We start from the raw sequence: 72,089 nt of genomic DNA, 5'->3' as shown, positions 1-72,089 counted from the left end.
ATAGGTCTATTTAGAGAAAACAGCAACAATCTGGACTCTTCTACAAAGCTTTCTCCACATGCCCCCATGTCAATTTGCCTTGGAAACCAGGCTGAGCACAGCAGGAGACCCAGCTCTCCCCAGAGAGCTATGGGCCTTGCTAAGCATAATTTGAATGGTTTCTTTTGCTTGCTAAATTCAAGCTGCACAGGAGGTGTTGAAGACTTAGTAAAAATTACTAGAATGTATTTAGTTTTACAACTGATGAAAGTTCCTGATCATAGACCCATCGTGAACACAATTACAACAACCAGGCAAACCTAACCATTTCTCCAGACAAGGTGGTTAGAGGATATGAAATGACATCACCTATGCCATGCAAGTCTGAGACAGTGAACACCACCACACCGGAAAGGCACTTGGCTCTCACTATGACTTTCCAGTCCTGGATAATCATGAAGAGTCATATTGTGATTTAACTGACTGTGCCTCTCAACAGATCATGACAGGTATTATCCAGAGAAACAACTACAGGAAAAGTTTACTTGGGAGCAAAGGATTACATCCAAAATGACAATATTAAAGAGGGAAGAAGGAGCTCGAAATCAGCTCAGTGTTACTATTATCCTCAGGACCGTAGCACGCTCAGCAGCCCCTGGATCCTTGAGCCTAGGATAAGCTTGTCCAGCATGTACAGTTAACACCAGACTGCTGCCAAAATCAGTTGGAGAAACATCCTACCTCATCCATTTTACACTCTTTGCAGTCAAAATCCTTTCATTCCTCATCCCTGCAGTGGAAATGACAGGTAGAGGAGCAGACCCTCTGTACTTCTGTTGCACCAGCCAGGCACCGTGAAGCCATATGTCTCCTCATTCAACCTGAATTCATGATAGGCTCAGAAACAGCTTGTAGAGATGTTTTCCTCCTGCTTTATAAACTATCCCTGTATCACATAGAGCTCTTACACACAGCTGTAGCCTCTTGAGTATCTCGTTTGAAACACTTGCAATCATGGTTTTGCTACCTAGACAAACTGCACTTTGACAACTGTGAAAGCAGCTTATGCCAACAAGATCCAGACCAGATGGCAAAGGGAGCAATGAATGTGAAGGCATAGAAAATAAAGTTTCCATCACAACACAGATGTGACTGAAGGTATGTTTCAGAATCCCAGAGGAGTTTTGAAGCCATCTTTGAGTGCCACAGAGGTCCTGCTACCAGAACTAGGAGTTTATATGCACATATTTGAGTCAAGGTTAAGCTAGTATTATACCACTGGCCTGCAGTACAGACATACCCAAAGGTCCTATATAAGTGTCTGGCTTTTTCAAATAGAAAGAGGAAATAAAAGATAAAGATTCTTGCCAAATACCCAAAATTCCTAGAAAATTAAGTATTTTCTGGAGTCACTTTTGGCTTGTGCTTCCCCTTTTGCCAAGGCTTTGGGCTGCACCTGAGCCAGATACAAGTGTTCTGTGCAGGTCCCTTCACAGAGCAGGCAGAACTGCTCTGTGCTGATTACACAACCTTGTCCTAGTTCCCCCAGCAAGAAAACAAGGGATTTTCCATTCCCGTGATCATTCCTGACTGGCTGTAGTGACTTCCCTGCAGTTACTGAGCACTTTCAAATAGACTTTAAACACCAAAAAAGGAACGCGACAGCTGAACTGGGGACTGCTAATAAGTACGTATTTATAACAGCTGTGCTCAGATTTGCAAAACTCATCCCTTTATATCAGTGAAGAATGTAAATAACAAAGTAGCATAACTTCACTGAGAATCTTTGCAAGTTTTTCTATAGCAAAGACTGGGGAACTCTCTATCGACAGTTACTGAGTTCTTTGGGAGCTTCTTCATAGAGGGTTCTAACTTAGCCCTGCCTTAGAATAACAATGATCTTTGGCTTTGCAGCTGTATGAACTCTGCTGAAAAGGCTACTGTTCATCCATTCTAACGTATTCTTAAGATGCATCTGCACAGCAAAATGTGGGTGCGACTTGTTATATTGCTTCCATCTTATCAATGCAGACAGAGGTGGCAGTGGGGGATTTGGCTGCAACTGAACTTAGCTTTGAGAGTCTGTTGGGGACTGTAGGAACATAACGTGGTATCTCGCCGGTACTAAGCTCTATCATGTATTTTAATAGTCCCCATTACTCATGTCACCCAGTTTGAAGCTCACTTGGAAGTTATGCTTACATGTAGTAGTTAGTTCTTTGTTTTGCTGGCATATGTGAGGACATAGAAGTGAATTCTCAACGAGTTCAGTGTGGTTAGTTCTTTGTTTTGCTGGCATATGTGAGGACATAGAAGTGAATTCTCAACGAGTTCAGTGTGGGCTCCTTTCAAAGCAGCTGGAAGAGCCCCAAAGTTATGGCATAAGTGACATCCATAAGCTCTCTAACTACAAAGTCTTCACGGACTTTTAACATGCTATAACAGAAACAATACAATCATTTAAGGGGCTAATGGTCATCCTTTAATGACTCTTTTCAGAGGTACTTTATAAACATGGCTTTGGCTCTCAATTACACTATGTAGTCAACATTTATCACAAATCAGTTTCGCCCAGATAACCTTGAACCATCCTCAATTCAGGGTTCCCTTCTAATAATGAAGGGGGAGGTAAGAACCTTTTAATTGTTCTTAGACCTTATGAGCTCCAAAGTAGGAAAAATCCTGGAGGAGTATTGCTCAATGTCATTGACTTCAGCAGCAGCAAGAAAAACGATGTCATCAAAGGCATCAAGTCTATTTCTTGGAGACGTTTGGATGCGAAGGCTATGTGGAGGACTGATTTCATTCCAGAAGAATCCCAGCTATAAACAGATTAGCAAATTATTGTGACAGACAGTAAGCCTTTCGTGAGAATGTTTACCACTGAGTTCCACAGGCCAGGACCTGGCCAAGCCCCTCATCTTGAAACATAACCAATGAGTGGAGACTTCCAGGAATCACATGCTGCTAAAGAAGGTGCCAGCAAGGCAGGCTGGAAGCTTGAAGATGGCTGTGGGAAAGGTGGTGGGGACAGGGAGGTGGGGATGACATTCTTTCTGGACTCTTGCTGCAAGAATCAAGTTTGGAAGCCAGAGGACAACAAGCCAAAGAGCAGAACACATCTGGTTTTGCAGAGGTACTAGCCAGAAGAGTCTGATAAATGGATCTGTGCCCACACATCAGGTCCCTAAGGCTAGAACTGTGCAAGTGAAGACGTGGTTTGAGCTTTATCTACTTCAGATTATTGTGGCAGTTTTTCCCTCCAGTAAGATAATCAAAGTATTAGAGTAGCACAGAGAAGGATGGAAATACTTGTATAGTCTCATAAAGGAGAAATCATTCCATGATATACATCTTATTCTTCCCAATACAGCAAACCACAATAAAATCCTTTCTGGAACAAGGTAGGGCTAAGATTGAAAGTTGAACCTGACAAACAATGAACCATACGTCAGTACTATTCTTTGCTTTTCCAGAATTCTTTACCTGAAACCCACATTGCATTTTGTACAGTGAGAGAAAGAAAACAAAATAAACACCAGATGACACAGAGAAGGTTACATATAGTGTCTGTGACAGAGCTAGAAGCAGCCAGATCTCCTTGCACCCAAGAGGATGCCTCATCCAAATCAAATCCTTCATCACTTCGCAAGTCTGCAATGGAATTCATGGCTCCTGGGCAAGGCAGAAGTAGAAGGAAACTTTCTTTGGAATGGACATACCTGGGAAAAAACTGTTTCAGCTTTTCAAAATGGAAAACCCCAACAACCTTTCCCAGCCTTTAAGTTAAAGGATACTTTTTCCTTATGACTCATGATAACTGTCAGACCCTGAACTTGCAGACACTTACACATTCAGCTGACTACAACCCACATCACAAACTCCATTTCATTAGCGACATACTGGCTCACTGGGACCCCAAGCACAAGGCAGAATGAAGCTTATGGGTTATTAGAGCCAGCAGGGAACAAACACATCACTGAAACCAAACCTCTGTCCTCAACAAAACAAACAAAACACTTCCTTTGATGTTTCAGTATTAATATCAACACAGGAGTAATTCTCATCTTGAAATGGACATCTACATCTCTGCAGAGCTATTCACCTACCTGTCTAGAGCTTCAGAAAGACATCTAAGATCTGGCAAAGAACAGATCCTTATATAAATTTCACTGGCCCCAGTTCTGCCCTTGTGAGCCTCAGTCATGTTTGCCCTTTTTCATTCTTATTAATGCGGATTAACCATGCATTCCCTACCAATGATGGCTATGTTCATAAATATTTACAACAACTGACTAAATGAAATCATACTTTGTTCCATCCACCCTTCCACACTTAAGTCAGAGAGCCTAAACTATTACCCTGCCAAATACAGAGAACTTCATGAAATATAAAGCAACACAGTTCAGCTTGGCTTAGATAGAGTTCAGCCAATTTCCATCAGCTGCAGATCTCATTTTGTATATAGTCCATGTTCAGAACCTTGTAACACCACTTATTTCCATGGTATACTATCAGATATCCAGACTACCAGTTTTGTCTGCTCCAGTTGCTGTGGTGTCCTCGTTTCTCATGGTTTACTTGAGAAGTCCCTCCTGAACTTCAGAGGCTTCTCACACATAGCCCTTCACACCATCCTCACACTGCTCCCCAGCAGCCCTTAGTCTCACTGTGCTTTGTATCTTGTTTAGGATTGATCCTACCCTCTGATCTCAAGCCAAAGGATGGGAGAAGGCTCATGCCCAGTGCATGTCAAATTCAACCCCAGTTATGGAGTGTAATGGGTTTCAGCTGCCTGTCAGCTCTTTATTCACTTTGTTTGCATGAACTGAGTAGATTGGGGCTTTCTCCAAACGCACAGTTCAAGTACAGAACACCACAAGCACTGGATTTAGCTTTCTGACCCTGGGCTTCGGTTTTTTATCACAGTTGATTAACAGACTGAAGCAAACTTTGGGATGCGAAGAGGAAGGCTCTAAATCCACTCTGATTTCATCTTCCTAACAGCAAAAAAAACCCAGGCCTTAGAGCCAAACACTGATTCTACTGCATAGAAGCAGGCCAGTTTGCTTGCTTACCGTACCTATTCAGAGGCAATAAGGCTCTACCCGTCTCAGTTTGGTCCTGTATTTCTAATTACTAGTAAAGACTGGATTGTTTTCTTTTGAATACAACTATTTGACATAAGTAGACTCATGTCATTCCAACAGCTCTGCAGTGTATTCACTAGAAATACTAGTTGCTTCTTTGCTTTCCTGCACACTGGACACTGAAATTGCCTTTTAATGAAGGTTTTGGCTTACTGCATTTCACCTCATTGATCCTGAATGTAAATAAAGCTAGAACTTGCTGGATTCCAGTTTGAAGTGTGACCCAATGTTCTGTTCCGGGGGGGAAGAAATCAAGAAAAGCCCAAAGTTCTTGGAAAGCTCAAGAGAAGACCAGTGCTGGAATTCACTGATTCAAATATGCCTGTTTACTGCTTGTTTGAAAGAGGAAAGTTTCACTCCTTTTCATGTGGATACATTCCTTGCCTTATCTTGTCTAATTCTTTATTATTCCCTGTGGAGATAACACAGCTCCCAAGGATTCAGATGGAAAGCCCTTAAGAGGAAAGCATGATATATTTTCCATATGCAGATTTTAAACATTTCAGTTTTACTTTTGGTTCTTGCTTCTCCTTGTCATAGGATATTAAATATGATCACAATGATGAAGGGACACAGTCTTGTAATAAATGCCCTGATTACCCCCAAGACACAGACAAATCACTGAATTTTCTTTACCTGCATTTCCTCATCAGTGATACCTACAAGTCCTTGATTTCTTCCAACCTTCCAGGTCCTCTGCACATGACAGATTAAAGCAGGGTAATAATAAGACAAATGCTGAGTAAAACCAATACAATTGAGGACAAAATAAGACCAAGGCTGTTCAGTACATTAGCCCCCTCCCAGTTATTATGTATAAAGGCTCAAATCAGAATTAAGTGCAGCGTCAAAAAACATCAACTACAGAAAACCAAATTTTCCACAAACCTGTGGTTTAGTGACATTCACATACAATATGAAAGGCAGGATACAAGTGACTGAACATGCGATTCCAGTATATCCCTGTTACTGATATGTTGGGAAAGCTCCTCAGTGTCCAGCTACTGTTAAAAGTTATTTCTGAGGCATGTGGAGATGGATTGCAAAGGAAAGGAGGAGGAGGGGGAAGCAAATGGACTGACCTATCACAGCTTCTCCATCACTTTCTTGTCCCTATTTGGAGGGAATGGGAGCTTTCCAAATATCTGCATCCAGGAGAGGCTGTAGATCTGAAATCTTCGATGTCAGGGATCTGTGCTCTCACCCACTGCCCTGCCAGACACAGACTGCCTGGAGGAACCAAGTTGTTGTAGGACCTGCTGAGCTGATTATTTGCTGTGCAGTGATTTAAAGTGCCGTGAGGAAACCCAGGGGATATTAAGCAGAGCTGTTCCTTCCCTGTCAAAACGTGTAAACATGAACAAATATGGGGTCTGTCTGGAGAACATCAAAGTCAAGTAACACTTAGCCCGGTGCAACACCCCATAGCTGTAGGGGGACTAAAGTGTGAAAGAGTTCTTAGTTTACATAGCTAGTGTGCAACGTCATGCAGCCCAGGGTTAGAGCATGTGTTGGCTGTGTGTCCACACCAGGAACCTGAGTCTTCCTCCTTGTAGCTGCCTGGAGCCAGGTTGTTTCAAGCTTTTGTTTGCTTTAAAGTGTCCTTCTGTCCTGCTTTTCTTAAAGCATCACACACCCTATGCCAGATGCTGCTAATCGAGCACTGCTCACTGGATGCATATTCTGGCCTCATGGAAAATGAAGGAATCATTTCTTTCACATCACAGTTTGGTAGTGTACACAGCACAGAGACAAATGAAGTGGACACACAATTCTCCCAAGCTGTGTGGTTATCCACACAGAAACATCTGCTCTCAGGCACAGACACTCCATCTTCCAAACACAGACATAGCCTTTTCATGTCTCAGAGCCTGACTGAATGCAGAGACAGACATGAAACTCTGAGGCAGATCTTAATCTTTCCTTAGGTGAATTAGATTGAGAAGTCATGTGTTTATGTATTGTTTATATGTGGAAGATCTACAAGAAAAACCTCTGCTTGGATTTATGCTTTATAAGGATATGACATCCTATAGTCTACGTATGCTGCAAATGTATTTGTAGTCAGGGCCAGAGCTCTGCTCTGATACAGCACAGCTGATTTTGGTGAAGTCATGCTGAGTAACAAGCTGGCCTTCTCTCATTAGTTCATCATTTTGATTTGTCCTTGCTATTTTAAAAGCCCTGTCAGGGGTTTCCCATATCAGATATGACCTCCAGGATGCCTTTTCTCTGTGATGACACAATAATCTATCTGCAAAGCCTTGAGAAAATTTATAAGAACGTTATGAACCATTCTTGATCAGATCTTGATTCTGATTCAAAACAGTTGGCTCTGGGATTCGGCTGCAAAAGTCAGCTACAACGAAAGATATACAGTTGTCCTATTATAACAGAAAACCTGAATCCACACACCACATCTTTCCTCCAGATGGGGAACTCCTTCTCTACAAAGCTCTCTTTAAAGGGTTGAGTAGCAGTTGCTTTATAAGAGAAAGGAGAAACTGCTCTGCTTTAACCCTCTTTAAAAACAAGTTGCTCGTGTTTTTCCTCACAGCAATGGTGGCTGCTGCATCTAGCAGGTATAGATGGAAATCAGTAACATTAAATCCCTGCAGAAGTCCAGACCCCTCTGACAGAAGGCTCAAGCTCTCTGCAAATCCCAGAGGTCCTCAATGGGCAGGATGGACAGAGGAATCACTTTAGCAAATTCTTCTTCAAAGCCCTGTTAGAAGAACTGGATCTCCTCCCACCTCATCCCAGCAATGGGATAAAGTGTGTGCTTCCTTTACCATTCACTCCTCTGCAAATGAAGAATGTCTTCATCAGCACAGAGATGAAGACTGCTCTTGCACCTTTTGTGTATCTTCCACTGGAGAAGTTACACCACAAGAATAAACTCACTGAGTGACAATTCATGATCTGTAACTGTGCATGTACAAAGCCACTTGTCCACCTAACTGCTGCACTTCCTTCTACATCCATTTTCAATGGTCCCCTCCATAGGATGCATATTGTCACACAGCTGGTGGCACTGAGTCACCATTGACAGGTGAATGGGATCCACATGTGAAAACCACTTTCTTAGATGAAAGAGCTGTTGGGGGAAAGCTCATGTATTCAGTAGGGTTCTCACTCTAGGAGAATGTATCTGAACACAATGCAGATGAGGACTGGGGCAAAAACACCTTTCATCTCATGAACAGTACCTGAACCTTCAGATAAACCTATAACCAAACACAGCTGCTCAGCTGGGTCTATACCAGTATAGTTCACTGCAAGGAAGATCTCTTGTATCGTCACAGTGACATACGTGTGCCATGGAGAGAAGTGGTTTCTCAGTTGCATCTCTTTCTGTTTTTACTAACAAAGGGGGCAAAGGAATGTTTGGAAGTAATCTACCACCCATCTTGAGCAAGGAAGAGATAGAGCCGCTGTCCTTGAGGAAGAAGAAGTTCACAAAAACTGCAGTGAACTACTTCTTTGCTTTTACTCTCCTATAGAAAAGCCTGTGTTTTACTAACAGTTTATATACAAGGTCTCGTGCAAGCAAATTACATGTCTCCTCCACCTGCAACCCATGCTGGCAGGACACAAGCCAGCAAATCTGCAGCTATGACAGCTCAGCACTAAACCCAAGCTGACATATCCTTCTTGGCACCACCTGGGATTTCAGTGCTGTTTTAACACTGTTCTTTAACCAGAGGTGGTGCACATCTGCCAGTTTAGAGCTCCTGCTGTACAAGTACGTGACTATCTACTTCTGTCTGCATAGCCATTATAAGGCTTACCTTATCCAGTTGGGAAGCAGATGAGCTGAAATTGCATGAAAGCACTCAGGAGAATGTCCATAGGAGGATTCACTGCAAAAAAGAGAATGAGCTTCAATGGCAATGGTTATCCCCTGATACACAAGTCTTGAACTAGTTTGTTTTCTGCTCTGCCCCAGCAGCAAGGCAATGACAAATTCCCTTTTCCCTGTGCTGGCTCTGCAGCTGTAGACAAGGTCACACTGCAAAACTACTTTCAGTAAATCCTTCTGAAGGCATCAAGCCCAAACTACACTAAACTTTGCTTACTCTTTCTTTTTGCTCTACACAGCAAATTCCATCCCCCCTACAGATCCATGACCTAATTCAGTCTCAAAGGATCCAGCAGAAGCACACAGAGAAAAACCAGTGAATATTGTGGAATTATGGCACTGTATCTTTCACGCAGCACGTAAGCCATTTCATCCTGGATATGTTTTTGTTGCAACCGACAGCTCTCTGCATGTGATTTGTGGCACGAGCCAATGACATAGGGCATGATCGTTGGAAATGTTGTAGCAACAACTTAACAAATTCCTGTTAAGAGGGATCAAGGCAACATGACATTTGCAGAGAGGAGGATTAAGTTGCTTTTGTGTGATGCTCCAGAAGGCTTAGGAGCTCTTGACAATTGTTTGGAAGGGAGTGACTTTTCTTTCCTCCCCAGGAACAGATTCTTAAGGAATGAAGTGTGTTATCTACTTGTACGAAAACCAGGCAGGCAGACATGCTGCTGACACTATGGAATTCACGAGGAAGAAGGAGGCAGTAATGGCAAGCAGATGCAAACATTTTATGAATCAGGAGGCTGATCCAGACCTGCAAAGTGGGTACATTTGTCTGGAAAGGCAGTGGGAACATCTTCCAAAAATATTCTGTTGATTTGACTTCATGTCCATTGATGGAACTCATGAGAACTTCCCTGGTTTAAAAACACCTGTAGTAAAGGTATTAAAAAGAGGATGTTCAGGTTAGATATAAGGAAGTTCTTTACTGTGAGGGCAGTGAGGCGCTGGCAGAGGGTGCGCAAAGAAGTGGTAAATGCTCCATCCCTGGCAGTGTTCAAGGCCAGATTGAACAGTCTTGGGCAACATGGTATAGTGTGAGGCATCCCTACCCATGGCAGGGGGTTGGAACTGGATGATTTTAAGGTCTTTTCCCACCCAAAGCATTCTATGATTCTATGAATGTCTGGGCCTTCAGATTTCATGGAGATGACTATGCTGGATATTGAGACACAAAGCTCATTCTCTGCACCCTCCTTCTATTAAAAAAGTATTGATTTAGACATTTTCAGCTTAGTGAGTAGCGTGTAGAATCATAGAATGGTTTGGGTTGGAAAGGACCTTAAGATCACCCAGTTCCAACCCCCCCGCCATGGCCAGGGACACCTCAACACTAGACCGTGTTGTCCAAGGCTCTGTCCATCTTTGCCTTGAACACAGCCAGGGATGGAGCATTCACAACTTCCTTGGACAACCTGTTATTGCCTTCTCCAAAGATATGAGACATGGGAAAACTAAGGTCTAGATATTTGGAAGTGGGATGTTGACAGAATTTTGGCATCTCACACAGCTTCAAAAGCTTTTCTTTGTTGTTCGTGACACTTTTCCCAGTGAAGCTCCCTTGATATCTAAAGCCCTGTTTCTTCATTTCACAGAACAGCTGATACAACTCATGTACTGGGAAGGGCTCTCCTCAACCATGAACCGCTTTGCCACTGAAAGGGAACAATCTGTCTAAAGCCAGTTCATAGAAAAGAAGCAGTGGCCAGGTTGACATAGCAAGGATGTACATAGTTTATGCACTTTATAAATTAAATGGCAATTGAAGTAAATTCAAATATTCAAAATAAAAAAGCTGGACAATTCTATCACGCAAAATAGAATCACTTCTACTTAAAGAGGTACCAGCTCATGAGATCATTGGCACACATAATCCCTCTGTATTCCATGCAAAATGCACCAATGTAAGCTGTTGAAAGAAAATGCACATCAGATTAAGCATAATGGAGGACAATCTTGGTTCTTTTTTTGCTGATCCAGCTGATAAATAGTAACACTGCTGAGGTTGTAACTACCAACTGCAGTGATGTCCCACAGCCTCGACCTCGGAAGTCATGGCTCGGTGTCACCTCCTCTGCATGTTAGTGAAAGATTGTAGAGGAAAAGTGTTATCTTTCAAGTAACAGGTTTTATACTAGAAACCTCTAAAGAAAGAAACACTAAGAAATAACACTAAGCTGACAGAAAATAGGTGCGTCAAATTGGGCAAGTATGTCCTGAATTTTCCACATCCTTCCACCTTTTTCCATCTGACTCTCCACTTTAAACCTGAAAGTTCTTCCAAGAGATCAGTGTAAATCAAGCATACTTTCATAGACTACTTTGGGTTGGAAGAGATCTTAAAGCTCCTCCAGTTCCAACCCCTGCCACGGGCAGGGACCCCTTCCACTGGAGCAGCTTGCTCCGAGCCCCTGTGTCCAAATTGGCCTTGAACACTGCCAGGGATGGGGCAGCCACAGCTTCTCTGGGCACCCTGTGCCAGTGCCTCACCATCCCCATAGCGAAGAACTTATCTATACTTTATGTAAAGATTAATACAGTCCTGCAATAATAAGAAAAAAACAATAAAGCAGTAAAGGCTTTAACTATCAGGACAATCAATTCCCAAGGAGATTTGAAGCAAGCAAGTGAAAGGCGTCGCAGCTTTCAGAGCCAAAACACACTGACAGATTGTCAAGCAGAGAGCAGCACTGTGATACTTAATGAACCCCACTACGAACTTCAGCCAGATTATTTCACCTGATAAATTTGATGATTTCTGAACTCACAAATCTTGGTTTATGTACAATTTCTCTACTAAGGTGGTTGTATAGATCACTGAAACAACACGAAAGGTTTCTATAGAAATTACACGGCGTAGCACTGAAATAACTATGCAGCCTTACAGAGCTCATTTCCATTCTTAAAGTTCAGCTCGTATTTAATAGAGCACTGTAAGGACCATGAAACAGTTTGAACCTCATGGAAAAGACCTTTCTGGTGAGCTGTTTTTCTCCCTGCAAAGCAAGGAACCTTGTGAGAAAGCACGTCCAAGAAGGCTGTGCCAGACCACCTACCAACCTGTTTAACGCATGCCAGGAGCTGCAGGATGCCAAGTGGGCCAGTGGGTTTTTCTCCCCAGATGAACTGCTGTGTCCCGGCAAGGGCAACAAGTTCAGCCACAAGACAAAGGACCATTTCATTTCTCCTGCTTTCCTGTTCCACTTTTGAGTCTGCCTGGGAGTCTCAGTTGTTAAAAGCAAATGATTAGTTGTGCACTGGGGAGCTGTCAGTGTTATTTTCTTTAACCAGTGGATATTTCTCAACTCAGTTGCTAAGCATTACAAGATATTTAGGTTTTTTTCTTGAAATTTTATGTTGCTAAATGCATAGTTTGGGTAGGATTTGGTTGGGTTTTGTTTCTTCGTGGGGTTTGATTTGGGTTTCTTTTAAGCTTCTTTAGCAGAACTTGTACTTGTCGAAGCACATGAAAAGCCAGCGAGCCCTTGCAAAGTGTTAATAAGAAACCTACAGCCAAATCCAGCTCCCTTGCCACAGTATAACCCAAAATAATTCTTTTCACTTCTGTAGACAAGTAGCAAAACCAAGTACCATAGCGCAATTAGAGTAACAGTGGTGCTGCTGCAGTGCGTGCTGGGCAGCTTACACCAGCAAGGGGCTCTTTTAGCACTGAAAGAACCATCAAAAGCTGGGCTGCTGCACATGGTCTCTCCTAGTGGGATAGGTGGGCACAAGCTTCATCCCTTCCGATCCAAACCATTCTATGGCTCTACACAAACTGCTTGATACCAAACTTATGTGTGCTGCTAAAAGCGAATCAACACCTAGGTCAGCCACATTTACCTTTTTGCCCCCTATGGTCTGGCATAAGGGAGCTTTGAGCAGACTCAAGGTCCAAGTACATGTGTTTGCTACCCACCTCCTTTGAATCTGGCTTACTTCATTAGCTACAAGCTCTTCAGGATAGAAGCAGATGCTTCTTGTACACATGAGCTGTGTCAGGAAGTGCCACTGGAATTCATCATCATTGTGGGTAACAGCTTGTCACATTAACCCTAAGCCATGAGTGGTAAAGTACAACAAAAAACACAGAAGTGAAGTTCTCTGCCTACAGAAATCAATGAGAATCTTGTCCTTGACTTCACTGGAGCCAGACTTTATCCAATGTACTTGTACTTTAGGTTTCCCATGGTGAATAAATAGAAACAAAAAGCTGTCCTGGCACCAGCGTTATGAGTCAGACAATCAAGTATGTGCAGTATGCTTTTCTTCAGGAGAATCAGGCTTTTAGGGTACTGGTGTCTGGATATACAACCATGTGAAACTGTTAAACATGACTTCTTTAGCAGGAGCAACAACCTCCTTCATGTTTACTTTTGGAGACAGGAAGCCAGTAGGGTTATCAATCTCAATGCTGTTTTGCAGATACCAAGTTTCTCTGGGAAGCATGCAGGGCTGATAGGAATGCTGGGGAAAGAGGGCTGTGAAAAGAATATTGCCAAAGCTGGGACAGCCCTTCTCAAAGGCCATGATGCAAACACAACACTCAATGAAATGAGATTTTGCTATTTTCTAACCCAAAGCAGTATTTTGTCCCAGGAGAGAATTCTCCCCCATATCCCAGCTGAAAGATTCTGTGCTTTGCAGGTACTTACAGCACCATGCTGAAAAGAGTAAAAAGTATTTTCACAACAGTTTTTGTTACTACTTATCAGCCTTCGTAACCATGTGTTTGTCACATAAGAAGTACTGTTCACGTCCATTAACCCTGAGTTGTTTGATGCTATGGTGTGATTTTCTAATAGGACCATCTGACTGGACAAAGAAATAATTCAAAGGCTAAGTGAGACTAGTATTAAAAAAGTAGCTCTTACAATCTTTTATGGTGCTCATTTTGCTGTTTGGTCTGTCCTTTATCTGTTAACACATTGGAGAAAGTATAGCTTTCCCACTAGGTATAAACGTCTATATTTTTCTTTTTTAAAGCACAGCATGCTTTCTGTCTGTATATACCTGCACATATGTACCAACCATCCCACTTTTGGGTATCCAAAGTCATTGATTATTTTGGAAAGAAACCTGGAGTGAAAAGTCATAAGCAACATGCAGAGCCAGCACATATCCGGGATCTGTAAAACCCGAAACATTCTTCTGCTAATTGCCTTTTATAGCTCGTATCTTCTCACATTCAAGATAACACCCATCTGCTTTGCAAGATGAAAGAGAGATCCCATAGAAATGGTTATGTCAACATCCAGCAGTTCTAATAGTAGGTTTTTTCCTCTTGTCTCTGTTTTTGGGGTTTGTTTGGTTTTTAATAAATCACACACTGAAGGCCTAGCTCCTTACAAAATGACAGGCCTGTGGCACAGTCATTTTTGCCATGTGTCTCTGAAGATCACCAGTCATGGAGCCCCAAAAGCCATTACAGCACTGCATGCACGTGTGCATCATACTCAGCTCACAAACACCAAGGGGAGGGACTGGTCCCAACCTACACCAGGCACCACCAGGAGATCCCATGTCCTCCTTATGAAGCAACACGATGTGCTGCTTTAAGAGCCCTTAAAGGAGATGCGTCAGAAACCCCTGAGCTTTTCCTTCTTTGGGTCATTCCCCTCTCCTCCTCCTTTCTCTCCTTCTTTGCAGGGAAGTTAGGTTTGTGATGCACAGACTTTCCATGTCTGCAGTTCCTCATATTCTCTTGCTGTGGTTTCTTAGGAGCATTCCTGAACTGTGAACTCGTTGATTCTTCCAGATTGGAGCAGGGAAGCCAATCCAAGTGTTCCCCCCTTAATGTGGACAGACAGAGTTCAGCTGGTTTGCATGTGGAGCCTGAACTCCAGAGAATAGCTGAAGCTAGAAGCAGCTGCTGATGCTATCACAACAGGATGCTAACTGCACATCTTCATGTAAAGACATCCCACTTAAAGTTCTCTGCTAACCATACCAACAGCTGCTTTTCTGGCTTGGTTGATGCAGATACTGCAGAGTGAGATATACAGGTGCCTGTGCCCTTTTCCTTCCTTCAGACTCCTTTTAATATCCATTTAATTATGTTTACTGTTTTTCTCTTTAATCCAATGATGATTTCAAGCAGCTCAGTCCGTGGCATGCTTGACTTTTTAAGTGAAAGATATGTAAACACACAATTAGGAAGATGCTCCCTGACCAGCTTGAGGGCTAAACATCCACCGAACAATGTGGATGCCAGGGCACCCCAGGGACAAGCCATAAGCTTCAGCTCAGGATTCATTTTAGATACCTTGATATGGTATCCAGCAGAAGGCAGGAGTTTGTTCTACCTATATTAAACAGGTGAAGTTCAGGTTAGATATAAAGAAGAAGCTCTTTACTGTGAGGGTGATGAGGCGTTGGCACAGGGTGTCCAAGGAAGTTGTGAATGCTCCATCCCTGGCAGTGTTCAAGGGCAGGTTGGACAGAGCCTTGGGCAACACGATCAAGTACTGAGGTGTCCCGGCCCGTGGCAGGGGCATTGGAACTGGATGTCTTAAGTCCTTTCCAATCCTAACTATTCTATGTTGTTCAGGTGCAGGCAGCCACAAGCCCCTTTGGACCTAGTGTGGCAGAGCTTTTGCAGGTACATACTTCTGCCCAAATCAAAGAGCTTTACAGAGATGTGGCAAGTATTAGATCAGGCACAGATCATAGTCTAAGTCTTCTGGTTACAATACATAGTCGTGTGTCTTTTGATCAATTTGGTGCTACGACAAACAAGCTCATGTTTGCCTCCAAAAAGACCACGTAGGCATAATCTTATATACTCTTCAAAACGGCAACCCAGCTCCTAATTTTCCTTAGGTTCCCTTAATAATTTCCAGGTTACTGTTGTTTGTTTTGAAATCACTATGGTGATTACCCAGACAGGTATCTGATTCAGATGATTTATTTTAAAATGATTAACCTAAGGTAACATTATATTCCCGTCTAGGAGTAGTAAGTGTAAATTCTGCTTACCCAGCTTCCAGCTGCACGGTACCTTCTCACAGACCTCTCAGGGAGGTGCAGCAGCTGTCAAGGTCACGGGCAGAGGTGGGATGGAGATGCTGATGCGGAGGCATTGGTGCTTCCTGAAAAGATACTGGTTAAACGTTAGGAGACTACAGAAACTTCCCCTCCTCAACAGGACAGGAGAAGAAAACAAGATAGAAAACCTGTGGGACGAGATAAAGACAGGGAGATCAGCTCCCAGCTACAGACTTAGGCAAAACAGGCTTTTTGAAAGAGTAATTTAAGATACTGTCAATTAAAATAGGTTTGGAAAGCAAGAAATAAACTAAAACACCTTATCCTCCCCATCATCCCTTCTTTACAGGCTCAGTTTCACTCCTTATTCCCCTGCTTCTGTCCCAGCCATGCAGGGAGACAGGGAACAGAGGGTGATGGTCAGTCCATAACGACTCCTCTCTGGCATTATACCTTCCTTACGCTTTTCACTTGTTCCAGAGAGGTGAGGCCAAGTTCCCATCAGGAAGCATCCCCCTGCTGCAGCATGGGGTCCTCTCCTCAGGCTGCAGGGAATTACCAGCTCCTCCTTCACTGAGCTGGGTCTTCACAGGGCTGCTTCCTCACACTTTTCCCCTCATCCTCACTGCATGTGTGATTTGCCCCTTTTGAAAGCACATGCTTCACAGAGGCACAACCAGTGCACTCTTATGCCCAGCTGTGCCCTGAGGGAGGTGGCTGGACCCGGCTGGGGCAGCCTCCCCACCACCACAACCAGGACACATGTTTATAGACTGTGCAAGATATGAGGCTTTTTTTTCCCTTTCCTTTTAAACAGATGAGTCTGCCCCTGAAGCACAACTCTTCTGTATGAATGGGAATCATAGAATCCCAGCCTCGTCTGGGTTGGAAGGGACCTCAAAGCTCCTCCAGCTCCAACCCCTGCCAAGGGCAGGGACACCTTCCACTAGAGCAGCTTGCTCCAAGCCCCTGTGTCCAACCTGGCCTTGAACACTGCCAGGGATGGGGCAGCCACAGCTTCTCTGGGCACCCTGTGCCAGCGCCTCAGCACCCTCACAGGGAAGCACTTCTTCCTTATATCTAACATAAATCTCTCTGTATAAGTTTGAACCCTCCTTCAGATGGGAGGACAACATCCACACTGCAGATCAGACACCCTAGCAGCACATCCAAAGTCTGACCTAGATTCCAGCTGAATTTGGCTTTTGCTAAAGTCAGTAGCCAGTAGCCTCTATTCCACTGAAACACCAACTCCTTGCTCTGATACAATGGAAACTGGGACGTGTCAATTCCTGCAAGAAACCTTACAACATCACATCCCGAATGGTGATGAATAACACAGCATTCATCTTCCACGTGGAGCAAGCCATGGCGTTGCCAGCTCTCACCCCAGCAGCCGGTGAGTCAGCAGCGGGGACGCTCCTAGCTCCCGTTCCAGCAGCACAGGCTAACACAAGCTAAACTACTATTTAAGGTCATTCCTAGCTGCTGCGTGGCCCTAGGCCAAATCATACTTGCAAGGCTTTAGCCAGCTCCTCCTCTAAAATGATGTCCTCAAACGTGGTATGCAGCCACTTCCTCTGCATGTCCCTGGTGCTCTAGGCTGGGATGGCTTCCTCCTCCCCTGCCACCTCTGCATGGCACTCCTGGGGCAATACAGGACATCTTTCCCCCAGCAACACAGCTGGAAATTCACTTTCTGGACCATGAAGCCAAGGAAATCACTCACAAATGCAGCTGGGGCTCCAGTCAGATCGTAAATGGGGAGCTTTGGGCCTTGGTACGAAGTCTCATTTAGCATTTAAACAATTGTTTTCGTGTGACTGTGCATCCGGTAACAAGTTCGTGGCACCTGGTTTTCAGAATAGTGCAATCTCTTGTGCCTCCATAAATTACACAGGCTCTCTGAGTAATCCTGCCTGGGCGAATATACAAGCTGTGACCCAGGGATACTGCCCAGATGCAGAGGATGGAGGTTTTCCCTGAAGGTTAGATAGGAATACCTCACTTCATCATGATGAAGCAGAACTGAAGACATAGAGAGACCTTTTTCACCCTTCTTTTACAAGGGTAGAGGTAGGTGGAATTTTAACATCAATCTCAGTACATGTTTGTTGCTTATATTTGTTGTCAGTCCAGTGATATCCCAATTGTTAACAAAAATATTAGTGAAGAAAACCAAACCCAAACCACAACAGCAACTTGAAATACTTAAATATGACTATAGAAGCAGTGGAAAACTTTAGCTAAGGCATTAGGAGTATAGCATTCAGCTTTTCTTAACCTTCATTTATTACTCTTCTCCCATATATACAGGCTCGACTCCAGAAATGAAGGGGTTAGATATTAAGGTACTACCTAAAGATGGGTATTCAACATTTTCTCCCCCATCAGAAATCCTGTGTGATTTTAGGTGATGCGCAGTCCCTTCATGCAACTCTTCCTCACCCAGAAAACCCCAGCATCAATCCTACTTTACAGGGATGTCACAAAGCAAAACTCTTTCAAGATTAGATGTTCCTTTAGGATCAAACCCAATGGGATTTATACCTTAATTTCAGAGCAAGAAAAGCAGGCAAACTTCTGAGCAAGCTGAAAAATATCACTTTAAATCCCACTTCTGTCTCATTTACAATTTTTTCAATTCCATTTATGTCAACACTTCATTTAACCCTAATCTATTCATGTCTCTAGCCGCAGCTGATGTGGGAACCTTCACAGTTACAACAAGAATCTCAAAGAGCTAGGTAAATAGGAACAGGTTCTTGATCCTATGCCCAGCCATTTGGGATCACTGAGAAATTCAAACACTTCATTATGTGTTACGGTAACAAAGGAGGTCCCAATGTTTTGCAGGAAGAAGCCAGTATGTTGAACAGTAGATCATATTCAAAATTACTTGGAGAGAGGTGGAGTCTGAAGAAAATCCAGTGTTTAATTCTGGACTGAAAAGAGATGCTTATCTCCAGAACGGTCTCCTAGAGAGCATCAATGCAGGTGAATCCCATCTCACACAAACCCCAGAAGACAACAGGTAGCGCTAGCCACTTCAAGTCAAAGTCAACAACCCAAGTCATTCGGGGTGAATGAGGCTTAGGACAAAGACCCAGCATTGTTGGATTTGGAGCAAGGATGGGAGCCCTTGAATCGAAGCTCCCACAGCAGTCACTAATTACCAGCTGGCAGTCTCTCAGCTTCTCCTCATGGACTTGCCCTGCTTTGTGTCACTAGCTAAATATTTCTTGGAGCAAGGACAGGAAGCAGTTCCTGTATTTGTATCATATTCCGTGTCAAATGCAGCATTTGGAATGGGAGGTCAACAGATGAGCTGCTAGAGAAGACTATCCAAATCTTTAAGCCCGGCAGAAGAATTTGCAGAGAGCTACCGGATAGAACAGGGAACAATTTCACGTGAAGTGTTTTCCCAGCAGGTCAAAGCACTCTAAGTCCAGCTGCTGAATCAGGTAGAGAAGCTGTGAAGCAGATACTTAGCTGTGAAAGAGCTGCCAGGTTTGTTGGTGTTGTCACAGATTAGCACAAATTTAGTCACTATTGATTTTAGGAGTAAAAAGAGTCAGAGATTTGGGGTAAATCAAGGCAAGCTGGAAGGTGAGTGAGAGCATTGAGGACCTATGCGGTAGATTGACATGCTGAGAGGGACAGCAGGGTCCCCAGAGTCCTATAGCCATCCTTTCTCTCCTGCCTGCAAACGTGAGATCAAAATCTCTTGGATATGCCAAGTCAGCTTTCTCAAGACTGCAATTCACGTGTCATAAGAGGATAGGAGTAATCTATCTTATTTCTAACCATAGGAAGAGTCTAAGAAATATCCATCTAGTAGATATTTTTAATTCTTATTCCATGAGAGAATCTAAGTGTGAAAAGTGTCTTTGACACCACCGAAGACAGAGCAGGTAAGAAACGAACAGAAAATTTCTCCTACCAGGAAGCCTCCTCCTATGCTGCTTCTCATAAATAGAAAACGACAGTGAACTTTCCTTGAGGTTTTAGTCCAGGCAGCTCCTCAAAACCAACACTGGAGCAATGAAAACTGGCATGTATCAATATGCTAACCGGATTTTTGCAAGTTTTATTTCTTAATAAGATGTTGGTTCATTTGTAAATTGAGAACACGGTTGTGCAATCTCCTTTTACATGTCATTCAGATATCAAATGCACAAAACTAAACAGTGGCTTGCTTACCAAGAAGAGGAGATCCTTTTTCATTTAGAAGAAAGTTGGTTTGTCTACGGCTTGGGGTTTCTTTTCCCCCCAGCATATGACAAGTGTGCCAAGAACATACAAATAGAATACACACCGTATGTACTTCAGAAAAAATAAAAAGCCAAGATTTGATTTGGAATCAGGACAACGCTAAAGAGGTGATTCTCATTGAACTGGTTATGTTACTAAAGCTAGTTCTATGCTCAGCAAGCACAAATCCCACTGTCCTGGTTTTGGCTGGAATAGATAAATTTCTGGTAGCTGGTACCATGCTGTGTTTTGGATTTAGGATGAGAATAATGTTGATATCCCAGGGATGTTTCAATTACAGCTGAGCAGAGTTTACACAGAGTCAAGGACTTCTCTGCTCCTCACACCACTCCACCAATGACTAGACTGGAGATGCGCAAGGAAAGCAAGTGGGGGACACAGCCATGACAGCTGAACCCAACTGATCCAAGGAATATTCCAGACCATCTGGCATTGTGCTGAACAATAAAACTGGGGAGAGTTGGTTGGGGGACTGGCTGGGCATCAGCCTGTGGGAGGTGAGCATTGCATTGTACATCACTGGTTTTGTGTATTCTTCCATCATTATCATTCTTTTCCCCTCCTTTTCTGTCCTAGTAAGCTGTCTTTATCTCAATCCACATGTTTTACTTTTTGTCCCACTCTCTCTTGCATCCCTTTCAGGGAGAGCGAGCAAATGCTGTGTGGGCTTTAGCTGCTGGCCAGGGCAAACCACTTCAAAAAGAAGAAAAGATGCACAGACTTCTGTTTGCTTCCACAGTTAGAGAAAATATGAATAACAACTTGATCACGAATTTTCCTAGTGTCAGCCACCAATCCTTGTATCATTGAGCAAACAGCATTATGTTTCAAGTAGCAATAGTGACTTACATAGAATCTGCAAGGGTTTTCTCCATCAATAGTGGCCCTGCCACCCGAGCTGCGTGGCTGAGCTGCAGCAGATCTGCTCAAAGATGCAAGATAAACCATCAGAGTTTCTAATGAGATGTATACAGGTAGCTGCCTTCAGCAGTGAGATGCACTATATCAAGTAATTTATAATGGAAAGCACAAGAGTCTGCAGATTGTGTAACAGTGCTCAGCAAAGCATCATGAGGGACGGTGAAAACCAGTTGAGTTTCTAGTAAACCAAAAGGCTGACAATGAAAAATCAGTGTATTCTGGAGGAAATGTTACCTCTGACAAACAGAACAAGTTGCAAAACAAGCCATCTGGAAACCTCAGTGACACTAGGGGCAGCTTCCAGTTGGGAAAATGGATAGCACAGCTCTTTGCAGCACTTACTACCACCTCATGCTGTGACACCAGTGTAATCAGGCAGAACAAACTACTGCAGGGAATGGAGCAAAACCATGGATGAAATCACGCGTTTTGGGAAACAGAAAGACAAAGTGATCTTTCTCACTCATGAGTTGAGCTGAGCCCAAGGGGTACAGCAGCGTGCACACTAAGCCAGGTTTCTGTGCTCACAAAAATGGAGTGAGTAAAACATGAAAAGAATTACTTCCAGTGAAGTTTGACTTTAAAAGGGCTGGTTATCACAGTCACTTTTGTGAAGATTAAGCAAAGGTTGCCTCTACCATGACTTGCAGAGCAGCTCTCGGAGCCTGAGATCTGCCTGCTGTTGAATCATGCCTATACAATGGCTCCATTCGAATGCAGAAAAGCAGAACTCATCTTTCTTCTTGTTCATTGTTGGTAATGTTCAAGAGCTCAAACCATTTACATTGCCTATAAATAATGCACTTGTTTGGATATGAGGGGAACAAACCACAAACTTCTCAAAAAAGATTATTTTGGGTTTCTAATCCACATACTTTTATAAGGGACAACAATACTTCGTCTTTCCCCATACTGGCCCCTGGGGTTGCTAATTCTTCTCCAAATGTTGCTTTTACACAAGAATGGAAGTGCAGGGATGCTCTGGCATGCCTGTGCACCACACCCTCTTCTCCCAAACGGAATGTTCTTGGTTATTAAAACAAAAAATAGTCTTGTGTTAATCATTCACCTCCATTTCCACTGTTAGCCAATTAGGAACATGCAACTTTCCAGCAAGGGATGCACACTCCATCTCAATTTAAATTGAATCCGTATGTTCAGAAAGAGCATCTTGCACCCCAAACCATATTTCAAACCTGATTTAGTTATCCTTTTTTAACTTCTGGAAGAATCTTTCTCTCTCTAAGTTTTCTTCTCCTTGCAGTCTGTTGTTTCCTTGTTCACTTGCTTTTATAGATTGCATTATAGCAGCAAAATTCTAAGCAGAAGAACTCCATTTACTTTGTCTTCCTTTCTGTAAGATACTTGAGAATTTTTCCTATTTCATAATAATGGTGATAAACCCAACAATACTGTTGCAACACTCAAAAATTATCCTGCCAAACATCTCAAAACTCACAAATACTTAGAATAAGTCAGTCCAAAGTTATTCTCCAAAATGTTCTGTTAATTTCTAGCACAGGGCACAGCTTTGGGCCATTGTTCCATGAGGCAAACAGAAATTATTTGCAGTGGCGATGTACGTCAATGCAAATTTCTCAGAGTCCTACTCAGTTCTAAAGTCAGGCCAACATGAAGATGCTTCACACATTACAGCATCGGGGCTAAAAGAAGTCGGTGCCACATCTGCACAAGACAGCAGGCTGCTTACAGCAGTAAGGATGTAAATCTCACTGACACTTAAACTTCTCTGGGAATGCAAGTGGGATGTTGGAAGCAGAATAACTTATGTCTGCCACTAAGTTCCAAACCCAGAATATGAGGCAGTCCCACTACAGATGGAAAAGAAGCACAAGAGCTTGTGTTCCAGTAACTAAATCAGAGATCAGAGTAACATGATAAGAATTACCCTTGCAGTCAATGCCGTGAGCGTCAGACTTAGCAAGGCATTGATTCAGGCAATGAGGCACTACTCATCATATTCACATCATCTCACCTGCTCATGTGTGCTTTGGAAGATGTTCTGGAACTTGCAGCAATGTAGGAGCATTTCATTACAAAAGCTGACTGGAGAAAGAAATTTTAAATACATTTTATTGAAAAGGTTAAACTTCAGAGGAACTCTTCTCATGCCACATAAGGATGAAATAAAAATATATTCATTCTATTCAGATAACAAAACATAACCCCCAAGAAATAGTTAAGAAATTAGTGTCCATTGCACTCCAAGGATTGTGCTGAAATAGGTTCAAGTTACTGCTCAAAGTGTTACATCTCAGGGAAACATTTTAATTACCAAGATATTAAGTCTTTCCTATCAGAACTGCATGGACTCTAGATAAGAAGCTGAACACAGGTTTCATGACTTGGTCACCCTCCTAAATGGGACAGAGTTACCACTGTTCTCCTTTGCAAAAAGAGGAAAGCTTGAGTCTGACTTCATTCACGCAGCCACTGGCTAATGGGACATTTCCTTTCCTCAGACTTCCCTCATCAATTCCAGTCAAGGGGAGAGAACTCTTCCAGATAAGTTTAATCAACACTGCTCCATTTCCAAGAGCAGCTTTGGAAGTCTACCAAGTTTATCAAGATGTCCCAGTCATCCACTCAGTCTTTTTCTGTTAGTAAAATGACTCTTTGCATGAAGTGGAGCATGCAGCTCATTAGAGAAGTCCTGACAGCACTGGCACTTCATACAAACACCATCATCAACGGGTGACTGGGTAAGTTTGAAGATACTGCTGCCAATAGGAAGAAACTGTCAAACAAAACAAACCACTTGGAAAACCCCGTTTCAGGAGGCCAAAGAACTGTGGCCATTTTCACAACTGACATTAAGAGAAGCCCTGTTTTGCTTATGATTTCCCTCTGTTGCTTTGGGCTTTTGGTTTGTTTGGAGGTGCTTTGGTGGCTCTTTCCTCTCCCAGTCTTTAGTGTGTGCCTGCAGAAAGGGCAGCATTCCCACCAGCAATGCAGATCAGGATGTCCAGTCAACTTCACCACTTGGAGAAACCTAGTCTTGGGAGGCCAAGAAGTAATTGTTGCAAGCTTCACATCTGAAGGCTATTAAGCTGCTGTTATTATGATTTTGGGTTTGTTTTAATTTAGTGTCTTTAAAAGAACCAAGCCTCATTTGTCATGTAAGAAATATATAGAAAATTATAAATAAATATAAATAGAAATATTATAAATATAAAATAAATATAGATAATATAAAATAAAATGTAAAAATATATAAAAAGTATTTTTGAAACTGTTAATTACCAAAATAATAATAATTAAAAGAAGACCTCAAAAAGCAAAAGCCATTTGTACAGCATCTTCCCTTTGGAATTCAGTGTTCCTGATTGCCATTTTTTTCATTGCTCGTCATTTTAATTCACCATGGGGAAGGAAATAGGAGTCTGATCTTGTTCTCAGATCAAAGTTGATCTGAATGTCTAAGCCAACTACAAGCTCCGATACAGAGTGCAGTCAAATTTGTTTCATTTTCTTATTTTCCATTAAAAAAGGAAACTTGAATCCCCAATATTTTTCCCTCCCTGGATTTAGAGTCTCCCAGGAAAACCTGCTACCCAAACATTTTCATTTGTAAACCGGTAAGTTCAGGCTATAGTTGTTTGCACTGCAGTGGAAGAAATGAATCCATCAATGCACAGTCATCTGCTGCAAAACAAACTGCTAAAAATATAAGTAGATCCATATTCACCCTTTGGGCTTCACCCCATAAACAAGAAAAGGGGAACTCAAAGCCATGCTCTCTGCCATCAATTCCTCTGTCAGCAAACCCTTGTAGGCACAGACATTATTAGAGAAGATTCATGGTTTAGGCTTTGATCCTTATTATGACTAGAACCTTTAAGCCTTACCTAGGTGCTTTTAACAGATCACTTATCTAGAAGATGCACTGCTTTAGCATACTAAGTTGAAAAATACCCTGGCAGACGGTAGAGCATTATCTCTTCTCAAGTCTCACTCATTACTAATGCTGCTGGTTTGCTGCTACTTCTGTTGAAGACATTGTGCAGTGACAACCTAAGGCATAATTTTGCTTGCCCAGCTCTGCACCATGCTCACAGAGCTTCCCCTGGGAAAACCACAGCCTCACTGCCTTGCTGAAGGCTTTACTGACCTGTCGCACTGCAGCTACTTTGTGAGAGTTGTGAGGAAGAGAGGGGAACTCAATCGCCACAAAGTATTTCTCTCATTATTTCTCAGCTATTTCCTCATTACAGCTAATCAAGAGCTCCAAGGAATAGGCACTGAGGAAGGCAATGTTGCAGGTGTCTGGAGAACCATCTGTAGCTCTGGGTTAGGATGGGGATGAACCAGAGGAGCAGAGAAGACAGGAACTCACATAGTCTTCAGCACTGTCTCTTCCGTAGTTGATCACTTACAATTAGAAAGCAGCACCCAACCCAGGCGTGCAAGGGCAGCTTTTGAGGAAAGTAGCTCTTAACTTCCAGCCCATTTGCCCTCTGAGCAGACAGGCAAGAAACCACAACTTTCCCACTACCCTCAAGCATCTAGGTGTTGCTAAAGAGATTTCTTTCCTAGGAAACTTAGGGGGTAATTAACTTCAGTTAACCCTTTGGTTGGTTGGTTTTCAATTTGCTCCGCAGCTGTATTTGCTGCAAAAGCCACAGCCAGGCAGCAGCTCCCGATTTGCCTTGCCCTACCTGCTGTGTTTGGGCTGAAACAGAATAAGAGCAGCTAAATCCAGTCAGAGACCGGAGTTTCACTGTCACCACGTTCCCAGAGCACAGTCCTGAAACTCAGGAATCAGTGGGCTTCTCTTCAGCATTGCTGCACCATGCTGGCTTTGTGCTACAGTTAGATTTCCTGCAGCTACGTTCATGCTTCCCTGCCCTTTGTCACATCTGGGCATTAAGCAATTTTCCTCCCTAAAGGAAAAATTAGTCAGGAGTTTCTGGAATTGCTCAGCATTGTTGTACCCGGAATTCATTTGTACACAATGCATGATGCTGACCGTGAAGTTCCCTTTCCAAGGAGCAGCCCGAGGTGTTTGCTTTAACAACAGTAATCCCTGCAAAAGCTATCAGCTATCTGCAGTGATCTGCCGCCTCCTGAGATATTTTTCTGTTAAAGACATTAGTGTCTCACAGGAAATCATTACCTTCCATGCATGCACTACCTCCCTCAGGCTTTTTGGTCACATTGCTACCAAAAGGGAAACTCAAAATCATGCCTAAGCTGGGTTGATCATTAGCTATTTGTATAGGCAAAGTATTATTCACATGCTGACCACCCAGAGACACCCCCTTTGTCGTCGGCTGGAAAACACACTGGAACTGTCTTGTTTCTTTTAAAAACAGCATTGAATAAAGAGCTTTTTCATTTCAGGCAACTACTGAGGAAATTCGAGCATTTTGGGATTCCCTGCTAACATCTCCATTTCATTCAGAAAGCTGCCTTGGGTTTGTGCTGTAAGCAATGAAAGTCCCCCTTCCCAGCAGGAATAGAAACAGTGGTGTGAAAAGATCAGCCAAAGGAAGCCACAAAGAAAGCCTGCAGGCACGTATGGAACCCTGCGCTGCAGCACAGCAGCTTGTTCCACATGTGTTCCCTGTGCAGCCAGTCCATGCCAGCACTCATGGGTTTGCTTCCTATCTTACCCATGTCGCTTTTTGGCAAGGGAGCGGTAGAGAACGTTTGCAGAACAAGATGCAGATCCATGTCCACAACAGTATCACAGTCTGTAATCAACTCAATTCTGTCTCCTATATAGAGCAAGGCAGAGTCTAAAAATCAGACTAAACTTCAGAGATAGATCCAAAACCCATGAACATTCATTCATCCAGATGTGTAACCATTACTTACTTTGCAGTATGTACGTGTTGGTATACGCCAACTATACCATTTTAGTAAGGAATAAGATGGCACACCAGTCTGATTTTTTCCTTTGCCCAGAATTTTATGGATATACCACAGAAATGGGAAATGCCAATGTATTCCAAGTTACAACGTATGTGTAGCAAACTCTACTCAAAACTCTTGCCTTACAGTAGGAGTAGATCACATCTGCATGGACTGAGGCTGTTTCCAACTCAGAGCATGAGTTGCAGCAACTGTTGTAACAGTACACAGAGCACAAGTTACTATGCTCTGCCTCTCTGCTGATGTGGATCTGAACTGACTCACATCAGTCTTTCTTGGAGCACAAGAAGTGAAAATAGGGTCTGTTTGCACTGTCACTGAACATGTGCCCTTGACTCCTCACTGCTATAGGGAATCTTTTTGCTGTTTAGCCTATAACAAGCTATAACTCCTTTGTAAAGAAGTTACAAAAGGAGTTACAAAGAAGCATTCTCGGGTGTCAGGAAGGCAAGGCAGAGGAAGAGGAGGAGGAAGGAAGGTAGAGACTGGGGCAAAGAAAGGGAAGAAAGAGAAGAAACACAAGCTTTATTGAAAAGTAAACTATACAAAGAGAGTGAGATCTGGGTCTGATGCAAGACCCCATAGGAGCTTGCATACTCTGAAAACGTAACTGGAGAACAGTTTCTGAGAGGCTTGATTCTAGACTGTGGCATCTTTAGTGGACAGAGCAGCATCTTGAGGGGACATCTGGCAAAGGCTCAGGTAAGCAAGCAGACACAGAGGATTTCTGATGAGTCTTTTAGGGAAGAGGAAACATTCTGGACCATAGAAGGAAAAGGAATAATTCAAAAGTGAGACGTGAGGTGTTACAAACAGACATTAGTAAGACAGTCTGAGGGGCAGAATCACCATTGCTCACCAAAAGTAAAATGGTTCAGGAGGGAAGCACAGATGTGGTATAAAGGACAACAGCAAATCTTTGCTCTTAAATCTCTTCTTAGGGAACTTACATGTGAAAAAGCCTCAAGGAAAAAAGCAGTAGCATGTTAAGTGGGGTGCTGCATTACCCTTTTAGCATTTCCATTCGTGCTTACTTCCTTTTCTTCTGGTTGTTAGCAGGCCTGGGCTTCAGGAGAGGTGGCTCTCTTCGCCCTACTGCATTGTAACTGCCATCAACATCTGTAATTGTACCACGCATGCAACAAGCGAATATTAACTTTTATGGATACATCACTTTGATGCCAACACCAATAACTAACTTGTAATTTAAAGCACTTTATTCCATTCACTGTAATCAGTGAATCAGCCTGCAAGGTTCTGCCAGCTCTTGAAGTTATCACAGTCCAAAAGGCCCTGAGGATAGGTACAGAAAGAGAGGATAAACCAGAGTCTTTAGAAGTCTATGCCAGAGAGGCAACGCTACCAACAGCAGACCCTTCTTCATTACGTACTAAACCAAACACAGTTTCTGCCACCTTGCTGTCCCTGCAAGTCTGTCTCATTAATAAAATCCTTTCCCAAAGCAGCGTTGGCCTCAGCTGAAATACGTTCACTTAATTTTTCCTAGCTATACAGAGAAACATCATTTCACTTCTCAGCTTGAAAAGCACAACTCGCCTTTTCAACCTCCTCCATCGAGACAAATCAATCTCCACTAAATAGAAAACCAGTAAAGCTCATATATCCCTGCACCTACAGATTCTAGGACACAGAAGAGGACTTGGAAATGACAAAGTTTCTTATACAAATCACAGATCAACAACATTAATGATTGTATTGCAATATCAATGGCTCATTGATTAGGCGAGCCATCTGTTCCCATGCAGAACACGTTTAACATCCTTTTTATCCATCACTGTGAAACAAAGATCTTTGACTCTTGTTATTGAACATAGTGTCTCGTAGTCTAATGGTCAAACTTTTATAACCTCCTGGTTTTAGTACTCTCCCCCTCTCATGCTGATGTCACTTGTGCCTTCTTTCCACATCCTTTCTTTGCACCTAAGTCATCTAATTGCTGTCAGTTTTGCAGCTTTAAGTCAGAAATGTCAGATCCTCTTTGGAATGGGGAGATACATATCCAGTGATTACTATGAGACACTGTGCTCAATAACAAGAGTCAAAAGGCAGCCCTTTGGGTGAGAGAGAGATAATGTATCTTATTTTGTGGAAACAGAGGCACCCAGAGGTTAAACATCCTGCCCAGGGCTTCAGGGAGTCACTCTGAAGGCAGAGGTTGGCCTGGGAGCCTTGCTCCTTTGCTCTAATCAATTCAGCACTTTTTCTCTTCAGGATTTATTTCCTCTTTTATCCCTGATGACTCAGCTACTGTCTAGGAGGACATTAGATACTACAGAGGGGCTAATTCCTCCTTGACACATGGTGTAGGGTATAACATGACCCAATGTTACCGAGATAATCAGGCCCTTGTCTCAGTGTGCTAATTGAGACAAATGGTGTAATGAGTCATGTTTAGGTGTCTGCTTCAATGTTCCCTCTTTGTTTTCTGCTCCCCAGATTAATGCCTTCATTCCGTGGAGGTGACTGCTGATGCTGCTTCTCTAGAAGCACCCCTGCTAGGATACTGTGTGTGCTTGTGCTATCTCATTTGCAAAATATTCTGCTTATTCAGATTTGCTATTTTCAGTCTTTGGAGAATTCTTTTTCCATGCCAACTGTTTCTGAGGTTAAAAGCAAATGAGAACAGAATCAAAACAACAACCCTTTTTCCGCCCCCCTCTGTAACATTTTAACCAAAACTGTGAACCCATCACTTATAAGCTTTGCCATTTGGGATTATGTTGAAATGATTTTATCAGCCGAACATTAGCCAGCTGTTAATCAGGAGCGTTTCTGTCTGACTTCCAATATGGGAGCCCTTACTCACAAGGACATGGATGGAAGAATAGAGGGCAAAGAGTGGTACCCAGTTTTTACAGCAGGACCTGGTATGTGGCATTTGCCATGTTCATGTTTTCACCTTTGCAGGGGAGAAAGTTCCCCACAACCAGCTGCTTGAAGAAACACCATCTAAATCATTCTCCCAGAGAGCAAACCCACAGCTTCTCAAGCTGAAAACACAGGCAGTTAAAATGTAAGCTAAAACCCTAAGACAAGATTGTGACACTTCCTCACTAACAGATAGCCGAAACTTGGGACCATCTACTTTCCTCTTTTCATCCCAGTAGGTTTCATCCAGAGCACAGCAAAAGGATTTCCTTTCATGTCCCTAGCTGTATCGCAGGCAGCTGCCCCACTCTGGTTTCTCCCCAGTTGGTAAGGAGCACAAAGCAGTCAGAATCACTGTGACTCTCACTCTATACACAGGCCCAGTGGTCATACTCTTTGCTTGCATCCACTGAAGACCCATCTCAAAGGTCTTTGCAAGCACCCATGTGCTTCTGCCCCTGTTTGAGGGCAGCTAGACACGACCCTACTTCAGGCTAGCAGCCATATGGGCCCTTTTACAGGTCTCTCAAAACCAAAGGTTTGTTGCATTGCTACACAGCTTCTAGGCAAAGGCCAATTCAGACATAGGTGGCTCAAGCAAGCACTTAAATACACACATAAAACCACAGAGCCAGGCTCTGCACTTCTTCGGACAGCTTTATTTCTCTGTTGCAAAATCTCTTCAAGGCACAGAAAGGAAATAGCCTTTACATAGACACCTGCAATTTTTCTTTTTAAGGGCTATATAATCCCATTTATCATTCGAGAGCATTCAGCAGATGTGGCTGAATTCAACAGTTGCATGTTTTCCCTTAGCTTGCAGTCAGGGCTTAGAGATGAACAACTGGTCTTCTCAAATCAGAATATTGTTTAGTGTTAACAGCAGAAGGCAAACTTATTAAAGCTAGAGGTTTTTTGACATAGTGAAAGGCATTGAAAGAATGCCTCCTACTCAGTGGACATTAAAATCTTCCCCAAGACATCCACTGTGAATTGAGTCAAAGTATGCACAGAAAAAGACCAAAACATCCCAGTGAGCTGCACTGTAACCATTCATGGTCATACCCAGCATCAGTGAATTGCTGCGTCTCAGGCACAGCCACAGGGTAGTTCAGCAAAAGTTGGTCAAGGATTTAACAAAAGGGCATAAACCTGTGTGTAGACAAAACCGAAAGTGAATACAGTGGAATTTATTGCTAAAGGCAGTAGTAAAAATGGTGGAAAATTGCTTCTTTTGATGACTTCTAAAGAAATGACCATGTTAACCTTTCATAGAATCGTAGAATCAACTAGGCTGGAAAAGACCTGTAAGATCATCAAGTCGAACCATTACCCAAGGACTGCCAAGATCATGTATCTCATCAGAAACACCCATGTCTATCAACCCATCTGCAACCAGAGTTTCTATTGGGGCCCCCCCAATGCAGTAGGATGACAGCCACACACAAGACAGGAAACACGCTCGTATAGGACATGATCCATATGGAGGCTGACATAGCTTTATAAGAAGCAATATTTGGCTCTGTGCTTTGCACTCCCATCTGAGACAGGTTAGAGGCAGATAGCACCAAGAGGGGAGCAGAGCACCCATGCATTTGGATGTAAACAGCAGTTTAGGATGAGGCAGCACATAGGATGTATGGAGGTGTTAAAGCCAGAAGGAGTGACAAATCTTGGCCCCAAAACAGAGCCTTAATTCTTTAGTAAAGTCCCCTTATGTGGGCAGAACATATCTGATTTAGATAAAGACAGAAGCCGCCACTTAGACATCTCTTAGCTAGCCCCAGGCATGTAGTTTCGTTTATACCCTTCCTAACAGATTGAATTCCAAGCTTGTTTGGTTTTTGTTTCCAGCCTGGAAGTACAATACATAAACACAACACAATCACATCTGAAACAAGTTGTGATGAGGAAGTTTGTTTCTGTGAAGTGGTTAAACTGCCACCAAAATATTTGGCTGCCAGTATAAAGAAAGGGGGTTCCCCTCTCTGCTGGGCTAGTTAAAACTGAAAGACAGCTTTATGGGTTCTAAGTGTTTAAGTAAGGACATGTCAGAAAGTTCAGGCTGAAACAACAAGAAAACAGTTCTTTTTCCCTTTCCATTGCATGTTCTGTGATTTCCATCTGACCCTTGAAGGCTGCTGCTCTTTCAGGGACATAAATACCCAAAGGAAGCTCTAGATTTCCAGACATTACAAACTTATTTTAATTGCAAGAGAGTTATTCAGCTGATGTCTTTATATAGCCGATGGAGACTAAACCAGGCCATTAGCTTCATAAACAACCCAACCCTGTTTCAGTTTTATCCCTACACCTGCACATCTCTTACTGTACTAAGCTAAAAAGCTGGATTATGTCAACACACCACACTGAGCCTTATTGCAGCTAGGGAAGAGCAAACATGAGAGTAATTGAACTTGAACTTTCTAATGAGTAAGTTGAAGGTAACAGCTGCTATTTGACATCTGGAGTTTAATTAGTGGGGATTAGGAAAAAGCTAAGCACCGTAATACCCACTCCTGCCTTCAGCCATTCTATCGTGCTGAATGGGCAACAGCATGCACAGCAAGCAGGGCTTTGCTGCAGTGTGTTGCAATTCAACACACAAACCCTTGAGGAGAGGCAGAGAATCTATCATTCCTATACATACAAACGTTCTTTATGGCTTTTTGGCCAAGTATGCCCACCATTCTTCTTGCTGCCAAAATAAGCACAATTCCTGGCTTTTTATTTGAAGAACAATCCAATTACATGTTACTCAATTTGCACTGAATGTATCTGATCCTGCACAATGCCTTAAAGATCCAGATAAAACCGGTTACACCAAAGGATTCAAAGTGAAGAGATGAAATGCAAACTGATACTAGTTTCAAACCCAATGTCAACATCCCTGTGACAAATGAAGGAGAAGCCTGAGCTGTCTTCTTTTAGCTGCTGCCCTCCCCTCTCTTGCTTGCTCCCCTGTCCCTAAGCCTCAGACAGTCCTGAGTCTGGTCATTGCACTCAGGAGCACTGCCAAACCTCTGCAAGGACCTGTTACCATCCCAGTTGAGACCTACAGCTGTGTCCTGGTTTAGCAGTAGCAGTCGTACAGAATCTGTTCTCTTGGAAGCCCTTCAGGTCTCCTCCTCTGCCTCTTTTATTTTCCTTTGTTTTCAATGCAAAAGCAGTTTTCAAAAAACAAAGGGCCCAGTGAAAGATTTAATAAATTGTGGATTAAGTAAAAACTAAACTGTGCCATACACTTGATTCAAACAGCTGGAATATACATACATATATCTTTCAAACGGGCTTTAAGAAGAGAGGAAGGAAGAGGGGGGGATATGGAAAAGAAAGTGTTTTAAAGGCAGCAAAGCTCTACTGCAGATTTCCAGAGACCTCATGGGGAAGCATATTCCCTAGACGACAACGAATGAATGGGGACTACACACAGGATAGTTTTATGGTGTGTGGTAGGGGAGGTGGAAGAAAAGGTGTTTGGTAGCAGGGACAGAAGGAAATGCCAGAAACACAGAGAGGAAAGGAAAGTGCTGGTGGAGACAACATCACTCCTGTTAGAAGCTGACCTTTGACAGGGCTCTGCAGAGCAGATGCAGCAGTTCTTGCTCTGGGGTAATAGGACATGGCTGGAGGGGGTTTGCACAGGGAGCTCTTTGTAGTGGTGTCTTTAATAGTCTCTTAGTCTTCCTGAGGCTGCTGGCAGAGTCTGGAAGGAAGGCAGAGGGCAGGGTAAGATGGGAGAAACAATTCAGAGGGCTGAAAGACAGAAGAGAATAACAGCAAAATGGATTTCCCCATGGGCTGCAGTGGCAAAAGCATACACCGGAGGTTCAGGGGCTTGGGAAGCTGAAATGGAAGATTTAAATTCAAGGTGAGATAATATTTTCTTTTAGGAGCTCAGACTACTTACATTCCCCTTGTAGCTGTGGATGAGCCAGGATAACCCCAAGTCCCAAGTATCCCCTCTATCTTCCTGTACTGACATGCTCAGCCTGTGCCAGCCAAGAAGCTTAAATCTGCATTTGTTTTCTGATCCACAGTCCCCGCTGTCCTTAGCAAAGCTGTGTACAGGTAAATCATTCTGCCAAACTCTCCAAAGAAAATGCTTTATCTTTCCTAGCATCTGAGTGCCCAGTGACCCAAAACATAACTGTACTTCTGCACTAGTTCAATTCCTTTCATTTTCAGATCTTATTTCAGTGAAAATGGAGAATAACAGAAGCCTGAGGGCTCTCTTAGATGCATTCACCCCTAAGGAGAATTTGATAGAAATGGATAACCTGGCTGCAGACTGCCGGGAGCTTGTTCAAGAAGCCACACATATACACACACACACCTTGCTGTGTTCAGCTTTGGCAACTGTTCTGATCCCATTATTTTAATCCTTGATGAATTCTGTAAGACATTCTGATAGTAACAGCTAAACTCTGAGTTTCTTGCTCCCTTTAAGGCATCTCTGCTCTCTGATGCCTTCCCCCAAACCATCATTTCAAAATAAAGAAAAACATTGAGAACAAGTGAAGAAAGAAAAATCAGAAAGAGAAGTGTAGTTTCCACACCCATCCCCGGCATCACCAATAAAATCCCATCAGTCAGTCCCTCCTGGAGATGAGAACGAACAGGTAACTTTAGCAGAGCATCCCTACAAATGTCACACCTTCAAAAAGAAGGGTCACTGATTTTAAACACCTCCTGTTTCCAAACACCACTAGAGGACATGCACACAACCATAGAACCTGGGAAACATTTTGCTTACTTCCTCAATTCTTTGCTCAGCCTTGTACCTGTGGCTTTTACCTCTTGGTTTGGGAAATGGGAACTGTTCCAAATGCATATCCTTGTATCCATCCATACTGTAGCCACTTAAATACAAGGATATTGGGTTCAGTGATGTGCTGATATGTCCTGCTGCTGCACCATATGGGTCAGATGTGCACTGCCATATCCCCAGCTGCCACATACAGCCTGCCTGTTGATCTGCCAGTACTACGTGGCACACACTCAAACCAGAGAACAATTGTACCCAAGGATGTACCAAAATCCATACAGAAGTTAGTCTGGTGCTGTGAGGCTCCTCATAAGTAGATACACACCATCAGGTGTGTACTATGTTATCAGGCAGATCAAGTACAGGGCCAACAGCAAAGTTCCCTGGTCTGCAGTAGGAAGGCAGTCTGCTAAAGGTGGAGTCAGATCCTGTCCTGCCAAGTCCTAATTTCCTACAGAAATGCCTTTTTTGACTTTCTTCCATTTGGACACCACCTGCCTTTAATTCTTCTTTCCTTTCTGCAAGTAAGCAATGACAAGCTGTATCCCTAGTGAACATCACATCTACTGAGAACTCCAGAAATCAGTCAGGATTTAGTCAGCTTCACCAAATGGTGCCAGCTGAAGGGAAAACCCACAAATATGCCCATGGACATAAAAGTCCCTTTTATATATGTACACAGCCAGCTCAAGGGAAAGCAAACGCACAAGGAAGCAATCGGGGTTCAACACCCTTCTCTGTCCATTGCCCATTTTTAAGGCAGTTGTAACCTGCTTCTACACTCACAGGCTCAACAGATCTTCCCTGTGCCACAAGGAAGAAACTGGGTTCTTCCACTTAAATAAGTTAAAGCCTAAAAATCTGAGTGCTTACTTGAATGTAAGAGATACAGGTTTGAATCTTTTCAGGAAAAAAGAGAAGACTGAGCCAGAGCTTACGACTGCCTCAATGCTCAAACTTATGGTCTGCATAGAGAAAAGGAAGGAACACCACCTTTATGCCTCTCTGCTTTTCTTTACTTAGACCCCAAGCACAACAAATGTTTACAGTAAGATTTGTCTCTTAAAGGATGGTTTCATTCCACAGAGAAATGAGAAATAGTGAAAATATAATTTAATTCAAGTAGGTATCTAAACCAGGGCCAAGAATAAATAGGCAAACAGCTACTGAGACAATCCATCGATTAAGGCATTTTGGTTTTCTTTCCACTTCCAACCCAGTTTCTTTCTCCACATCCTTCTCCCAGTTCCCTTCTGATTTCCTCTCATTCTTTCAGCTTTCTCCACAGGGAGCTGGGCCAGGCCATTGCAGCTGGCAACCATGAACTGTACCCCCCCTTCGATGCAACTTGCTGTGCCATTAACAACTCAGGGTACCCTCACGGATGTACTGGACTCATGCGAAGCCTTGACCTGCTGGATTCCTTGAAGCAATGCATGATTTAAGCAGCAGAGACCTCCTATTTCAGGAGACATCACAGTATTTTGTTTACAGGGACTGATGTCAGCTTGAACATGTGGCAATTGGAAAGACAACAGTTGTACTCTGGGAACAGCAAAAGTTGTTTCCTTTGCTTTGTAATTAGATCTTCAAGTTGGCCTAATCCATCTGCTGCTTAAAACCAGCGTATTCTTCTTAGCCTCAGTCGCTCCAGTTGGAAAAAGACTGTCAAAAAGACTACTCTAAAAGGTGTCCTTAAGCCTGTTTTGTGGCATAAACCCTAAAACTTACCAACTACTGGATCACATGTAATTGAAAGGAGTCCAGCAGTTAAACACTGCCTCAGGATAACATGAGAATGAGCATACCCTCTGAGCTCTGGAATGGGAATGTTATGAAACAGTTTGAATCCAAAAACAGGGATCACCTGCACCTTCCCTCCTAGCTAAGGTTAAAGTCATTCTCAAGAGGTTAGATGGTCCTAATTCTACCTGTTATGTTTTGTATGTCCATCTGGAAGCATAGCTCCCTTTAATCTCTAAGTCCCAGCTTTCCAGTAGCCTGTTGAGGAGACACCAACCAAGGGGCTCGTGGGAGTCTCAGTGTCTCCTATACAAATGTGGACAACGGTGCTAATCTCTTTCGAGAGCTACAGTGAAGAGTGCTACACGAGGACGTTACCAGCAGCAGGTGAGTGCTTTCTGAAGATTTGTCCCCTATCTTACAAGAAAACTGGGTCTGTAAGCTCTGTCCTGAAGAAAACTTTTTAATTCCAACTTTGCTGTGAAATACAGAAAAAAACCCCGTTTCATAAGCCAGTTCTCCCATTTTGTAGAAATAAATCTCAGTATGAGATCCACATGGGCTACATTTCCTCCTGGGCCATTCTTCCCCCCTTGGCAGCTAAAACAGATTTCTCCCAGCAGGAGACATTCTGTGATGTCTCTACTCCACCACAGCGCCAACACTTCAGAAACCCAACAGTCCTCATGCCTAATTCTGTTCTAACAAAGTTGATCCACAGGCCGTTTATTTTCATCAGAAGAAGGAAGTGCTTGAAAGCAGCTCTGCATTCAATTTCTTCATTAGTAAATTCAGTTTGGGTTACCCTCTTCTCCCCCTCTAATGTACTAGGCAGTCTTGGGGCTTGTTTTTTACCTTCAGTTGTGGCAATGTAATTCTTCATTAGACTATACTTTAAACTGGGTCAGTGAAGTGATCTGCAATGAACTGACCTAATATACGTACCAGTGCATAAATCCACACCACTTCTCTTTGTGATTCCCTTCCTGACAAATACATCCCTGTATTGTATTGCTGACCTAGTTTTGAAAACCTCTATGCCCAGAAAGTTATCCCATGTAAGTGAGGACAAGATTTAGCAGTGTGTGGAGCCGGGTTTATCACAAGATTTTCTATGAGAGTAATCTCAAAACCAATTTATTACTTGGAAATTATCCTGAAGTTCTAAGTCACTTTGAGAGGCTTCGTGTGTTATGTCCTGGGTTGTGGGCACACGAAATACTTATTCCTCATTAATAAGGCACAGAAATAAGAATGAGTATTTATGCTCTGTTTCATGGAAGCATGTGAAATGCAACAAATAACCCAAGCTCTGTGTGAGCATTTTGTGCTGTTTTCCATAAAAATCAGGTGCCTGTTTTCCTCAGCAAAGTTGAAACTTTAATTAGAAACCAGAAAACTTTCCACTGAAATGCTTAATTTTAAGTTCGACTTCAAAATAAATGTGTCTTCAGACAAGTATTTGCAGTGCTTCATCAAGTGTTTGAGTAAAAGGTTTTGGTGGAAAACCATATCTGACTAGTGCTGGTAACCAGGCAATCTGCCACCCAGAGCACCTTATAACCATGATCCTGTTTCTGCTTAGGAAATAACAGTCTTTGTGACAGACAGGTATGCACAAAAACCCCACAGAAAGCACACCAGCTCCAGCTAGATCAAGAGATCTAAAGAGCGGCTCTTGCTGTGCTGATGATGCACAGGTGTCTGAATCTCTAAAGACCCTTTTTGACTTTATCAGGAGGTTTCATAGACAGCTGCTCATTATGGTCTACACATACTCTGGATTTGTTACAGGTACGCACTGAAAAACAAGTTTTTACTTGCCTTATTTCCTATTAAATAAAAGGAAATAGAAATTGCAATAATTCAAAGGAACTCCCAGCCACCACACTATGGAATTAGGGCAACACCTAATTTTACCCACACTAATCATACCTGAAGTTGGTTTCATTTGTAGCAAAATAAAGCTCACAACACCAAAGTCTGTTGTCCTGTGTCACAATAAATTGATATGCATCATACAGCACTGGCTGAGTGACAGGGTTTTGATCTGATCAAGCCACGAACCTTGCTTCAAAGAAACAGGTAAAACACAACTAATCCAACAGCATGAGTTAGGTTTGGGGTGTTGTTTTTAAACAACTTCATGCAACTACTGTAACTTGCTTCAGTTCTATGGAAAGAGGAGGCCAGTCAGCAGAACATCAAGAATTTAAGCACTGATTTCAACTCTCTTCCAGCAGCTGAGGATTCAGTGAAGAACATTCCCTTGCCCCCAGCTTGTCCTGGGGTATGAATCTCATTAGCTCAGTGTCATGAGATCGCAAAGTGAGACAGAGCATAGCTTGAGAAATGAGCCCAAAGGAGGCTAAGAACCAGAGCAAATCAGTGCAAGCGATGGCAGGACAGGTGCCAAAGCAATCATTGCAGTTGTTCTCTTCTGACTTCGGGTGGCAAGAGAGCAGGGGTGTTGTGGCACAGCTTCAGTGGCTGCAGCTTCACAGGGTGTCAAGGGAAAGAGATTAGCTCATCTCTCCCTGACAGACAGAGCTTGGCCTGTGTTTTTTCACAAACCTCACCTTTCCCAAGGGAGGGAGAATTTACCCCCGTGTTTGTCTCAAGCAGTAAGTGTCAGTTATCAAATGCAAACCTGCCGCCTTCCAGTCAGCACTTCTCCAGAATGACAAGCAGCTGGAGGGAAACAGCACAATAACCCATTGAGTACGACAAAGAGAAAGCTTTTTGCCCCAGGGCAGCATTGCAGGTCTTTCTGAAGCTTAAGGAAAGGTAATTAGAGGTCTTGTATAATCTATTCCCCTCACGTCTGGGCTGTAATGGAAAAAGGACCTCCACAGCTCTTGTAAGAAATTTAACATATTGCTGGAACTCCTTACTTTAAACACATGGCATTTTCAGTGTAGTCCCCAGTCTTGAATGCTGTGCAAAATAATTATGGTGCTGGTAACCTTTTCAGTACAATGGCTTTGCAGTTCTGGTATTTCAAATGCACAGAACTGCTTATTCAGTGTGATGCCTTTCATCATCAAAAAGCCGAAGAGTTTTCAGCCAAGTCAAACTTTGGGTAGAAGACATATGGGGAAGATTTGCCTGTACTTGTGAGGGAGAATTAAACCCTCCTAATCCAGTCGTGAGTGTTTTGGTAAAGGTACTGACAAAACAGCCCCAGATAATCCTAGTTCAGAATCTCAGCCTGGGTCTATTGGAGAAATCACTTAAAAGTTGCAAATTAACGTGAAGAACAGACGAAAGCCAGTGCCACCTCCAAAATCCCTGCCACAATCAGAGTTTGTAAAAAGGATTATCAAAGGAAAAGCTGCCCCAAAATAGGAAGGTGTCAATCACAGCGGGGAAGGCTCTCTTCCTATAATGAAAACACTTTAAAAGAAGAAGAGGTGACAAAAGGAGGAATGCAGAAAAGCAAAGGAAAACCATTTTGGAGAAATGGCTCATGGGGTGTTGATAGTGCTCGATATCTGTCTGGCACACGAGGTGTGTGTGGGGACAACCTATGTGTTTCCTTAAAGAAGGCAGCAAAGGGAAGAGGAACAAAAGAAACATAAATTAACAAACCCAAAAGACAGAAAACATGGAGCCCATGGCTTTCAATGTGTCCTGCAGAAGCAGGACCCAGCAATGTTGAAATGACAGATCCATCTCAAGAGCTTTTAAACACATGGAAAGTGACTATCTCTTCCCAGGGACTCAAAATCTAATGGACAAGGTAGGTAAAGAAAATGGTGGAAAGGGGAATAATTATCCAGTGTTCATAGACGGGGAACAAAGAGACTAAGTTACTTGTCACACAATAGCTTGTGTTTCAAATGCCTAAGCAATAAAGACCACCCTTCCTCTTGACAGTGTATTTTTAATTGCACATAATCCAAACGAAAGGAAGGCTATGTCACTGGGACATATTAATCCTCCTAATTAAGTGGAGTAGTTGGAAAGCAGTTCAGAAAACAAGTGAAAGAGTGAAAAGAAACCAGCTGAATAACATCAGAAATAAACACTAGATTTCTTGCTAAATATGACACTTCCATCAGTCAGAAGCCCCAGGGGAGAGCAGTGCTGGAGACAGAAAGGTATTTCTTGAGGAACATTAAAAGCCTGAGAAGCACTTTAAGCAGTACAGTGTATAATAGCTCCACAGAGCCCCACTGGAGGGGGTACAGCAGGCAGGAGGGCTGAATTGTATCCCTTCAGCTCCCACTGCCTGAAGTAATTCCAGGCTATTTACTTGGCTTAGCATCTTCAGTAGAAATAACTGAATTTGAAAACTCACCATAAAGTAAGAATCTAAACTGAAGACATTAAAAATCAGTAACTTTTTGAAAATGCCTTGTCCTTTGATTCGGCATCCCAGCCCATAAATGAAAGAGAATGGAAATCACCATCTTCATAGAGTGGTCAGACATCTCTGATGGCACAGATAACCATGAGAAGCTCTTGTAATTAAGATACTTTTAAAGCTCCATCACTAGCGTACTTGCAGATCAACAGCTGTACTGGCAAGTCAGAGGCATGCTACAAATCAGTACTAAGGCGATTCCTCCATCTTCAATGGGAGTATTTTAACAGGCATGCTACATCCATAGTCTTTATGACTCTTCCTCTGCAACTACAAAACACTTGTGATTTCCTCCTAGTAATAAGTATTCATGATGCCTTAGCAACAATTTGGGTCTACTACTCAATGTTAATTACATTCACATTTTCAGGTCATGTAATTAGTCTTCATTGTGTAGTTATCAGACTTTTTCTCCTATTTTGCTGATGTCCCCCCCCCCCTTGCAAACTTGGTTGAAGCTTTATTTTTTCACATTTGTCCTTTTCCTGTTACACTTCTTGAGCTCCATAGTAGCTTTTCCTCACTCCTTTTGGACTCTACACTTAGAGTCACTGAAGATGGCTCTACTATTGCTGGTTACGTTCTGGAATTCATTATTATTGTCCTAGCTCCCTTTATCCATTTACCTCCTTTGTGTATGATGATACATAGTCCTGATAGTTTTAACATTTTGACCATCAATAAATTCCTAGCTTGTTCCATTGTCGAGTCCTTGAGCTCCTCAGCCACACGACTTCATTCCCCACTTCCCTTTAAAACAAGCTCAGACTTACTTCTGCTTCTTATATTACATCCCAAGCCACTGAGAAAATGAAATTGGTTGGAAACTTTTCTGCTGAAGGCATAAAAGCCTTTAAGTCCTCCATTCCCAAACTCAAACAATGGAATAAGAAAAGCCCTGTTGCCTCAGCCCTGTATAGGCAGCAATTCACAAAGTTACAGCAGTGTATGAAGGTCAGTAACACAGCCAGTCCTCCTCATCTGGAATTCCTGACACACAGAAGCTATTGTCTATCCAAAATGAGTAGAGGAGAGTTACTGAGGTTTTCTTCCTCTTTCAGAGTAAGGAAGGTCAAACACACAACCAAGAAAACCCCCAAGTCAGCAAAATAAGAAGTAATTGTGTTCTTCCAGGCCAAATATGGCCATAAGGAAAGGAGGAAAAGGCCTTTTGACCATGTGAAGAGAATTGTCAAAGCCAACTTCTATGTTATTGTTCTGCCATTTCAGCACAACTCTAGCCCCTGCATTTCTCCAGAGAAAAAAACTACAAAAATAAAGAAAAGCTACAAGAATTGCCAAAGAACAGAAGTTGAACAAACAAAATGCAGTCAAATTCCTGAGAAATGGACTTCAGTAAACTTTTTATTTGATCCTCTGAACCCTTAGAATGAGAAAAAGCAGGAAAAAAAGAGTCTTTGCAACTAAAGCATTCTTGAGGACTTTTGAGGCCAGTAGTCAGAACGCACACAGCACATTAAATCACAGATCTTCGCTTAACCTCAAAGACTTGGTTTCATCAGTACCTGTAAGTTTTTTTCCCTTTAAGAATGTGTAGTTTTCTATGTGAAGCTGTATTATAAATGGAAGTCTTAAAATACTGTTTTGACAGTAACAAGTGTTTTCTGAAGCAGAATTTACATGAAGACCTTTGGCTCTCCCCATCTGAACAGATAAACAGGGAAAAGAAGATTCTGGGCTCATTACAACATCTCAGCCCTGAGGTGAGGAGCTGAGCTGATCAGAAAGCACTTCCCATACACTAAAAACATTCTGTAGCTGCAAAGCTGATGAAATTGTGTGACACTGGAGTCACCACTGAAAACCCCTTCACAGCTTCCAACCATTAGTATTTAGTTTGTATATATATTTATTAAAATTGGTTATAAAAACTTGATTTTCAGGATATGGGGGATAAATTTCTATTTTTCTTACAGAAAGTCAATTTAATCAGTGAGGCGGAAAAAGTCCAAACTGCAGTAGAAAAAAAACCAGCGTTGGCAAAAATGGAAATAGAATCTTCCTAGCATAATGGCATTCCAGACAGTGGCACTGTGTTCTTCCCAGGAGGGCTGACATTTAAATACTTACAGGATCAAATGCTAATGACAGAAGATTTGCTCAACTTTGCCAATGAAGGATACAGCTCTATAAAGGCTCCTTGAATGTTTATAACTGTGATTCCATTTAAGTAAAGAAATAAGCAGGGATTTCTCCCGTTTTGTCTTCTGTTGTGTTTGAGGACAGAAGACTCATCAGATCACAGGGAGGGGACTTACCTGTACCTCAATCCAAACCAGAGGAGGTGCTATGCAATAACAATTCATGAAGTAACAGTTTTCTAGTAGTTTGTTATGTCAGCCCTCCAACTGCTCTCACTGGATCATGTTCTTACTGAAATCATAAGGCAGATTCACAGCACCTCAGCTAGTCCTGCAACATCACAGAATCCCAGCCTGGTTTGTGCTGAAGGGACCTTAAAGCTCATCCAGTTCCAAACCCTGCCACAGGCAGGGACACCTTCCACTAGAGCAGCTTGCTCCAAGCCCCTGTGTCCAACCTGGCCTTGAACACTGCCAGGGATAGGGCAGCCACAGCTTCTCTGGCACCCTGTGCCAGGTCAGTTAAGCTGATGTTGACTGATTTAACAGAACTAGATCTGAATACACTGGACGAACAGGGATTGTTCAAACGTCAAACGTGAGCCCAAGGTGGTTGCAGATGCACCATCTACAAAATAAATGCTTTCATTATAAAGCACTGGAATACTAATTTAAACACAAAATGCAAGTTTTAGGAGCCCATCTTCTGGACTTTCTTGGTACCCCTGAGAAAAAATATCTTATTCTAAAATTGAGACAAATTGAAACTGAAGTATTACACATATGTAACTGGCGTGACACAGGAGATGCTGAGCTAGCAGTTGTCTGCTGGAAAAGCTTTGGATTATCACGACAGCAAAAGAAAGTTCACCACATAGGGAAGTAGTTATTGTTTAAAGTAATGATCTCCAGTGAACGGCCATGATTTGATGTCTTAGAGCATGTTGGATAAACAGCACTTTACAAAATTAAGCTTTGCCTTTACGAATACTAAAGTGATAAACAACCCCCCTCATAGGCCCCCATGTACCAATGTATTAACCTTTTCATTCCCACAGAAGAAGCACAGGAACAGTCAGCTTCCTGTGATACTAATAGAACATTCATTCCCTAATCTGAGGTTTTCTTCACAGTAATTTTTACTTCTCTTTATAGAATCATAGAATAGTCAAGGGTTGGACAGGACGTTAAGATCATATAGTTCCAATCCCCCTGCCATGGGCAGGGACACCTCCCACTAAACCATGATAGGAAGTAGGAATCTAATACTACTGAATCTAATACTACTGAAATCCCCTGATATAACCATGATAAAAAGGATATTAATTACCTGCAAGAACAACATGGACTAGAACAAACAAGTGAAAAACTACTTGAGTGTTTCCCCTCTCTGATCACATCTGATCCTTTGTTGTTTTCTTCACTGAAGTCTTCATCAGCATGACAACTAAAGCTGACAGCATTCTTAAGCACCTTTTTTACCATTCAAGAGAGCAAGTTAAACCCCTAAATATCTTCAGGGCCCTGAATCTTCATTCGGAGAGAGGCACTCAGCAGCACCTTATTCAACCAAGACCACTGCTGCCTCTGGGTTAACTGGAGTTTTTACGGGTCAAGACACAGCTCTACATAGAAATCTATTTATTTATTGTCCTTGAATACTGTAATCTTACAAGGCTCTAAGTGTGTTTCTCATTAGAAGTGACATCGGAAGTTCAGAGAGTGGTGGATGTTATTTTGTTTTCTATTTTTATCACCATTTCCAATTAGCTACTTGTTAAATTGATTTTAGTGTTTGGTGATGTCTCTATTTAAGTATGTGTTGTACCCTAGATTTCATTTCACATTATGCCTGCTGAAAGAAATGCACATATCCCCTATCTGCTGCTAATTCTAACCACAGATAGAATATATTAAGCAATGACAGGGGCAAAAGAACTCAATAAAAACTAACTGGCTGCATTATAGAATTAGCAATTGCTTCATAATTCCCTCCACATAGAAGATGAGCTTTTCTTTCTCCTGGCAGACCTCAAAAATGGACTTTTATCATGAGAGACAGAACATTAGAACGTTTCAAATTATTAAAGGCAATAACAAATCACAACTCTTTCTTCCGCCCCCAAAAAGATTAATCTAAAGCACCTCGGAATTTGTCTGCATTAAAAGATTCATATGAAATAATTGTTGTAAAAATACTTGACAGCAGTTGTCAAAAGCTGTCCTTTGAAAGCCGACATCTCCATTAAAGCCCCTCTCAATTAGCATTCCATTCAGCATTAGTAAATGGTAAGTGTCAAGCAGTCACAATATAGTCCCAGCTGATGCAACTAAAAAAGAATCTAATGCAAATTCCAGTAGGCTTCAGATGTAGTTTTAAAGCACTTTCCTTAGAGCCCAGCTTTTTATTTGCTGACAGATGCTTTTGTAGCCCTGCTAACTTCTGAAGCCAGCAAGCAGCAATCACCCAGGCAGAAGTTGCATCAGCAGAATAAGTACAAAGAATAAGACTCCGTATTTTGAATGAAACTTGAGCACATTTGCCAGTATCAACAGGTACCACACCATTGTTTCTTGGAGATGCATCTGCTTGGGTAAACTGTCCCAGTTCTCTCTGACAAAAAAAAAGGAAAGCTGCTGTCAAATTTCACCTACATCAGCACCAATGAGGAGTAACACCACAAAACCAGAATTAGTTCCAGTTTATAGCAAGATTACTGAGGTTGAAGCCCTTGAAATTTCAATTTTCCAGTCAGTGAAATGAAGACAGTAAACAATACTCGCCTGCCATCAGAGGGAATTGGGCTGACACAGGAACATTTGCTCAGTGTTCAGAAAGCTCTAGCTCAAATAATTCACATACTCTAAATTTGCTTCAAGTGCCCAGTGCCAGTGATTTCAATCCACTTGCACCAAAAGATGCTTGGTCAGCTTTTTTTCCCACCTACCTCAAAAGCACACTCTATGTTCTGCTGCTGTGGCCAAGTGCAACACAGATGCTTCCTTAGCACGCAGCCAGACACAGGTCTTCTTACCTGGCAACAAATCCATTTTTCAGGGCAATGCTCAGTGGCCTGAACGTGTCTTCATGTAAAAAAACCAAGAAACCACATGGAACCCAATCTTAATTTCATTTCCCTTCCCACCTCCCAGCCTCCTCAAGCAAAGAATTTTTGCTTCAGGCTTTTTAATTAAAGCTCCTCTTCTACAGCTGCACCACACCAGCACCAGGCCCATTATTTGGTTTCCAACACACCTTTAGAACCTACAGACACGAAACCTACAGACATGTAGAACTACACACATGAAACAGGAATTGTTAGACTGGGAAGGGTGAGAAACATGGCTGCTGGTGTTCTTGGGTCAAAGCAGACAAAAGGATGCTCTCCATATCAGCAGAAGGGCAGAAAGGAATGGGAATCCAGAAATCTGCATTCAGAAGTTTAAGAAAAAAACCAACACACACACACACCCCATATGATTTTGGTTAAGTCACAAAACCATATTCAAAACGTAATTTGCTTTGTAAAAATTGTAGTCTTGAATGCCACCATTGGCTGTTGCTGAAATCTCCCGTTAATGCCTCAGTTTATCACTTCAAGATTCTTTAGCTTTACCTGCACTTCTGTGCATTACCAAAACACTTTAATCTCAGTATCATGTTGTTAATTACCCATGCTCTGGCTGTGCTGGAATGAGATCCCAGTGCTGCATTACCCTCCTGTTTGACCAGTCACGGGGTGTTCAGGACTCAGAACACAAAAATGTCTCTGCTGGAATACACTACTAACCATAAGCATTTTCTAAAAGAGGAGCAGAGAATGAGGTAGTATTCTCTGTTCTCACATACAGCTCCCTAACCTTTACAAGGCAAATCAAGGGCAAGGCTCGGAGAACATCTCTCAGAGGCATAATGACAGTTACAACCTATTCCCATACTGGTTTGGGGGTGTGTTTCATTAGCTTATCTATACAACTAAGATTTAAGAGGTTTACAGATGTTAGTTACAGTGAACAGTCAATACAGTGTCTGTCTTCAACAGTTGCCAGTTGAAACCAGTAGCCGTATTTAGTTTCTTTCCCCATCAAATGGGAAAACAAACTCATTACAATGTTTTATTGTGATTTCATGAAGAAAGTGACATGTGTTCAGAATTAACATCAATGAAAAAGAACCAAAACCTCATCAGTTTGGAACAGAGTGTCCTGGAATGCAAGAGAAAGTTTAGACCTAAAATTCAAGATTCACTTTCACAGCACGTAGATCCCATTTTCTGCCAAAGACGACAAAAAAGAAAACAGCAGATCTAATGAAAAATAACCTAAAGCCCACAATCTCAGTACAAAATGGGAATGATACCTAAAAGTGAATGACAACCTTTTGACTAAGTTGTTATGCAAGAGAGGCCACACATGAAGCAACCACACAAAAGCTGGACTGCGGTGCTGCAAGAAGCGGAGGCATTGAAAGGGCGAGACATAGAGGAGGGCTGGAACTTTGCACTGAGACAAAACCACTGAACATCACGCTGCTCCTGCAGCTGGGCCTGGTGAGCTCCAAAGTGAAACAATATAAGATACTATTTGTAGTGCCAGGCCCTTTATAAATAGGGAAGCCCATGAAAAAAGATAATTCACAGTTAAAACCAGAGCTTATTGTTGAGATATCCCTTGCTTAATTGAAGGCACTGCTTCTTCAGCCCTCAGATGTGGCTGTATTTCAAGCTAGGTGGCCATACTTTACCCGAGGCCACTGAACAGTAGAACTGTACCACAAAATGCCACAAAAATTTATCCTAAGAACAAGCTGGAGTCTCTCCACCCCCAACCAAAACAGTTTTACATATCCCAGTCATAGAATCACAGCCTGAGTTGAGTTGGAAAGGACCTTAAAGCTCATCCAGTTCCAACTGCCTGTCACAGGCAAGGACACCTTCCACTAGAGCAGGTTGCTCCAAGACCCAGCCCTTTTCTTCCTTACAAAAGTCCTTTATTCTTCTCATTCAAAGCAAGAGCTTCAAAGAAAAGGCTGGACTCATGGACACATATTCATACCTATGATGATGGAGATGGCTTGCCCTACAACCAGTATTTTTAAACAAGAAGTTAATATTTCTCATGGGCCAATTCAGAAAGCAGACAGTGAATAACTGAGTTAGGAACAACCCCAGTTACTCCAGAGGTGCACATACAGAGCTCTTGGGAACAGCTCCTGTGGTCAAGTTTAATTCAACATCCATCTTTAGTGAGGGCTGCAAAGGAGGGGGGAGACGGGCCCCGCCCCCCGCCCGGCGCTGTCCTCGTCCGTAGTGCTGAAACCTGGCTGCAGGGGGAAACAGGCAGCACAGCATGAAGTCACTCCACACGAGTTGCAGTAGCTGCATCATGCCATCGCAGAACACCAGGTTGGAAGGGAGCTCAAGGACCATCTGTTCCAATAAAAACTCAGCATAGGCAAGATGTTCCAACATCCTGTCCAGCCCAATGTTAACAGTGTCAAACACTGGGAGTCCACCACTTCCCCAGGGAAATCGTTCCAGTGCCTGATTGTTCTCATTGTGAAATGTTTTCCTTTTGTGTTCACCTGTAATCTCCCCAGGAGTAACTCATCTTTTCCATGTGACTCCTTGTCAAAAGGGAGGCTCATCTTCTTTGTAGACTTTAAGCACTGGAACATGGTGATAAGGTACCCCCCCCTTAGCCTTCTTTTCTCAAGTCTGAACAGTCACAGCTTTCTCAGTCTTTCCTCACACAACTGTCAGTCCTTGGATCATCTTTGTGGTCCTTCTCGGGACCCTCTCCAGCCTGTCCCTATTTTTTGCATAGCAGGGACCAAAACTGAACACATTATTCCAGGTTTGGCCTGGCAAGTGCTGAGTAGAGAGGGATGGTGACATATTTATCTCTGCTGGTGATGCCCTTGTTGATGTTCCCCAGCACCCCGTTGGCTTCCCTTAATGTAACTGCACACTCTTCACTCCTCTTGAGCTAGTCCACCCCTGGATGCTCAGGTCCCTTTCCACAGCTGCTTCCCAGCCTAGTAGATCCCAGCCTATGCTGCACTCTTGGATTGTGTTTACCCAGGTGCAAGACCTTATATTAGTCTTCATTGAACTTTCTAATGTTCTCACGTTCTTCTTCATAGTGTAAGCATGTACTTTTCAACAAAGGAAGCTGCTAAAGATCTCTCCCCCTCCCCCCATCATATCTAGACCAAGATACCTGTGAATCATCACAGAAGTGAAAAAACCTGCACTTCATCTGTATCCTAAGCTACCTAGAGAATCTGAAACTCCCATTTTGCCTCAGCCCTGCACATTTTTTGAGAGCAGAGAACCAGTCACAGCATCAGAATGTACCTTCAGTATGAAAATTACCTATATCACCTTAACAGATGACACAAAACGAAGCTTCAGGGCTTTGGAGCATCAGTAAAGGAGTAAAACTGTCTGTTCAGCTGAAGACGTCTCGAGACATCTTTACACAAGAAAAGCAGAAACTACTAGTAGGTCCACCTTTTTGATATGGTTCATACAGTAACGCTGGTAGCGGAAGTTACGGGTATGCTCCCCAGTTTACCTAAGACCTTAATGAATCTTATCACAAGCACCTGGAATTAACTGAAAACAAGCATATTTATTAATTAGCCTAAACCTCCAAGTTGTTCCCATTCCATGTTGGGACAAGCATTTAAAGTTTTGCTCTACAGTTGGAACATCTGTGGGACTAAACCTCAGCAAACCTCAGAAATCAATGTCTAAAATCAAACAGATGTACTGTGCAGTTTTAAAATGTCCTTACGTTCACTCCAGTGAAAGCAGCACGAAGCTGACCAGGCACAAATGCTTTCACACTGCAGCAACTGTAGCTTAAGAGAAAGATTGATTAAAACCTTTCATGGAAAATTCACATCTGTGAACAGTGATAAAAATAGAAAGGCAAGAAACAGCTTGTTCTTAGACTTTTACTGTTTGCCAGCCAAACCCTCTGTAGTTCAAATAACTTCTCTCAATTCTGCTTTTAAGCAGGATTATATATATTCTTATATCATAAGTACTAGGAGCCTGTTTTCAATAAGATTTAGCTTAACCAGCTGAGTATATACGTACCAGCCTACACACACTGTTTGTAGGTTTCTGCTGCTTGTGAGTCTTTGGTTAAGAAAAGCTGTCACCATGAGATCACCACGTAGTTCCACCAACTTCGCAAACAGGATCCTCTTTTCTTTTTCTTATTCCTCATGGTTCTTTGGTATCACTTCCAGAAGCTTTAGAATACAATTAGTACATCTTGAAAGACAGCAACTCCTCAAGAGACTTAAGCCATTGAAATTAGAATCTCTGAAGTAACAGAGTAGGTATTGTGATGAATTTTTCCTCTCCAAAGAGAGCAGAGCTTGATGTCCTGCTGTGGTAACCACATGCTAAGAACTGTGATGAAGCCATTTGTTATCTGACAGATAACATTTGCACCTACCTTTATTCAATTCTTTCTCTAGCAATTTTGTCTTCTCATTCCTGTGCCACCTGAACAGCAGTCTCCATAGAATTAATTCTTGCAATGCCATGAAAAGAGGGCAGTTGCAAAACTTCCCAGCATCATACAGACCTTGCCAGAAGTGTTTCAAGGAAAGAAAAATTCCTTATGAAATGCTACTGGAACAGACTCTTCTCCCTGTCCAAGAATACAGCATTTTGTAACATAAAAGCTTCTCAGGTTCAAACAGTATTTCTACTCATATATGTATTTAGATCAGGAAGGATAAGTGACAAGTGATTATGGCACATCTGACATGCTAATGATGTGGAACATCCTTAAATCTGTAGAGAATTTCCTTATTTGAACCTTAGAACTAGAATCATATCCCAGAGATAAAGAAGATAGTTCTTAAGAAGAGTAATTACTCACTAGACCATAGACAATCCCACACACTTCAAATGGTTGAGAATTATTGCAGCAGAGATGTTGAGAGCTGTACATGGTGTTAAACAATAATTTCTGTTCAGGCTTGCGGGTCAGAACTGCAGATGCTGTGAAGAAATGAAGCCCTACTGAAGATCATGTTGTACATGGAGTCGACGGGATGATTTTCATTCAGGTGTGCCACTGACTTGACTGACATTTTATATCATTTCAGATCTGTGCTTTAGTTTGCTGTAGTCTTATATTACTGTCCCCAACTGCACTTTGTTTTCTCTTATTTGACATCATGTACAAGTAAGACACTGTGTCAGACTAAACACAAACAAGCTGCTTTCAAATGTGTTTAACCAGGTTACTTTAGATAATCTTCAGCATCACATCTGACCGTGTCCCAGATCATTCGCTTGATAAGGACTGAAGATCTCATGCTCAAATCAGCACTTGGCCCTGTTTTAAATTGCTACTACAAACTGAGCCTGGTTTTCTGCATTACAATAGGTAGAATTACCAAAATTATCCCTACAAGTCTTTTCCAGAAAGAAATCCTGTATTTTTAGAGGTTGGGTTTTTTTTTCCAAGTGTATCTCTACTTTCTTAACACATGCAGTATCTATTTCCCTGTAAACCTCCTAAATAGTTTTATACCCTGCTTTTTTGAGTAGGCTTTTCAATACCTCTCAGGTGTTATCCTGTCCCTAAGCACAGATATTTCTTCAATTTCTCTTCATCCTTCTCTTGGTTCAGTTTTCCACAATACTTCAATAACCCAGCAGATAATCTGGCAAAGAGATTCCTAGACTATATCCTGGGTGTGCTACCCTACAGCAACAGAGAAGCTGGAGAGCCAACAATAGTAATTGTTTTTCAACAGGAAAGATACCAGCTGGAAATGAAGCTAATTATTTCTTGATAAGCATCAGTAACTTCTCACCCAGAAGTGAGGAGTTCCATGGGATTTTTATCTACACTACTGCAAATCATTCCATTTACTTTATTCCAAATTAGTTTTGACTGAGAAAATTAAACTTTTAAAAGTAACATTTGTGGTCAGAAACACATACTCTCTAGGACCTCACACATACAAAGCTCTCGGGGCCTCCCTTTAACAATGTGTCCTCAGTCTGACTCTTAACTCAGGCAGTGTTTATGCGGCTCTGGCAACTAAAGCTGTATTTGCCACAAAGGCTATAAAATAGCCAAACAACATTACCTATTAAAAACTATGATTGGCTTGATATTGTGTGCTTTTTATAGGCCTTCAAAGCTTAAGGTGGTAGAACAATCTATATAAATAGCTCCTCCTGGTTTGGGGGGAAAGGTTGCTTTTTTGGTTGTTGCTTTCCCTTGAGAAAACTTCCTGTAGTACCTGCTGGAAGACCCTACAGCATCTAACTCCTGACTAAGAACTTCCACTGTCATGATTCCCCTTGGAAACTGCACATCCATATGTATTATAAATAACAGCTTCTGACTAAACTACACTGGACTTGAACAAGCCGATCTCTTCCCATTATGAAACAAACCAAAATAACTGAAAACCCAAGACTGGCTTTTTATGAGCTCTTCTCTCTAGCTCAGCTCCCACTCCCAAACTCCTGCTTATATCTCTCTGCCTCAAGCTGAGACATTTCTGTACAAACAATGTTTGATACTCATTTCTCTGCTAAAACTAATGCCTGTTTGGAAGCCCAATATGGGCCACAGCTCACAGAAACCAGTAAATGACAACCTTCATCCCAGCTTATTGGAAATGCATCTCACTAAAACACTGCCTAACAAATACCCAGTAGGGTGACCAGGCTTGATTCCCATTATATGCAAGTTGATTTAAGCCACAAAAGATGACAGGGGAGTTAAAAAGAAAGAAAAGGAAACAGTGATGGCTAGTAAGTAATTGCTAGCAAGTTCCATGCAGGGCTTTCAGCCACACTATAAATTCTGTCAGGTGAGAAAACTCATTATCATTTGGCATATTATCCTCATACAGAAGCTGAGCAATGCCTGAGTAGCCTACAAAAGGCAAAAACACCGAAAGTCTGCCAAATAGTTGTTGCCTGGGGCAAATATTTAAGTGTTACAAAATATTTAGCAGTTGGATTTTATGTTAATGCTTGAGGCGCTGGAGAACACATTTCCTAGTTTGTCAAGATGGTGAAACCATGCAACTTGAGGTTACAGAACTCAAGTTTTAAAACTAATGCTGGTCTTACTGTACATAAATGCAGGCAGGCAGATGGTAGAAAGTGACAGACTCAGGCATTATTAGAATAGAACAGCAAACATCCACATAGGGTCATAGAATAGTTCGGGTTGGAAAGGACTTTAAAGTCATACAGTTCCAACCCCCCTGCTATGGGCAGGAACACCTCATGCTGGATCATGTTATCTGAGGCTCTGTCCAGCCTAGCCTTGAACACTGCCAGGGATGGAGCATTGACCACTTCTCTGTGCAACCAATGCCAGCACCTCACCACCGTCACAGTAAAGAGCTTCTTCCTTATATCTAACCTGAAAGTCCCCCATTTTAGTTTGAATCCATAGGCAAAAGACCTTGAAAATTTATCAGCTTCACTGAAGGTGAATGACTTGTGGCTTCCAAACTACTTTTTATTTTATGCAGGAGTTCCAGTATGTATTTTATTTTGAGAACGGCAAGTTCATAGACATAATTCTTTAGCTGAATTTTTTAAGCCACAATAGTTGACTGACCCTGACTATTCGTTCCACCTTCTTTGGCTCCAGTGAAAGAGCCAGACTGACTGCAAATTGGGCTATGAATTATGAATAAGTAAGACATTATTCAAATGCTGGTCCAGGCACAGCATCTCCTGCAGATATCTTTTCATCTCAGGCCATAAGCTCATAATTCTCTCCAGTCAGGAAAAGGAAAGAGGGGCCTTTCATGCTTTCTATAAGGAGGCTGGAGAAGGAGCAGCTCTGCCTCTCCTTGTTGACAAGGGTATGAGGCACAGCTGGGTCAGATATGCTTCTTAATTCTCAGCATAGCAGACTCCAAAAAGACCTCCCTCCATCTAGCAAACCTCTCCCAGCACATACATGTCACCACAGCTGCTGACTTCCAAACTAATATTGAGGAGAACAGAAATTAAACTCTGCTAAGGGTATGAACAAAATAATGATTATGGGCAAGTTTTAGTTTCTACCTAGGACAGCCTAGGTAAAGCGTCCTGAATGAAGTACTGAAAGATCTTTTGAGCAATATATAAACTGTCACCAAAATGCTCTGGCGTTCCAATCCACTTACCTATTTCCAATCAGACATTATCAATATAACCATGCAAGCAAGCAACATCAACACTATTAGAATACATCTATACCATAAGCTACCCACCTGTGTTATTTCAATGCCAAATGCCTTTAATACTGTGAGGTCCTGGTCTTCAGGTCAGGCCTTGTAGATATCTATGATGGACCTATGGAGGAAGACTCCAGTGTGTTCTGCCATGGCAATCTTTGTTAAGAAACGAAGACTTTTGTGTGTTTAAATGCATTAGCAAGAATGGATAATAGTGTCCTGCTTAGCTTTACAAATATGTGCATCTTAGCTTTGAGAAGCTGTGCATATCAATACCTAAAATACTCCTACTAATAAAAAGTGAGATTCAGTGATTCCCTCCCAGGGAGTTGAAATCAGGTGAAGTAAAAGCCTGAAATCAGTTCACCAATTTAAAGTCTTTGGCCAGAATTCTAGGCTTCTAGACTTGTAGCAGCCAAAGCTATCAGATGTCCAGAGCCTTCAGACAGCCTCAGTCTACAGAACACTCACATCTGGCACATCCCACACATGGCCTTTGGTCCTGTGAGTTCTCCTAAGTCATTAACATTTAGCCCATTCCCTTCCAGCTAGATTTGCCAGCATACAAATCTACACAGAAGTGAAAAGTTTTTGTATGAGAAGATAAAGTTCCGATTAGAGTCCTAATTCAGCAAGTCTTTGAAACACGTGTCTAATTTCAGCATGAAGTAATTCAAACGAAAGGCTGAAAGCTTGGAACGTGCAAAAGTGCTTTTCTTAGTGACATTCAAAGAGTAGATGAGCGCTGGCTGAATAGTAAAATCAAAAGATTTAACTGGTTAATAGCATCAGCAAGGAAAATTCTGATCTCAAATTGTCATGCACTGTTCTGTAGTTTTGGTTTAAACAAAACTATCTCTAAGAGTGAGGTAGTTTTAAAACTTGAAGTATCAAGTCTGAATCTTAATGATCCATTTACAACAATGAACCCTGTACTAAAATGCCTTTTCAACACTGGAGAGGGTCCTGAGTCCACTTACATTAAATACAGACATACAAACAGAGGAATATAACCTTCTAGGCAGAACAAATACAGAAGACTTCCCTTTTCTGCTGTTCTTCCATTTCAAACCTTCAGTCTGCAGCCACACTGAGTTAGGTGATGGGCTGCATTAAAAGCAGAGTCACAAGAATAAATGTGTGATTTCCGGAGAGAAATTAAGTGGAATCAATAACTGAATAAGTTTATTCAACACATCCAGATGTCCCCCCAGAACAGATTATCTTATTGCTGGGAACTGTGATAACATCTGATATGAAACAAGCTGCCATAGAGGAAGAGTGATCTTGAAAATGAAAGGGTAGACAGTATCCATTCATGAACTAATATAAATTACGACTATAGTTTGTGGTGCTACTGTGATTAGTAATAGTGTTCCTGATAAATAATGCCATTAGCTCCAAAAAGAATGGTAATTCGTTTTACCTTTTCTACTTTTAAGTATATAGTAGCAAAAGGATGCAGAAAGCTCTGCTTTCTCAGCTCCAAAGCCAAGGTGAAAGTCCACTGCAATAAACTGCACCCTCAGGTCTGGGATTTTTAACTACCTGAAAGTCGAGACATCATGGAATCCTGTTGGAGCCATTCCAGACTCCCTGCTCCATCACTCAACCTCTAATCAGAACCAGTTAAGGGGAACCTGACCGCACAGCTCTGACTCAAACCTTTGGCATGCACAGAATAAACAGAAAGTAGCAAATTATTAATTTAAAAAACAACCCTTCGAGCAGAGGTGATATCTTAACAAATACAAGGAGATTTCAGAAGGATCTATGTATGCAAAGTCCCCCGTTGCTAAGGAAAGGAGATATTATACACCCAGTACAGGAAAGCTCCAGGGCTCAGCATACCTATTTCTTTCCCCACCTTCCCCTCCCTCTTTCTTTCTCCTAATTGTCTAACTATGTATGTCTGAGGCAAGAGTTTATCACAGTTTTCCATGCAAGAAGCCAAGCTCAGTAGCTATACATATGAAATATCAGGGTTATTATACAAAACTTGCATGGCAAAACCACAAAAATTCTAAACCTGAAACTGATATTTGAACACAGGCCTTGCCTATTGTACATCAGAAGAGCTTTAATTTAATTACATGTTGTCTCTTCTCAGTCATGCTTACTGCAGCATGCTCAAAGCTTAAGCTGCATAGTGAGTGGTATACAAACTCTGTGCAGAACTTCTGCACCCCAGCAGTGCATGAAGTGCCCTTATCGCTCATGTACTCCTAACAGAAGGTGTTCTTCAAAAGTGGCTGTCCTGAGCTGGCTCTGGGCTGGTAATAGAAAGCAAAATGATGCACTTTGAAATGAAATCAGTTCCCTGATAGTAATCCAAAAGGAAGAGATGGCACAGAGCTCCTCCATTCTTTCTATCCCCGGCATCAGCTTTTGTAGTAAACTAATCACAACAGAGTCAGATCCAAACTGAATTTTGACTCCACTTGGTTTTCCTACAACCCTCCCTATTGCTGGAAAATCCTATTTCCCAAACACCTACGTGCTGCTCCACTGTGCCCAGCAACTGCAGATCTCCATAGCAGCACATGTTCTTTCTTAGCGACCTGATGTTCTACTCTCTCCTTGGCAGAGCTTGCAAAGGACTTTGCATGCCTGTTACAGATGTGTCACAGCAGTGGGTTTACCTCCAGTTGCCAAGTTGATCAAGCAGACTGTAAATACACCTACCAGCATATACTAACTGGGAATCGTACACTCTCAAACACCTGGGATTGACAGAAGGGGAAGTCACTACCTGCTCCTTATGCCCAAAGGACAGAACCTGGCTGACAAAAATCTTTTGAGTGGAAAGAAAAACAAATTCTCATTTAGGAGTTCAGGAAACCAAGTTTCCAATATTGTGGGAATTAAACTGCATATTGAGAGTTGACAATGCTGTGAAGACCTTGTATTTCTTTGTTGCTAAGGAGTACTGCACTTCATCTAGATGCCTGACATGGAAACCCTTGAAGCATTATGAATCCTGTTGCTATGGCATACATACATACATACAGAAATACACACACTTGAGTCCTGCAAAGCACTGATTTGTCTGGCAGGCTGGAAAATATAGGACAAAGGGGGAATCTTTCTGGATGAGTCAGTGTGGGAGCTGCTTCGAACCTTCCTGGGCGGCCTGGGTATTCTTCTGCCTTTTAATGTATTTCGGTAAGGGCTGTAGGGCTTGGTGTAATCCTAATGATTCTCTTTCCCTTGGCAGCCTTCCATCTTTGTGAGGTAAAGGCTGAGGTTTACAAGAGCAGTAGAGGAAGAAAGATTAGTAAGTGATTCTCAGTAACACTCTAGCCTCCTCCATTTCTTTCAGTGTTGGCTCTCATCAATTCTTTCCCCACCATTCCCCAAAATGCACTTCAATTACTTCATCATTGCCAAACAGAACCACAAAACCCCTGTTGACTAAGTCATCCACAATAAAAACCACACACATGTATAAATACATACACACTCTATAATAACCCCTTCAAATCTAGAGCTTAGAGTGATTTAAGACATTCTAAATATAGTACAGGCTGTGGGTGAAAATCCTATGGGTGTTTTTTCCAATCAGGGAAATAAAGCTTTCATCAGCCTGGAACTCCAGCTCTAATAAAATTGAGGGAGTGCCTTTCACTTAGCATTACCACTAATGCCTCAGGTGATGCTGAGCAGTAAAGGTTCAGCACAGATGCTTGCAGATGAAAGCTTTAAAGGAGATCCACAGCTGTTAGAAGGGAATCTGAAGGGTTTCTGAGCCTACTGAAGACAGCTTGGCATGAAGATGCCAGTCTGTTAACTGTGACAGCAGCGACAAAGGCCATTGAGCTGCTCTTGAAAGGCAGGGCACCTCTGGCTAAGGGACAGCTAGGGAAAACGTGAACAGAATAACATTGCTGAACCTAGTAGAGATCAATCTGCCAGTGTTCTAAGAACAGATCAAAGTGGACTCTAGCAGCAGCATGTAGTATTAAGAACTATATAGAACCAGAGCTCTGACGACCTAGCTTAGGCCAGCCTTAGCCTAATCAATTGCTTTTAGTAATCACTGAAGTTTCTTGTACACTCTGCCCGTCCTGTCTAGGCTGCAAGTACATTGTGACCAGGACTCTGCCACCACACTGTTCTCAGCTTCTGAAAGTGGAGACCATGACATAGGGTTGATAAGACAGCTGAAAGAAAATCATAAAGGTATAGATGATTAAATGGTTCATCTTCACCTCCTCTTATCAACTTTTCTAAGCAAGAGAAAGCACATTGAGCTGATTCATGGATCTGTGCCTGGGAAATAGGTTTTAAGGTACATAAATGACCATTAGGCTACTGAAGATCCAGAAGCTGGTAACTGAAATTAAGAGGATGAGCTAAGTTTAAGGTGATTATCAAAGAAAAATTAGGCTTTCAGCACAAGGAAAGTGTGCAGAAAGTTAACAGTGGGTGACATTTCAACCTTCTGAATGCACACTGTAACTCCAGCTTTCATGGTTTCTCTTGTCTTGTGGCATTGTAGCTGATCCTAAAGGACCACATGCAGCTGATTTTCTCCACTAAACCGAAATGGGACAAGTGGAGATCTAAAATCCTCTTCTAAAGCAGTGCAAAGGACATAATATTCTTATGTGTTCTGATTAGCATCAGTTGCTGCCTAGCAAAGCAATAGGCTTAAACAGCAAAAAGTACACTGCTACTTGCTCATTCAAACAAGGGGTGGAAGGAAGCCTCAGTCAGCAAGTGGCTTCTGCAGTAGCTTTGAGAAGGCTGACATTAAAACCTCACCTAAGGACTCTCCTCACAGCAGCTCTCACCCAAGAGGTGCTATAGAAACTGTGAAGCTCACTTGCTTGTAGCTAGCTACAGCCATTGACAAGCTTCCATTGCTAGTGCTGGCTTGTGATCAGGCCAGAGTGAAAGCAGGATGTATTCCCCTCCAGCTGAATGTTCTGTCTGCCTGTTCTTTAACCTCACTGATATAAACTCTGTGCTTCCCCCCTTCTCCTTTAGTGATTAATTTCTGTTTCAGCCTAATGGCTAGCATGGATGTTTGTGTTTTCTTTTGCTTTGATTTATTGCCAAGGTATGTCTGAAAACATCAAGGGGTGGTGGAAATGTTTAAAAACACATTAAAACTCATTGTTCTTGCATGTTACGTGGGTTGTTTCCCCTCTGAAGTGAAGCTAAAATTCTTTGAGCATTGTTCTTCCTCATCTTGCCTCCTCACCTCTCCTCCCACCATGTCACTGTAAGATGCAGGTGTTAGGCTTTGATGGGATGCTGCTTGAGATCAGATCATCGAGTTTGCCTAAAGGAAAACATCAAGATAGCCTTGTTTCCCCCATGCAAAAGTTTTACAGTGCAAAAGGGTAGCTGCAAAAAGGTAATTATTCTTACCCAGTTGGCACTTCCATGCAGCAACTTCCCATATCTGAGGCTAGGCAAGGATAAACTACCTACTTGTGAGCTTTAACAGATAAATGTAACTGCACAAGCCCCAGTGAAGGAACACTTGCACCCAGACTAGTTCTGAGACTTCATAACCAACAATGTACACCTGCATTGAAAAAGCCAGGGCTCATGGGAAGCTGGACACTTCATTCAGCACTTCACCTTCTTTCCCCTTCTTTTAGGATATTTTAGTATCCTGTCCTGGGTTCAGCAGCAGCAGTCACTTTTTCTCCTTCTTAGTAGCTGGTGCAGCGCTGTGGTTTTGACTTTCGGCCTGGGAATAATACTGATAAAGCCGATGTTTTCAGTTGCTGGTCAGAATGTTTACCCTGACCAAGGACTTTGTGAGACTCATGCTCTGCCAGGGAGGAGGAGAAGCCAGGAGAAAGTAGGGACAGGACACCTGACCCAAACTAGCCAAAGAGGTATTCCATACCACAGCACGTCATGCCCAGGATGTAGAACGGAGAGTTCCCCGGAAGGGCTGGAAGGCTGCGGGGTGGGGGCGAGGTACCGGTTGGTGAGCAGTTGTATTCTCTTCCCTGTTATTTCCTTTATCATTATTATTATTGGTGGTAGCAGTAGTGATTTGTGTTATACCTTAGTTACTAAACTGTTCTTATCTCAACCCATGGGAGTTGCATTCTTTTGATTCTCCCCGTCCCTCCAGGAGTGGGGGGAAGAAAGGTGGGGGGGAAGTAGACTGCGTGGTTCTGATTTACGGCCTGGGCTTAAACCACGACATATCCAGATATAGGAATCTGCTTTATTTAATCTTTTTCTGCCCTGTAGCTGGTTATACTTGATGCTTGCTTCATACTTGGTTATTGCTGGAGTCACTGGAAGGCAGCATATAGCAGAGTGGACTTCAGGACATGAGAACAGTTCTCTTCAATCTTAAACTAGTCAGAGCATGGGAACTGAAGTCATTAGGGCAGTCAGGTTAGTAGCACAGACATGGGGAAATAGCATGTCTTTTGGGATGAAATCCAACCTCTCAACTCTGCCATCCACATAAGGCAAATGTGCACCACTGAAGAACAGAGCCACACATTACATGATGCCTTTGTCCATTTCTGGGTGCAGTTTCTCATTTCTTCTCGGTAGAGCAAATACTGAATACTCAAGCAAACTCATAGCCACAAGGCAAAGCAATGAAAGATCAATGACAAACGGTCCCCCTTCTCTGGCTTTCCTAGCTAGAGTATCATTTGTTCTTACATTGCATAGATCAGATTTGATGTTTCACATCTCAGGCTTTTAAACATAAATTAACAAACAGCGACAGAACTATGACAGAATGCTCATATAAGTAGAAAACCTGCTTAGGAAGAGAAAATCCACAGAATTTTGCAATAATTAGTTTCATATTCCTTTGTAGGAACAGTAAAGAAATCTAGAGGGCTATGGCATTACTTCACTGACTTAAGTAGTAGGTTTTGATTTACAGTCAGCATAGGTAAAAATAGCAAGAAGAGAGAAGGAAAAGGTGAAGCTTAATGATAGGGATGCTGTTGCAGCAGACGTATGCCTATGACGAGGTGAAAACCTAGTTTTGTTACAAAGGTGAAACTGTCACACACAGAAGCAGTAGCTCCAGCAGACACACTCAGAACCTAAGCAAAGACTCCTTAACTTCTTCTGTAGCCTTCTCTTTGTGTCACCGTATTTGTATTTAAATAAAGCAAACAGAGTGGAAAACACTCCCAAAATACACACTCCACTGTGTACATAGTGCTACTACTGGGAAGAAGATGAAAGAGCAAGTCATTTCAGGGTTATTAATCATGTAAAACAGTGACACTGTTTAAACACCACAGAAGTGAAAGTACACCAAAAAGAAGTTATTTGACTTATTTTAAAGAGTTTGCTATCCCTAAACAAAGTCCCTCATTTTTCACCCCAAAAGGAAAAAGCAAAACCCAAAATAAATGCAGGCTAGCTTCCAAGACGTGCACCCTGAGCAAACAACTGGCCATGAACACATGAGGGTACTGGCGACGTATCATAACCATTTGGCTCTTGTTGCAGCAAGCACTCAGTAGCAGGCAGGAACGGTTTGCATCCATTGCACATCAGGGTGTACAGCATAGGCAGATATCTGCACTGAACAGAAATGGAGCTTGTTTCTCAGAAGCCTGGCTCTCAAGAAATCCTTTACTGGATGCCACTGTTGTTGCCAAATACTGGTTAGATCCACACAGGTGGAACTGGAGTTTTGTCTCTCTGAGCTCTTCTTAGGATAAGATATTTGGGTCTGAAAAGATAGCAGAGCAGGAAAAAAGGGATCTCAGTGTTATATGGTCATGATCAGTGCCACCTGAATAGAGCAAGTGACATAAGGGAAATGATGGTGGAAAGCTTATGAACTAACCCACGCAGGACTTTTTATTTCCAACAGATTTCCTTTCCTATCCTATTACCACTCATACACTGTTATCTGCAATTCTAACCTGAAGTAATGAAACTGCTTGAAGGCAAGTTTGGATCCATTCTATGCACGCACGCAAAATCTAGTCTTACATTTCCTAGATTCATTAATTTGGAAATACTTCCCATAACTTTTAGACTGGCATAACTAGGCTTAACTCCAGCCCATCTCGCCTCAAAAACAATACAGGTCACACTGATCTATGTTTAAAAAGCAGAGCTTGCAGCAAGAAAGGAAAGTGAGAGGAATGGAGAGAAAGGAGCTATATCTACCAAGAAGTTAGAAGAAGCTGGAAGAAGTTTTTTACTGTGAGGGTGATGAGGCACGGGAACAGGTTGCCCAAAGAAGTGGTAAATGCTCCATCCCTGACAGTGTTCAAGGCCAGGTTGAACAGGGACAACTATTTAGCTATGTTCCTTTAAATCACAGCATCATACAGCTTGAATGCAGAACAAGTTCTCTCTTCCGCTGTTAGGGTGGGAGCTGTTTAGCAGCCATAAGTATTTTTCCACAACAATTCAGGTTAGCAGGAAATATCCAAGCTCCTCAGAACAAATTCTTCACCTATTCCACTCAATTTTGGGAAGAAATATAGCATAGATGTCTTCTTGCCTTACCATGTCCCTTCCCAAGCCCAGACATGCACCCAACACCAGCACTCAAACTGAATCTAAAAGTGAAATCCTTTCTCAGATCCTCCCTTTGAAATAAACCTATTGTCTGACAGCACTGGCACTGCACTGGGGTCCTTCTTGTTACTAAATGCCTGGACCTTTGTGAAGGAACATAGCCAGGTGTTAAATGGCTTTTGCGTTATTACAAGGTAAAAGCTTATTAAAAGCTGATAACTACATATTAAACCAGAGCAAGAAAAGTTCAAGGAGGGGACAGTTTCTTTGCAGAGATGGTAAATGAACTTCAGAACACAGCACCCAAACAAGTGGCAGGATCACTCCCTTAATACTCCAAGAGGAGAGGTCAGCATCTCTCCCACAGTACGTAGAGATGCTGTGTCTTAAGAAATGCTTTAACAAAAGAAGTTATGAGGTTCCATACACAGAAATGTACAGCCTGCAACATGTACCATCTTACAAGATGGTTACCTCTTACAGGAGCTCCCTGGAGCTTAAGCTGTGTGAAGCCTTTCTTCCATCTGCCTTTCAAGCTCAGGCATTTGCCTCTGGAAAGAAAAGCCTAGACAAGAACAGCGTAGAGTTGCTCAGTGTTGAGTCATAGTTGTGCTAATTTGAACAAACATGAGTTTGGCCAAACTAAAGAACTATTGCTTGGTCCTCAGTGGCAATTATGGCTTTTCTGAGGCTTTAGTCAGCTTTGGAAGTCCAGACTATGTATTAATCCACCTCCTCAGACTTTGCTAGCCAATTTATACTTTCTTAATCATCACTGTGTTCTCCATGGGCAGCTCTCAAAGCCACACAGTTGTCTGATGCCATTTCTTTTGCCAGCAGTGACTTAATGATAACCTTCTCACTAGCAATTCTATTTCAACAGCAATCAGCAATTGCCTTGCTGGCTAGGATTCCAGCTGTAAAGTTCTGTGCATGTTCTGCGCATCAGTATGGCTAAAAAGTCCTTACCCACATATTTCCAGCATGCCCACAACTGGCAAGCACAGTACCAAAGAGGTCAGAAGGGTGGGAAAGCAGTTCATTGCTCAGCTTCAAATGTGAAGAGTAGTAACAAGGCTGAGTTACAATAGTGCAGTTTGTTCACTTACGCAGCAGTGTTGTCTGGCCTCCTAAAAGCCCATGACGAAAAAACAGAACACTTCATTGGGCCAAACTGAGGTGTTTTATAGACATGGCTGCCTACACATGACTTCAGATGCTAAAATTACCTTGAATTGTTCTGAGTAAGCATCCCAGGGTAATAAAGAAACACCAGCTGTAGCCCTCCGAGCTGTGTAGCACTCGGGAACAAAACACAGCTCTGGTACACCAGAAAGCTGATGGACTTTTACTGTTGCCTCCAGTTCCAGAGGCCCACACAAGGTACCTAAACTAGTGATCTGTGCATTACACTTCATTGCATGACAAACTCCTGTGACCATCTGCACAGGTCACTCTGAGCTAACAAGAATAAGAAAGGACACATGGCCTTACATCTCCTAGCTTTATTAATTTAGAATTAACAAAGCAATAAGACAAGTGCTCGTAGCTTTATTAATTCTGACAATATTGATTCTTGACTTGTATTGACAAGTTCTGCCTCTTGTAAATAACTATTTACAAGCGTAAGTAGTGTAAATCACTACCTACAAGAAGCAGAACTTGGATTGACAAGTTAAGTTCCCTCCATGTTCAATCTGCTTCAGAGCTGGAGCTGCCACACTTAAACCCTGTGTAGCCACTGTCCCAGTGAGCTGTTTGGTGTTAAATTAACAATTTGTATTCATTTACTTGATTTCTTTTTTCCTTCCTTTAGTCCCTCATCACTTTCAGCCTGTAGACAAGATGTTGTCTCTTCATTCACTCAAGGTGAGCAACAGGACTTGGTTTCTTTTCTCAGAACTACACGGCTTTTCCATTTTCAGAATAGCACATGGATACTTGTGCTGTACCTGGTCTGAGAATAAACAGAATTCCAGTGTTCTGCTTAGAGACAAGGGCTACCCTCTGTGGCCTAAACATATATTGCAGAGCGAAGCACAGCTGCAGACACAACTTCATGCTTGCTGGAAACCCAAGCTCAGATTCTTACATCAACCATGCCAGCATAAGATAGGAGAAGCTACTGTGGTCTCTTGCAAGTAAGTTACCTTGGACATTGCTTCACAGCCCAGCTGAATCTAGTGTCTATCTAGGACTACTACATACTTCCTTAGACCATGCTGTAGGCATACAGTTTATTCTTGGAAGTTGCAAAGACCTCTTTTGGCTCAGGGGACACATTACTGTAGAATAGAATCATAGTATCTCAAGTTGACAGGGGCCCATAAGGATCATTAAGTCCAACTCCCTGCTCCTTGCAGGACAGCCTAAACCTAAGCCATACGACTAAGAGTGTAATCCAGACACCCCTTGAACTCTGACAGGCTCAGTACTGCTGGCACATGAAAACATCTTAGACTTGGTTTCAGCTTAAGAACAACCCTTTTTCTTACTGTAGCTGACAAGACAGATTTTCCTTCAAAAATTATAGTCAGAGGGTTGAGACCCAAAGCAGAGCAGAAACATGCAACAGAACCACTGCACTACAGTTCTTATTTCAAGAACAAATACTCCCAGAATCTATCAGAAAATGTGGGCAAGTGTTTCAAGTATGGGTGACTGAACCTAAAGTCCTACTGCTGTGAAATTGGCTGGACCTGGGTCAGTCGTCAGGAGAGATAGTATTCCATCTGCAGACTGTAAATAGAAGGATGGAAAAAGCAATTGACTCCAATTCAGAAAAAGGGTGCTCGGCCACCCAGAGACTCAAGATGCATTTGAAAGTTTTCCCTGCTCAGCACAGAGGCAGCTGTTTGAGAAGTCAAATCATGAAGCCAAAGACAAAGTTCAGTTCTCATCTGAAGCTTGGAGTGTCTTTCAGCTCCTACAAAGCCTGCCGTTTCAAGTGCCTGCTTCTAAAGAGTGTCTCTAAGCAACAGAGATCTGATTCATCCTCAGTTAAAGTGAAGTGGGACCTTCTGCAACCAGTTTACATTGGACTGGACCCCAACCTGAATAACCAAGTGGCCCAAATCAACACTTAGAGAACAAACAGATACAGGCTCAAGCTACATGGGTATAGTCGGCAAGAGATTTAAGAGCACCAAGGGCTCTGCATCCACAGATCAATGCAAACTTAAAAATCTTGCTCTGTTTTAAGAAGAGCTATACTTCTTTCTACTCCCAGTTGTATTAAGCAGAATTAGAGCTAATACATAGATTTGTAAGGGAGCGGGACTGAAGAATGGCTCTATATATGGAAAACTCCTGTAATGCAGATAAGAAGTTTTCCTGAAATGAGACGGTGACTAGGCTGACAGCAAGAATTTTGGCAGAAGAGATCTTTTGTGGAAGGGCTATCATTTATCTCTATTCTCCTTCTATAGCTCTAGGAGAAGCAATCACTAAGATTTATAACTGGCCATAAATATGCTTAGTACCATTGCACTCCTAAAGCAGCCCAGAAGGGACCACGCAGCACACTAAAGATTTGAGACTTCTCAAAGCGAGTTTAGGAATACATCTGAAAAAGGCCCTAACATGTAACAGTCCAGACACCTGAAAACTGCATATAGTAACCTGCTGCCTCTGCCGTTAACTTTAGGTTACCAACAGCTTTGTTTCAAAGCCTTCTGGAAGGACTTTCTTCCCCCCCATCACTTTTAGCTTTCCTCCTTGGATACCAGCCAAGGTTTCAAGAACAGCACTGGTGAAACAGCAACTCAAGTGAAAGCAAATTGGGACTGAACAAAGGCACCCTTACATACTGCCTTCCCCATTGGAGCCAAGGCTTCTTATTTCCTTAGTGACTTTCAACTTATGAAGCTGCTACTACACTAACTAGAACAACATTTCTTTCAGCAGTACCCAACTGCTTCTGCCAGCTTTGGCCACATGAGCTCAACCAATCCTTGCTTTACAGCTCTCCCACTGACCAGCTTAAGCTCTGGCCCACACTGATTTTTATCATCTCAGCTTTTCTTTCTCCCGCTTTAGAGTTAGGCAGCTCCCTGGTTCAGGATTTCTGTGCTTCATGTCCAGTGGGCAGGAAATCCCATAATCAGCAACAACACACAGCAATTCTCTCTTCAAAGAAATAGTATTGGAAGGAACGAAGGGTGGATGACACTGCAAGGTAAGAGCCCCACTGTTCCCAGTTATAGAACGATAAAATTATTTAGGTTGGAAAAGACCTAGGATTGTTGAACCCAACCATTAACCCAGCACTGCCAAGGCCACCGCTAAACCATGTCCTTAAGCACCACATCTACCCATCTGTTAAATACCTCCAGGGATGGTGACTCCACTGCTTCCCCGGACAGCTTGTTCCAGTGCCTGACAACCCAAACAGGGAGAAGCAGTCAGAACCCAGCCCATGTGATATAAAGTGATACCTCAAGGTGATGTAGGAAATTCTCTCCTCCAGTAGCTCTGGCTGTCCAGCACAGATTCTGTCCTTCAAGCATGCCAGTGGCAGGAGACTTCAGCAACATGTTTCAGGACCTATCTCAAGGCTCAAAGCCTAGATAGTTTCCACCAGAAGAATGAATCCTTCCAGAGGACTGAAAGAAGTAGGAAGAACATGTCCCTTATTAGACCAGTCCAGTGTACAAGCAGAGGAAAGACTGCAGTCTGACATTTTACTAGCTTCACATTTCCAGAAACCTCTTGGAAAAGGGCAAAAGCACACAGAAGAGCACTGATTAAAGTTCAGTGCAGAGGTAAGCAGCAGCAGTCTCAAGTTTAGTATCAGATTTTTTGCATATCTTGATGGCACAGTTAGATGTAAGGCCTTTTAAAATAAACTCAGCTTCGGATTCCAGACACATTCACTACTTCTGATTTCATTTATTGTAATTGCAGCAGGGCAATATCAGGTAGAGCATGGATAACCACCCTTTGCATTTAAGATGTGCAGCTGTGAAGTACCCAAGAGCAGCTGACCTACTTAGTTTAAGGTTAAAGAGTGAGATGCCAACAAGAGTAAAATCAACTGGTTGTCTTCAGAGTAAAGGGGGAAGACAATATCTAGCTTTCCAGTGTGCAACAGTTACTGCCACTGGATCAACTTTTATACATCCCCAAAAACTATCCTAAAGGGCAAGAGTTCAACATCCACTGATCAAGGTCTTAATGAATCCAAATTCACACTTCTGAGCTACAAAAATAAGACAGCATTGCAGTCAGTGACAAGCTTTTGAAAAGAACTCTTTAATTGCAGCAAACTAATATAACTTGAATTTAGTCACCAATTCCATTGTCCTAGAAAGAAATAGTTCTACCAATGAATTACTGCTTCTTTCTGAGGATTTGTTTAGAGCTATTTTCTGTTGAAGCACAAGTTGAGTAGCACAGAAACATGGCACTTCCACTGAAGTACCATTTAAATCCACTAATAATATTGCAACAGGCTTTTGTGTGCCCAGAAAACAAACTCAGGAGTTGCAAGTAAAGAATTCAGAGCAGTTCAGCTTACTAAAGTGCAGACTACAGCATTCCCAAAGTTCTAACATCAGATGTACAAGTCTGTCCCTGTAAGTGTCAGTCTCAGCTGCGTGTTGACTAATGACAACATATTTTCATCTTCTAAATAGAGGGAAGGGAAGTATTATCTTAAATGTAAATGTTTTGCTCTGTAGAAACTCCACTCAATGGATACTTTAAGTGTATCCATCATTCATAAGGCAGTACAAGTTGTAGACAAAGCCTCACAAACTGAGAAGATACTCAGGTGTCCAGCATGAAAGATTACACTCTGCCAGAAGTGCAATGAACTGAAATACTGCCTGCAGCTGTATGGCAGGGTAAAGCTAATCCCTGGTACAGGTTAACATAGCTTGGTGGATCAGGACAAGGATGCAGGAGAGCAGTATGAATGGAGAGAGTAGCAGCTGACTGCACAAGGCCCCCATCACGGTCAAACAATGCTGTTCCACCAGTGAAAAAAGGTTGGTCAGAAAGTAAAAGCCATGAAAGTCTTTTTCAGGACTGACATTTACTTATAGAATTCTATAAAAGTTAGTTTCAGGAAGTTTTATTTCCATTTTTACCTCTTAAAAGTTTTTTCTACTCCTGGGTATCCTTTCCCCTCCACCTCCTGTTTGCTTTCCCTCCTACATCCCATATATTCTCTTCTGCTATGAGAGCTAACAAAATAGTCCAGCTTGCGAGTTTACCAAGCTTTCCAACATCCACATTTCATGGCAGTATAAAGAAAAAGAGAATCTTTTTCAATATAAAAAATCCCTAGAGAAGCCCTTTCCCAAGTCCAGGATCAGCAGTTCTTATTGTGCCCCAAGCAAGGTAACAGGAGGCACACAGCAGGCACTTCCTTCAGCTACCGGCTCCATGACTGAAGAAGGGGATGTGACTGCTCCTTACATAGCCTGCTAGGGCAGAAAAACTGAGCCAAAAGACTGCATAAGTGGAACGAATTGGGCCTTGGAGAAGGCAACGAGCAGGGTTATGCTCAAGAAGGAAATAACAAGATGCATGAACTCCTTTTCTTCTGTGCTCCATGAGCAGCAGCAACGTGCTGCTTCCATCCCTCAGGACAAAGTGTACTGTGCTCTTCTCCACACCACTCAGTATGTTATGCCCAGGGTTCCACAAGTATCCTGGGGACTTAGAGTGCACTGCTGGAGGAAGGAAGGGGGAGGGCAAGATGACTTATGAATAGAACTATTCACCATAACCCACGGTGGGCATTCTTTTCAGCTTGGAACAGCAGCCAGGCTCTCCAACACTAACCACAGATGGAGGTTCTGCCAAGAGAGATGCTGAGAAAGGGGAAAAAACCTCCTGGTTGATTCATATTTAATCAAAGCAAGGTACTGCCAAGACTCACATTTTATAGGGACCTAAGATGCCTCTGTATTTTGAATAGTAGATTTTGCTGTTGATAACTAGACCTGGATTATTTTTTAATCATGCAAAAAGAAAAGCAGTCCAGGCCAACCAGAACTATTTGTAGATTAGAGCCAAGCTCTGGGAATAGATGTGGTCAATTCCATTTTCTTCTCCAAAATGTTGATCTCTTCTACTGTTTGAGAACTGAAGCCAAACAAGGCAGCACACTAACGTCAGTTTGCCTGAATTTTAAAGGGCAATATTCCCAGAAGTATTTCTTAAAAGCCTGAGATGTGTATCAAGAACAGTTTTATCCCAGAGGATTTTCATTTTAGTTCAGGAGTAAACCAAAAAAAAGTGATTCGTACAACTCAAACACATCATCAAGACATCAAGAGCCAGGAAAGCAGATTTACTTTAGCGCCCACCTCCTTTACTTCTTTCATATCTAAGTGACGTTCCTAAAAGACATCTTCCTCCTCTTAAGTGGTCTCCATTCTCTCCAGAATTTCTGGATTTCTCACATAAGTCAGATTCTTTCGAATGTTTAAGATCGGAAAGTTCAGCTGCTAGTGTCGTGCTAACAACTCTGCTACTATGGACAAAAGCCCAGATGGACTACCAGTGCTTCGTGGATTGAATGGTCTTCTGCCTTGTGTAAGGTACTCTACTACAAGAAGGAAATCCAAAATCATTCCCGTAAAATAATGGATTTGTTAAGCTATCTAAAGGGATATACAAACAGTGCCAAAAAGCCAAATACTCTTTGCTACATATCTGATATGTAAAAGCCTACTGCAGAGCTGGGAGTTACTGCCATAGCCAGTGAGCATCTTGAAAACAGCTTCTGTAGAAAGGTCTTGCCCTAAAGCACTATAATTATATTTTGCAGAGCTCAGGCTTCTAAAAATTCAGATAAATTCTCATTAGAAGCATCTGTTTAGCTCAGGTTAGCATAAGGGATTGGAATATAATCTAACCAGGTTTACTCCTATTGCCTATTTATTGTGCTGCATTACAGCAAATTCATACCTGAAGCAAATTGTACATGGTGCCAATAAACAAGGATCCATGCCGCATAACTGAGATATCCATGTCTGCATCACCAGAAAACCAGCCAGAGCCTTTTTTTGAGCATTCAGTACATACTTTCTAGCATCCAGAACAATTTTGGAAAGGCTTGCCATTTGTGGGGCTATACCAGGCAGGGCAATTTGGAGAAACCCCTTTAGTCCTTCAGTGCTAAGTCATTTAAGAAGCTCATCTTAACAGTGAAGTTATTTAGACTTTAAAGAAGTTGAGAGCAGATGTCAGAATTGGAAACAACAAACTAATATGCCTATAGCAAGTTCATGATTCTAGCTCTAGTAAGATAAAGGAAAGCTCTATTTCCCCCACTTCACTTCTGATCATGATTCATCAGGAAAACACAGAACCAGAGCTCCAGACAAGCAGTTTCAACTTCAGCTGAATTTTTGCATTAACAGGGAACTAAGGCTTGGAAAGCAGAAGCATGTACTTAAGAAGCAGAAATCCTGTGCAATAGTACCTACTGAATGCAATCACTAACCAGGAATATACCATGTGAAGGAACTGGCAAAGATCTACAGCACTGGAAGATGCACATCTTCCATCACTAGATGGCTTCTGGCCAGAAATTAAAGACCCTATAAAACATGCCTCTTAAGAGAAAAGAGCCTTAAGGGAAAAAGCCTCAAGGAGGCTTAACAAGATACTGGAGCATAGGAAATGACTACACAAGCAGACAAATGCTCCTTCTCTGGAGGTCTGATGATGGCAACCAGCATCCAGCACAGAAGCTAGAGGTCATTGTGAGGAGCTGTGCTGTGCACTGAGCTGATGCCTCTGCTTCCATGCTCCAGAGCATCAGCTTGAATTAGCACAGCCGAGATGTACACAGGCCTTCAATTAGACAGTTCATGACCCAGAACACAAACAGCTTTAACAAAGTATTAATTCCACTTCAAAAGGCAGGCCCTTTAATGAATTTATACAAGCCTTGAGGCTAGGATTACCATCCAAATATTACTGCTCTTAAAAAGGAGGAAGTGAAGAAGGGAGGAAGTAGAAGTAAAGATAAACTTTAGCCAGGAGGGCTGCCAGCAGACATGGAATTACCTGGCCTGATGGCTGGAACAGTGAAGCAGCTAGGGAAGTAACAGAACTGCTGTAAAAGCCTTGCTGTAGCTTCACAAGTGCAACATTGAAGAACTTCAGGCAGATTGTAGCCTTCGGAAACAAGAGTGAAGCTTTGGAAGGGTTCAAGGCAAACAGTGATGAAGGTAAGAAAGTGCCTTCACTGGGTTTTTAGCTCCCCAGCTGAAACGCACAGCAAATTTACAGGGAAGTTCAGAGAGGAATTGCCCAGGGCAGCACACTCTACCAAGCTTATTAGCCTGGGCTCCATCCTGCAACTCCTTGCTCTTTTTACTGTCAGAACTGGATGAGCAGAGACACCTAGCTGGGAGGCAACAGAGCCAACAGCAGTTC

The sequence above is a fragment of the Psittacula echo genome (assembly GCF_963264785.1).
Source record: "Psittacula echo genome assembly, chromosome: 16".
Lineage (NCBI taxonomy): Eukaryota > Metazoa > Chordata > Aves > Psittaciformes > Psittacidae > Psittacula > Psittacula echo.
This window is presented reverse-complemented; position numbering follows the sequence as displayed.